The following is a 68,974-nucleotide window of genomic DNA, read 5'->3' on the forward strand; positions in this document are numbered from 1 at the left end:
CAAAAGAGCAGGGGTTTCTATGCCTTGTTCACTTCCTATTCTTAGAACGTGAAGTAGTGCCTGGCACATGGTCAGATGAATCGTTTACTCCACTGCTTAATGAGCCTTGGATTAACAGGCTGATAGACTGAATTACGAAGAGCAAACCCCATTCGGGAGATAAAGAGTGACGGACGACACCAGTGGTTTTGCAAATGTAAGGTCCCAAGTTCAAACCCTAGTGTAAACCACGGAGAACAGCCGCGGAGGGCTCACGCCAGTAATCGTGGCCATTTAGGGGGCCCAGCTTTGAGAATCGCGGCTCGAAACCAGCTCGAAACACACACACACACACACACACACACACACACACACACACACACACACACACACACACACACACACACACACACACACACACACACAGATAACGCAGAATGGGAAGATGAACTGTACGAAGCTCCTGACGTTGTCCTAGGCGGTGCCGGGGAGGCGGGCAAAGCGGCCGCACACGCTCCAGCTCCACGGGGGTCCGGAAGGCGGGAAGAAGCGCCGCGCCGTGATGACGTCACGCGGCGGCGCTCCCGTCAGCCCTCGCGCTCTCCGTGGGTGGGGCTTCGGCCCATCATGGCGGCCTGGCGGGCTCACGCTCCTAGCTCCGTGAGTGCTGTTCTCCGGCTCTCCTCCCCTTTTTCATTTTTCTTACGCCCGATCTTCTTTCTTTTCGTGTGCCTTTCACTTCGTGTCTCTGGCTTCTCGGTCTCGGCCGGGCTTTGGGAAGGGGGCTGGGAAGCGGTTTGCCACAAAGCCAGAGGCGGAGCCGTGGCTCCCACGGTAGAGTGCCAGCCTTGAGTGGAAGAGCTTAGAGGCAGAGCCCAGAGAGCGCCGAGAAAGGAATGCGACCGGTGTTTTTTTATTTGTTTCGTCGGTCGTAGGACTCGAACTCTGGGCCTGGACCCTGTCCCTGAGCTCTTCAGCTCAAGACAACCGCTCTACCCCTTCCAGTCTCACGTGGTTAACTGGAGATAAGACCTCAAGGACTTTAGTGCCCGGGCTGGCTTTGAACCTTGATCCTCAGAGCCTCCCGAGTAGCTAGGATCACAGGACGGAGCCACCGCTCTCGGTTATTTATTGAAAGACTCAAGTTCGTTGGATCGTGGCAAAGACAGCCAGTGGTCTTGAGTGTTCTTGAGCAGTTTGGTTTTGTTTTACATAATTAGTTGAACCAAATATATCAACCACAGCCCCTGCTATTGCTCTCTCCCATCCCATCCTCCCGTCTTGGGGTTTGAACTCATCCTGGGCACTGCCTCCGAGCACCACAAATGAAAATTTCTGGCAGAAGTGAAGCAAGAGTTAGTTACATACAGTGGAAATAGGACAACCTGGTCTAAGTATGTATCTACAACCTATGTAAAACATGCAATGATGGTCCTTCCTAAGGAGCACTACATTTTTAGCTAAAAGAACAGGAAACATCGAATGGGATTACTTCTTGTATATATGCAGTTTATGAGACCTCAAATGCATATTCCTAAAAAAAAATGACTGGAAATTATACTCTGCCTATGTCTTTTTTTTTTTTAAATCTATTTCTCACCAGTAGTCATACCTACATTATAGAGTAATAGTGTGTACTGTTGTTTGTGTGTGCATGTAACTGGGGAGCCTGCCCTCTGTCCCTTAGATTTTTTTCACTCAAGGTTGATGCTGTTCAATTGAGCTGCAGCTCCACTTCTGTTTTTTGTTTGTTTTGTTTTTGGTAATTAATTGGAGATTAGAGTCTCATGAACTTTCTTGCCTGGGCTGGCTTCTAACCCTGATCCTCAGATCTCAGCCTCTTTAGAGTAGATAGAATTAGAGCACAAGGCTAGTATGTACTATTCTTTAATTTTATTTTTTTGCCAGTTCCCTGTCTTTGGGCTTTCTCAATGCTAATGTTTACCACTTGAGCCATACTACCACTTCTCGCTTTTTCTGTGTATCTGGTATCATACCAAGGAATGGAACCTAGGACTTGGTGCCTGCTATGCAAGCACTCTTACCACTAGGCCATGCTCCTAGCCCTGTAGTATGCCTGTGTGTTTATTACTAGAGGTAGAACCTAGGACAACACACATGATAGACAAGTACCCTACCATTTAAGTTATGCTCCTAGCTATTTTGTTTTATTTTGTTTATGAGACAAGGTCCTACATTCCAGCCCCCCCCCCCCATTCCCCCAGGGCCTGAGGCTTAAACTCTGTGCCTGGGCACTGTCCCTGAGTTTCCTTTGCTCAAGGCTAGCACTACCACTTAAGCTACAGGACCACTTCTGGCTTTTATTGTGTATGTGGTGCTAATGGAATCCCAGGGCTTCATGCAAGCACTCTACCACTAAGCTACATTCCCAGCCCAGGTTTTACTACTTTTTGACATGGGCTTGCCTTAAGATTCACAATCCTCCCCCCTGTGAAGTAATTGGGATTATAGATACATACTACCACACCCAGATAGTTTTAAATAATTTTGAAAGGGTGATTTTGCCCATTCTAACTTTATAATTTGTTGGCTTTGTGTGTTTGGGGAAGGGGTAGCCTATGTAGCCCAGGCAAGCCTTGAACTCATGATTCTTCTGCCCGAGCCTCCCAAGTGCTGGGTTTATAGAAATGGACCACCACACGACTGTGATGGGATAGCTCTCAACATGGTAATTAGTGTCCTAAATAGAGGCATGTCAATAATGTTGTAGCACCTCTTGGATCAAACACAAGTCTCATTCAACTTTGGTCTTGCTGCTTTTCTGACAAACCTGTACTAACCCTTAAAATGCTCAAGTACCAGGTGTTGCTGGCCCACTACAGGATATCTGTTAGTCCTAGCTACTTAGGAGGCTGGAAATGGGTGAATCATGTTTGAGGGCAGCTGGGCTTGGTGGCTCATCCTCAGGCAAAAAAAAGCTCACAAGATCCTCTCTGAACAGCAAAAAGCCAAGTGTGGTGGTGCATACCTATTATGCTAGCTATGATAGGAAGCCTAATTGGGAAGATTGTCATCTGGATTGGTCTGGGCAAAAAGCCAGCTCATATCTCAAAAATTACCAGAGGTGCTGGGAGTTTGGCCTAGTGGTAGAGTGATTGCCTAGCATTCACCAAGACCCTGGTTCTATTCCGCAGTACCCACATACATGGAAAAGCTAGAAGTGGTGCTGTGGCTCAAATGGTAGAATGCTAGCCTTGAGGAAAGCCCCAGGACAGTGCTCAGGTCCTGAGTTAAAGTCCCTGGACTGGTTAAAAAAAAAAAAAAAAGAATCTATCTATCTATCTATGTATAGATAGATAGATATGTATAGATATATATTACAGAGCAAAAAGCACTGGAGGCATGGCTTAAGTGGTAGAAAACTTGCCTAACAAGATACCCAAACCCCAGTACTATTGTAAAAGATTAAAAGAAAAAAACAAAAACCCACTGTCTATACGCCTGAAGTAATATTTTTTTCAGAGATAGGGATTAAACTTAAGGCATTATACTAGTTAGGCAAGCATTCAAGAACATCCCAGCCCTGAACTGACTTAAGGACTTTTTAAGTTCCAAACACTTTATTTTATTTATTATTAAGTAGTTGTACAAAGAGGTCACAATCCCATGTCAGGTTATGAATACAGTGCATCTTCATCAATGCCACCCCTTCCATCATTCTCCCCCATTTTCCCCTCCCATCCCTACCCTTAAATTAGGTGATTCAATTTTTACATAATATACCATGAATATAATGGCTGCTTTTGCTCGCTCTTCTTCCATTTGTTTGCTTCCCTCACCCTCATCGCCCTTCCCTCCCATATAGGTTGCTGCTTCCTGTTACTGGTTTTGTTAATCAGTTCATTAGTTGTTCAGAGGAGTTACATCTTTGAACTCCCTTAAATATACCATCTTTCCCCACCACCGACAATACACACACACACACACACACACACACACACACCATTTTTTAGTCAAAATTGTGTGTGTGAACACGCTTTCGATGTTCATTTGCATGCCATCTAAAGTTTTTCCTCTTTATTCCCTGAAAGATTGCTTGGTGGCATGGTAGAAGTATTAGAGATATTTTAACTAGATCTACTTTCCTCAGGAGGAAGCCTGGCTTGAGGCTGCCCAGATCTTCATCCAAGAGACCCTTTGTCCAGCTGGCCAGGAGCCTAATATCCAGTTGACTCAGCTGGTAATTGATTGTGTGAAGACAACCTGGTTGTCCCAGGGGAAGAGCCAGGGTTCTACACTGCCCCTTAGCTACAGGTAAGGAGAAGCAAGGCTTGGCTAGGAGGATAAATTTGGTATTAAGAAGGAAGAACTGAGCTGGGCATGCTGGCTCACGCCTGTAATCCTAGCTATTCAGGAGTTTGAGATCTGAGGATGAAGGTTCAAAGCTAGCCCGAGCATGAAAGGACATACATGAAAGGACTCTTATCTCCAGTTAACCTCTAGAAAATGAGAAGTGGGGCTTGACTCAAGGGTAGGGCAGTAGCCTTGAGCTGAAGAGCTCAGGGACAGTGCCCAGGCTGAGTTCAAGCCCCATGACCCACAAAAAAATTAAAAAAAAAAAAAAAGGAAGAACTGGGCTGGGAGTTTGGCCTGTAGTAGAGTGCGTGCCTAGCATGCACGAAAACCCAGGTTTAATTCCTTGGTACCACATACATAGAAAAAGCTGGAAGTGGTGCTGTGGCTCAAGTGGTAGAGCTCTAGCCTTGAGAAAGCTCAAGGACAGTGTTCAGGCCCTGAGTGCATAACCCAGGACTGGCAAAAAAAAAAAAAGGAAGAACCATAGAGCAAAGAAGTGAGGCGAGTGACTAGAGGGCTGGGAATGTAGCCTGGCCTAGTGGACGAGTGCTTGTCTAGCATGCACAGAGCCCTGGGTTTGATTCCTCAGTACTACATACACAAAGCCACAAGTGGAGCTGTGGCTCAAATGGCAGAGTGTTAGCCTTGAAAAAAAATATCCAAGGACAGTGCCCAGGCCCTGAGTTCAAGACCAAGGACTGAAAAAAAAGGGGGGGGCCAGGAGTTTGGCCTAGTGGTAAGAGTGCTTGCCTAGCATGCACGAAGACCCAGGTTCAATTCCTCGGTGCCACATACATAGAAAAAGCTGGAAGTGGTGCTATGGCTCAAGTGGCAGAGTGTTAGCCTTGAGAAAAGCCCAAGGACAGTGCTCAGGCCCTGAGCTCAAGCCCCACAACTAGCAAAAAAAAAAAGAGTAGAGAAGAAGGTAGTCTAAACATACCTCCTGTAAAACTTCGCTTTTCCTAAAGTTGTTCTAAGTCAGCTGAAGTCAAGTTTCCTAAGTCTTCTCAACCTCTAGACCCAGGTACCATCCTCACCTTTGTAGCCCCTTGCTCCCACTCTTAATCCACTTCAGGCAAGCAAATAAAAACTCACACCAAGTGTGGTGGCTCAAGCCTGTAATCCTAGCTACTCAGGAGACTGAGATCTGAGGCTCAGGGTTCTAATCCAGTCTGGGCAGAAAAATCCATAAGCCTCTTATCAACAATTAACCACCAAAAGGCTGGAAGTGCAGCTGCAGCTCAGGTGATAGAGTCCTAGGAACAGCACACACACAACAAAATTAAAAATTCTCATTTCTTATTTTATGTTCCCTTTCAGTCCTTCTTTGAGTTTTTGGGGATATGTCAGAGTTGAGGCCATTCTCCTAGGTTTGGACTGACTTTGTGAGATGTCTCTTCACTTTCCAGCTTCGTCTCAGTACAGAACCTCAGGACCCACCAGCAAGTTCCATGCTGCAGCCACCTGTCCTGGAGCAGTAGTGCTTACCAGCATTGGGCCCAAGGTGCTGGGCCAAATGGGCTTCCACTACACCGGGAGCGGCTGTTACTTTTAGGGACACTAACAGACTTGTCAGGGGACCTAGAACCCGAATGCAGGAATGGAAGCCTCTACGTGAGAGATAACACTGGAATCCTGGACTGTGAGGTAAGCAGAAGGGACAGTCAATCACCGCAGGTTCCTGACAGAAGGATGTGTAGGAAGCAAGGAAGCAGCTAAGTCTCTGAGGGAACAAGGGTAGAAGGCGTGGATTGGAGGCTGGGGTCCTGGTTAACTGTGCTCTTGGTCTTTTCTAGCTCATAGACTTAGACCTTTCTTGGTTGGGTCATCTCTTCCTGTTTCCCAGTTGGAGTTACCTCCCTCCTGCCAAGTGGAGGTCCTCAGAGAGAGGGCACTTGGAGCTCTGGGCCACACCTGTGCCCGTGTTCCCTTTGACTGACACTCCTAGCCCTCTCACACCTATCCCTGTCCTGTATCCAGAGATGGCTTCCTGCCTGCTCAGACACAGGTAATGCTTTCGTCTCCGAGGAATCATGAACATTGAAACTTGGAGGATAATCATGGTTGAAGGAAGGGTGATAAAAGAAGTTTTGGGTGGGTGTGTGTGCATGTGCGCATCAGTTGTGGGGCTTAAACTCAGGGCATGAGCGCTATACCACTTTGAACCACAGTTCTACTTCTCATATTTGAGTTAAAGATAAGTCTCTCATAGGCTTTTCTGCCTAGGCTGGCTTTAAACCAGGATCCTCAAATCTGAATACTAAGAATGTTAAGAAGAAAGGTCTTGACAGGCATTGGTGGCTCACATCTGTAATCCTAGCTACTCAGAGACTGAGATCTGAAGACTGAGATTTAAAGCCAACCTGGGCAAGAAAGTTCTTGAGACTCTTATCGTCAATAAACGACTTGAAAAAGCCAGAAGTATGTCACTCTGGTCCAAGTGGTAAAACACTAGCCTTGAGCACAAAAGCTCAGGGACAGTACTCAGGCTATGAGTTCAAGCCCTAGGACTGGCACATAAAATGAGAGAGAGAGAGAGAGAGAGAGAGAGAGGAGAGGAGAGAGAGAGAGAGAGAGAGAGAGAGAGAGCGAGAGAGAGCGAGAGAGAGCGAGCGCGTGTGTGCACATTCTTAGAGCCAGGTATACTGGTTCACACCTGTAATGCTAGCGATTGGAAAGCCAAAGCAAACTTAAGGTCAGTCTGGGCTACATAGTGAGTTCCATGTGAGCTTCCTGTACAAGACTTTGTTTTTCTTAAAAAATAAATAAAAAATAAAAAAGGAGGACAGCTTTTGAAGGGAAATGAAGAGAAATGTATGTACCTTATCTAAGGGCGAAAACGTTTGAAGAACCAGGTGCTGGTGGTTCATGCCTGTAATCCTAGCTACTCTGGAGGCTGAGATCTGAGGGTCACCATTTGAAGCTAGCTTGGTCAGGAAAGTCTAAGAGACTCATCTCTAGTAATGTACTCAGAAAAGCCAAAAGTGGCACTGTGGCTCAAGGGATAGAACACTAGCCTTGAGGAAAAGAAGCTCAGAAAACAGAGTCCAGGCCAAGAGTTCAAGCTCTAGAACTGACAAAAAAAAAAAAAAAAAGCATTTGAAGAATTTTAGAATAGTAGCCTTCGGTTATAGACACTTCAAGTAGAGAGAAGACATTTCTAAGGGCAAAACAAATCAGAAAGACTTCCTTCCCTCTTGCTTCCTTAGAAGCAAGTACAAAGTGCTGAAGCCAAACCTGGCTGGGAAGCTGGTTCAATTGAGTGCTCTGGTGAGAAGTAAAAAGAAAGCATACTTCATCCTGTCTCTTGGCGAAACATCTCCAGCCATCAACCAGACTGTCAGCCAGGTGTCCATTGTCATACAGGTGAGGCTTTCATTTAAATGAGAGGCATGCAGGGTATGGAAGGGGTGTTAGAACATCTCAGGGGGGTGACATTATAGGGGGAATCCCATGGAAAAGGACAGCTGGGGAGACTGCTTTCTGGAAGCAGTGAAGAATGATTCTGTAGTGAGGGAAGACTCAAGGCCGTGTTGTTTGTATGTAGTAGAAAATAGTCTTTTCTGTCTAGCCATGTAGCCCAATCTGGCCTCAAACTCCCAATCCTTCTTGCCTCTCCCTCCAGTATGGGGAAGCGCCATCACATCTGCTCATAAAACTGCATATTTCTGGATTGAAATCCTCCTTCTTTTTCCTTTCCTCTTAGACAAAGTATATGAACTGAAATATGAAACATTTTCAATGCTAATATGATCCAGAAGTGGCACCCAAGTCCACACCTAAATTTACAAGAATTCTAAAAATATTATATAAATTTACTTTCATGTTATATGTATAAGGTGTATATGAATTTCCTGTTTAGAGTTATATTCTGTCCATAGGGCAGCTCATAATATATATGCAAGTATTCCAGACTCTGAAAGAAATCCATAATCTGAAACATTTCTTTTTTTTTTTTTTTTTTTTTTGCCAGTCCTGGGCTTGAGCTCAGGGCCTGAGCACTGACCCTGGACTTTCTCAAGGCTAGAGCTCTACCACTTGAGCCTCAGCACCACTTCCGGCTTTTTTCTATATATGTGGTACCAAGGAATCGAACCCGGGTCTTCATGCATGCTAGGCAAGCACTTTAACCACTAGGCCAAACTCCCAGCCCAATCTGAAACATTTCTGATCCCAAGTATTTTTAAGGGAAATTGAACCTTCAGGGCCCTGTTCAAGTTCAGCTTCATTCACTGGGCATTCCTATCATAAGATGATCAGAACCTTATTATTCTATACTTAGGTTTCTTCCTCTCCCTTCCTCCCCCTTCCTCCCTCCCCACTCCCCCCTCTCTTCTCTATTCTCTCTCCCTTTCTCTCTCTCTCTCTCTCTCTCTCTCTCTCTCTCTCTCTCTCTCTCTCTCTCTCTCCTCTCTCTCTCTCTCCTCTCTCTCTCCTCTCTCTCTCTCTCTCTCTCTCTCTCTCTCACTCTCTCCCTCTCCTCTCTCTCTCTCTCTCTCTCTCTCTCTCTCTCTCTCTCTCTCTCTGCCACAGCACCACTTCTGGCTTTTTCTATGTATGTGGTACCAAGGAGTTAAACCCCGATCTTTGTACATGCTAAACAATCACACTACCACTAAGCCAAACTCTTGGCTCCTCTTTTCTTTCCTTCCTTCCTTCCTTTCTTTCTTTCTTTCTTTCTTTCTTTCTTTCTTTCTTTTTTTCTTTCTTTCTTTCTTTCTTTCTCTTTTATCAGTCCTAGGGCAACAAACCCAGGGCCTAGATACTGCTCAAGGCTAGCATTCTTCTATTTGAGGCACAATTCCACTTCCAGCTTTTTGCTAGCTAATTGGAGATGAATCTCACAGACTTTCCTGCCCAAGCAGACTTTGAACTGTGATCCTTGGATCTTAGCCTCCTAACTAGCTAGGATTATAGGCATGAGCCACCAGTATCAGCTTTATTGCATTTTTTTAACATCTCTCCCATACTAGTTATATACTTCCTCAATACACATGGATGATGTAAATAACTGTAGTGTGTATGTGACAAGGTAGGAGAGGGAAAGTGTTAAAAAGGACTATTTATGTATTTTTATATATATTTATATATTTTATTTATTATTTTTATTTATTTTTTGCCAGTCCTGGGCTTGAGCTCAGGGCCTGAACACTGCCCTTGGACTTTCTCAAGGCTAGAGCTCTACCACTTGACCCTCAGCACCACTTCCGGCTTTTTTCTATGTATGTGGTACCGAGGAATCAAACCCGGGTCTTCATGCATGATAGGCAAGCACTTTAACCACTAGGCCAAACTCCCGGCCCCTATTTATGTATTTTGAAGGAAGTTTTAGAGATTATTTGTGTCTTGAGGAAAGGATAGGGGAATATTTGGCATCTCCTCTGAGATAGGAGAGATCCTGGAAGTCTGTGGCTTAAGAGTTAATTGGCAAGCCAGGCGTCAATGTCTTACACATGTAATTCTAGCTGAGATCTGAGAATCATGGTTTAAAGCCAGCCTGAGCAGGAAAGTCCATAAGACTCTTTTCTCCAATAAACTATTCAAAAAATTTCGTAGGAAGTGGCACTGTGGCTGAAGTGGTGGAATACTGGCTTTGAGTTCAGAGAGGCTCTGGGACAGAACCTAGGTCCTGAATTCAAGACCCAGGACTGGCAAAAAAAAAGAAGGAAAAAAAAAAAAAGATTAAATTGACAAATGGAAGATGAGAAGGGAAGACTCATGAAGAGCAGGCCTTTAAGGGCAAATTGTTGCATATACATTATATATGAGGAGAAGAGTGTCTGACAGAGGCATTATGGGGAGTGTTTCATGCACTATGTGCCTTCCTCTATACAACCAGATCCCTGCCCAGCTGGTGTGGCACAGAGTCCTACGGCCTGGTGAGGCCTATGTGCTTACAGGTCTCCAAGCATCCAAGATCCGTGGTCACCGGTATTATATTTGGACAACCAGTCCTTCCTCTCATCTGGTGCTGCTGAAACCAGAATGTGTGCAGACGCTAGAGCTGGAAGGGCCTCTTTTGGAGACTGAACTCCATCCACACCCCAAGCCCAGCAAGTCCCCAGACAAGAAGAAACATAAAGGTCTTGTTCGGGAATCCAAACTCTTACACTACACGGTAAGCACATGAAAGCGATTCTAGAGTTCCTGAGTCCAAAATGTGGGTGATCAGTGAGGCAGCTAACTGGATCTCTGGCAAATTTTCAGGGAACAGTCACTGGTGTGTTGAACGAAGCAGCTGGGCTCTACGAGCTGGATGGGCAGTTGGTACTCTGCCTTGCATACCAGCAGTTCCACAGCCTCAGGCGAGTGATACGACCTGGGGTCGGTCTGGAGGTATGTGAGAGATTACAGTTTCTTTCACCTTCACAAACTGGTTTTATTTTGAAGCTGGGCAGGACTCTAAAGCAAATATATACAAATAATAAATATGTGGTAAAGGGAGTGATTTGGAAAGACTAGGAGTGTAGCTCAAGTAGTAGAGAGCTGGCCTAGCAATGTTCAAGCCCCATGACTCACAAAAAAAAAGAAAAAGAAAAAAGTTCAGGAGCGGCAAATGTAACTGTAACCCATCTATACATTACCCTGACCAAAAAAAAAGAAAACAGCAGCTCAGGAGCTGGGCGAGGTGGTTCATGCCTGTAATCCTAGCTGCTTAGGCTGAGATCTGAGGATCGAGGTTCAAAGCCAGCCTGAACACAAAAGACAGACTCTTCCCCACACACACACAAAAGCTTAAGGACGCACAATGCCATGGGTTCAATTCCTCAGTACCACATATATAGACATATATAGAAAAGGCCGGATATGGCGCTGTGGCTCAAATGGCAGAGCACCAGCTTTGAGCTGTCTTAAGGACAGTGCCCAGGCCCTAAATTCAAGCCAGGAATGGCCAAAAAAAAAAAATAATGAGTATAGTACACAGGCCCCAAATTCAAGCCTCAGTACCAGCACAATCAAAACAAAAATATACACAGGAAAAACCTCAGAATGATGTAAACAAGAGCCTAGTGTTGGGAAAGGTGAAGGCCAGAGCAGCAACTTTGCAGCTTCCTGACTGGGTCAGGGGAGGGATGGCAAATATAGAGGCATAGGACTGGGAATGATCTCAGGCAGCCAGGTAACAAGCCTCTGCCATACCTATCTAGCCATAAACCACCAAGTCGTAGAAAGACAGATGAGTCCGTGGGACATGATGGCTGACCGCAGAGGGTGCAGGCTCTTTTTGGGGGAGTGGGAGAAGGGAGGTCTGGTTGTGTTACTGTACTAGGGATTGAACTCAGGACCAGGTACTCTCCCTTAGCTTTTTCGCTCAAGGCTGGTGCTCTAGCACTTGAGCACTGGGTTCTGTCTTTTTGCTGATTAGAGATAAGAGTCCCAGGCTGGCTTTGAACTGGATTCCTTAGATCCTAGACTCCTGAGTAGCTTGGATTAAGATGTGAGCCGCTGACATTTAGTTAAAGGTACAGGTTCTGGTGGGGAGTGAGACATGATCTGAAAGGACATAACCAGTGCAGAAGAACTTGTGTTTCTTTCTCCTGGAACCCAAGTAGTGACGACTCTAGCCACTCTGCATGGGTCACTGAGCTGAGCTTTCCCTGCCGCTTTTCTGCTCTCCTCAGCTCCAGGATGTTCACCTTCTCCAGTCAGTAGGTGGAGGCACAGCCAGGCCTGTGCTAGCTCCCTGCCTTCGTGGTGCTGTTCTGCTCCGGCGCTTCTCTTGTCAGAAGCCTGGGACTCGGCCATCCCTCCACTTTCATGGAGACTCCTTGTATACACAGCTGGTGTGGGAAAAGCAGATAGGACTTCCCCTTTATCTGTGGACTACCAAGTTGCTGGAGGAACTGGCCTGCAAGTGAGGAGGATATGGGTCTGGAATGGGATGGAGGTGGAAATCTGGAAGGACTAGATCTTCGGAGGAAGTCACTGTGCTCTCTCCCCTGGCCAAGGCTGTGTCCCCATGTGCTGAGGCATCGCCAGTTCCTGCAATATTCTCCGGGGAACCCCAGCCTAGGACTGCAGCTCTTGGCTCCCTTCCTTGATCTTGCTCCACCAGGTGGCCGCATTCAGAATGCACACAGTGAGATTCTGGAAGAGCCGCATGACTGTCCCCTCCAGGAAGTATGAAGATGGGGAAAAGGGAGGTAGCAGGGCTAATGCCCAGAGGACACCTGGGCACAGAAAGCACAGTGATTCTGTCTTTCTCTCTGTCTGACAGTATGCTCAGCTGCAGACTCCCTGTTCTTTCCCCACTCTGGCCACCCTCAAAGAGGAAGCACAGAACAGGGCTTGGGCTTCCTTTGACCCAAAGGCACTTGTGCCCCTGCCCGACGCTGCCTACCTACCCAGCTGCCAACTCAACCGCTACCTGGCCTGGTCTTGGCTCTGTCTGCTCCCTTGTACCTTTGACCCAGCCCAGGTAAGGGGGTTCCAGAAGCTCAGGGGACTTTGTTTTTTCACCATCCTCATTGCCTCTTCCCTCATCCACATCATTTTAGTTTTTAATCATTTTTATTATGCTAGTCTTTGAACTGGACTGCCTGAGCTTGCCCCCTCACACACACCAGTTAATCCTTTTTCTTTTTTTTTGCCAGTCCTGGGGCTTGAACTCAGGGTCTAGGCACTGCCCATGGGCTTTCTCAAGACTAGTGCCCTAGTCACACCACTTCCAGCTTTTTCTGTGTATGTGGTATGGAGGGGCCAAGGGTTTCATGCATGCTAGGCAAGCACTCTACCACTAGGCCATACTCTTGGCCCCCAGTTCATCTTTCTGAAGTAGCTTTTCTAGCTTGGGCTGGAGGCATGCTTCAAGTAGTAGGGTGCCTCTCTACTCAGAGCCCTGAGTTTAAACCCTAATACTGTAAAAATAATAGTTACAAACAAAAAGTAACTTGGAGCTAGGTGCTGGTGGCTTGCACCTGTAATAACTGCTCAGGAGGCTAAGATATAATTAAGAATCATGGTTCAGAGCCTGCCTGGGCAAGAAAGTCTGTGAGACTCATATATCTCTACTAAATTACTAAAAAACCAAAAGTGGTGCTGTGACTCAAGTAGTAGGATGCTAGCCTTGAGCAAAAGCAGCTTGGGACAGCATCCAAACCCTGTGCTTATCTGATCACACATACACACATGCACACACACACTCGCACTCACACACTTTTTCTTTCCCTCTTTTTTTTCCTATTCTTGGGGCTTAAACTTTGGATCTGGGTGCTGTCCCTGAGCTCCTTTTTGCTCAAGGCTAGCACTGACACTGAGCCACAGGGCCACTTTCAGCTTTCTCTGTGATTAATTGGAAATAAGAGTCTCCTGGACTTTCCTGCCTCGGCTGGCTTCAAACTATGATCCTCAGATCGCAGCCTCCTAAGTAGCTAGGATTACAGGAATAAGTCACTGGATCTTGGCTCAAGTTTCTTTAAATACACATAAAACGAAACTCCTGTGAGGTCCTGAATGATCTCTTCCATCTGACCCCAATATTATTTATTTATTTATATTTTTTGGTCAGCCTTGGGGCTTGAACTATGGGACTAGCTGTTGTCCCTGAGCTCTTCAGCTCAAGGCTAGCGCTCTACCACTTTGAGCCACAGCATTGCTTCCAGTTTTCTGGTGGTTAATCGGAATAAGAGTCTCATGGACTTTCATGCCAGGTTGGCATAGAACCACGATCTGCAGATCTCAGCCTCCTGAGTAGCTAGGATTATAGGCATGAGCCACCAGCATGCGGCCATACCATTATTTATTTACTTATACAGGAACTCTCTATGTAGCCCAAGCTGGCCTCAAACTTTGAAATTCTCCCATCTCTGCCTCCTGAGTGCTGGGATTACGGGCATGCCTCACAATGTCCAACTCTTCACTTTATTTCTTGCTATAGAATGTGTGAGTGTAGCCAGGCCTGTAATCTTACCTACTCAGGAGGCTCAGATCTGAGGATCCCAATTCAAAGCCAGTCCGGGCACAAAAGTCCAGACTCTTATCTCCAGTTAACCATTAGAAAACCAGAGGGGGCGCTGTGGCTCCAAGGTTGGGCCTTAGCCTTGAGCTGAAGAGCTCAGGCCCAGAGTTCAAGCCCAATGGGGGGTGATGGGTGGGGGGGAAGAATGTGTGAATGCTTCTGCATTTTTTTTTTTTTTTTTTTGCCAGTCCTGGGCTTGAGCTCAGGGCCTGAGCACTGTCCTTAGACTTTCTCAAGGTTAGAGCTCTACCACTTGAGCCTCAGCACCACTTCCGGCTTTTTTCTATATGTGGTACCGAGGACTCGAACCCGGGTCTTTATGCATGCTAGGCAAGCACTCTACCACTAGGCCAAACTCCCGGCCCCTGTTTCTGCATTTTTTTTTTTTTTTCCCCTGTCATGGGCTTGAGCTCAGGGCCTGAGCACTGTCCTTGGACTTTCTCAGGGCTAGATCTCTACCACTTGAGCCTCAGCACCACTTCCTGCTTTTTTCTATGTGTGTGGTACTGAGGAATCGAACCCAGGTCTTTGTGCATGCTAGGCAAGCACTCTACCACTAGGCCAAACTCCCAGCCTCTGCTTATGCATTTTTTTCATATGTCTTTTTACTCTTGAGTATAGATTTAGAAACCCTTTTTTTTCCCCATTCACTTTGGACTGCTAATATTTAATGCTGGGCCCGCATAATAAATGATTCTTTAATAAGTATTTGATACTTGTCCTTCTTCCTGTAGGTTTTACTCGGGGTTCTCGTGGCTTCATCTCGTAAAGGTTGTCTGCAGCTTCGGGACCAAAGTGGTTCCCTGCCTTGCCTGCTCCTGGCCAAGCATTCACAACCTGTCACTGACCCGCAGCTCATAGGTATAGAGATCTTCCTACCTCTGATGGTGGTGGTAGGGTGCAGGTCCTCAAAGTTCAGAAGGCTAGGAGGAAGCATCTGCTGGGGTTTGCTATTTATTTTTTTGTTTTGTCTTGTTTTTGTTTTTAGTGCTGACCCTGGGGCTTGAACTCAGGGCCTAGATGCTTTCCCCCTCCCTGAACGTTTTTGCTCAAACCTGGCAGCCTACCACTTTGGCTTGTTAGTGTTAATGGACAATCTCACAAACTTTCCTGCCTGGGCTAATTACCAAACAGCAATCCTCAGATCTCAGCCTCCTAGCTAGGATTATAGGCATGAGCCACTAGTGTAAAACTGGTTTGCCATTCTTGTAACTTTTTTTTTTGAGCACTGTCCTTGGACTTGCTCAGGGATAGATTTCTACCACTTGAGCCACAGCACCACTTTCAGCTTTTCCAATGTATGTGGTAACAAGGAATCGAACCTGCGTCTTTGTGCAAGCACTTGGCACTAGGCCAAACTCCCAGCTCCATTCTTATAACTTTAAGGAGAAATTTTGGAGATTGGTATGGTAAAGAGAGGGAGCCAGCCGATTTCTTAGCCTGAATTATAGTTTCCGTCCCATTCCCCTAGCACAGGATAACTACAACTCCTGTTTCTTACAATTGGAATTCCTTTCCTTTTCTTTTCTTTTTTGCCAGTCCTGGGCTTGAGCTCAGAACCTGAGCACTGTCCTTGGACTTTCTCAAGGCTAGAGCTTTAACGCTTGAGCCTCAGCACCACTTCCAGCTTTTTTCTATGTATGTGGTACTGAGGAATCAAACCCAGGTCTTTGTGTATGCTAGGTGAGCATTCTACCACGAGGCCAAACTCCTGGCCCCTTCTTTTCTGTTTTTGCCAGTCCTGAGGCTTGAGTTCAGGGCCTGAGCACTGTCCTTTAGCTTTCTCAAGGCTAGAGCTCTACCACTTGAGTCACATCACCACTTCCAGCTTTTTCTGTGTATGTGGTACTAAGGAATTGAATCCTGCTCTTCATGTTTGCTAGGCAAGTACTCTACCACTAGGCTACACTCCCCGCCCCACACTTAGAATTTCTAAGAACAGTGTTGTGATTTGATATACTGGGATTTGTAGACAGGGGAATCCCAGTGAGGACAATTTGTTAGATTTAAGAACTGCCTAGAAATGTGGTAGAGTGCTCACCTAGCATGCATGAAGCCCTGGGTTTAATTCCTCAGTACTACATACCCAGAAAAAAACAGAAGTGATGCTGTGGCTCAAGTGGTAGAGTGCTAGCCTTGAGCAAAAGAAGCTCAGGGACAGTGCCCGGCCGTGAGTTCAAGTCCTAGGACTGGCCAAAAGAAAAGCAAGAACAGAGGTCAGGAGTTTGGCCTAGTGGTAGAGTGCTTGCCTAGCATGCACAATGACCTGGGTTTAATTCCTCGATACCACATACACTGAAAAAAGCCAGAAGTGGTGCTGTGGCTCAAGTGGTAGAGCTCTAGCCTTGAGGAAAGCCCAAGGATGGTGCTCAGGCCTGGAGTTCAAGCCCTAGGACTGGCAAAAAAAAAAAAAAGAAAAGAAAAGCAAGAACAGTCTGGGTACTGATGACATGCTTGTAATCTTTGGCTACTCAGGAGTCCAATATCTAAGTATTGCAGTTCAAAGCCAACCCAAGCAGGAAAGTCTATGAGACTCACATCTTTCATTAACCACCAAAAATTAAAAAATGGAGTGTGAAGCTCAAATGGCAAAGCACTAAGGTTGTGTGAAAAAGCTAAGAACAGTGCCAAAACTCTGAGTACCACCTACCCCCCCCCAAAAAAAAAAGGATCTAAGAATGGGGCTTTTTTTTTTTTTTTTTGCCAGTCCTGGGGGCTTAACTCAGGGCCTAGACACTGTGCTTGGGCTTTTTTCAAGGCTATTGCCTTGAGCCACAGCACCACTTTCAGCTTTTTCTGTGTATGTGGTATCAAGGAGTAGAATCCAGGGCTTTGTGCATGCTAGGCAAGTCCTCTACCACTAGGCCACCCTTGTGGCCCCAGGGATTTGTTGAAAAGTACAGTGTTGGGCTTTCAGGAGGCCAAGGCAAGACTGCACGTGCATGTGGAATATTTCCCCTTGGAAGTATCTCTCTTTGGGGCTGCAGGGGGATGGTTAAAGGATGGACCTTCTATTCCTAGCTCTGTTCTGGGATAGGTAGTGAGTTTGGCAGGATATCTTTCTACTTTTTTTTTTTTTTTTTTTTTTTCCAGTCCTGGGCTTGAGCTCAGGGCCTGAGCACTGTCCTTGGACTTTCTCAAGGCTAGAGCTCTACCACTTGAGCCTCAGCACCACTTCCGGCTTTTTTCTATATATGTGGTACCGAGGAATCGAACCTGGGTCTTCGCGCATGCTAGGCAAGCACTTTAACCACTCGGCCAAAGTCCCGGCCCCATCTTTCTACTTCCTATCACACGGTTCTCCCTTCTTGCCAAGATAGAAAATTTTCTTCCTTTAGGCTGCCTGGTGCGGGCAGAGAGGTTCCAGCTAATAGTAGAGAGGGATGTCAGGAGCAGCTTCCCTTCCTGGAAGGAACTGGATATGGCAGGCTTCATCCAGCACCAGCAGGCCAGGTAGGCTCCCTGGAGTAGTGGCTGACTTCCTGAATCTGAGGGGAAGGAAGGGCCTTACAGAGGTGGGGAAATACAAGGCCCCAAATTACGGTGCCTGCATCCCTAATAGATTTGTTCTTGTTTCTCAGAGTCTATGTCCAGCTCTTTCTGACCGATGCTCTGATCCTGCCTGTGCCCAGACCCTCTGTTCATTCAGCCATTTCCTCAGCACCTCCTCCAACAGAGCCCCCTTGCCCAGAGGGACCCCACATAAGGCAGAGCCGGCTATTCCTGCTATCTCACAAGGAAGCCCTCATGAGGAGGAATTTTTCTGTCCCCCAAGAAACCAATTCAGAGGTGCCCAAGCCCACCCTCAGTTTCCATGTATCAGGAAGCTGGCTGGCAGGCATTCAGAGGAAGGAGGGGGATCAGTGGGGCCCACCTGAGGCTCTGAGAGATGAGGACAAGGATCAGAAGGTAATATAGGACTCCAGGAACATAGCTCCTGACCCACCACACCTTGAGCTCTGGGCTGGGACCCAACAACCTACTCTCCTTCCTCACAGATTCTTCTCATCTTCCTTGGTTCTTCAGTCCGCTGGTTTGAATTCTTACACCCGGGCCAAGTGTACCGACTCGTGGCTCCTGGTGTGTCTGTGAGTGTCCTCCCTAGGCCTGCCCTTCCCCACAGAGCTGCGTTTGGGTTGGAGTTGGAGGGGGTAGGTCAGTTGGAGTTGGAGGCCAGTGCTGCTTCCCCTAAGAGATTGGATTTAGGAGAGTTAGAAGCCTATCTAGACAGCCCCTACTTCCCTGGGCTCCAGGGAAATGAAGTTTTGTGAGCCTCTCTCTGGCTCAGGCACATGCTGAGGCAATCATCCCATTTCTGAGAAGACACCAGCGTTTGAAGCAGAGGGCTCATCTGGCGTGTCTCTGCGTCCTCTGGAGTTGGCTGGCTGTGGGTCCTGCCTCACCATACAGGAAGAGTGGACTCTGGAGCTCGAAAGCTCCCAGAACATGTTGCTGCTGGAATCCTCGCTGACTGACCTGCTCAGTGACAAGTAAACATCCTCTAGGCCTTTTGACCAATTTCCCCTGCTTGGCTGGGTTTGGTGAACAGTCTGTGCCAAAGTGTATGTTTCTTTAATGTGATTTTGCTGGTGTAGGAAGGAGGGTCAGTACAAGAGGGAAGTTGTGTTTTGTAAGCTTTTTTTTGTTTGTTTGCCAGTCCTAGGGCTTAAACTCAGGGCCTAGGCACTGTCTTTGGGCTTTCTCAAGGCTGGCACTCAACCCTTGAGCCACAGCACCACTTCTGGCCTTTTCTGTGTATGTGTATCTGTGCATTGAACCCAGGGCTTCATGCACACTAGGCAACACTCTACTACTAGGCCACACCTCTGGCTAGACGTTGTATTTTTTTTTTTTTTTTTTTTTTTGCCAGTCGTGGGCTTGAGCTCAGGGCCTGAGCACTGTCCTTGGACTTTCTCAAGGCTAGAGCTCTACCACTTGAGCCTCAGCACCATTTCTGGCTTTTTTCTATGTATGTGATACCAAGGAATCGAACCCGGTCTTCGTGCATGCTAGGCAGGCACTCTACCACTAGGCCAAACTCCCGGCCCTAGACGTTGTATTTTGTGCTGAGTTTATCTCCTAGCACATCACCCCTGGAAATGGTCACAGCATACGTTCTCACAATGAAGAAGAAACAGCAAAAAGGAAATGGGAGAAGCATAGGAGAGCATAAGATATGGCGGGCCCTTCGCTGCAGGAACAATGATATTCCTTGGAATATCATTCCTTTGGAATGATTGCAAGTACAAATTTTAAAAGCTGCAGACATGTTTACTCCATAAAATAGTACTACTAGGCCGGAACTATGGCCCAGTGGGAGAGTGCTTGCTTAGCATGCACAAAGCCCCGAGTTTGATTCCTCGGTACCACATACACAGAAAAAGCCCAAAGTGGTGCTGTGACTCAAGTGGTAGAGCTCTAGTCTTGAGAAAGCTCAAGAACAGTGCCCAGGCCCTGAATTCAAAAATAAAGAAATAAATAGGGCTGGGGAGTTTGGCCTAGTGGTAGAGTGCTTGCCTAGCATGCAACGAAGACCCGGGTTTGATTCCTTGGTACCACATACATAGAAAAAAGCCAGAATTGGTGCTGTAGCTCAAGTGGTAGAGCTCTATCCTTGAGAAAACCCAAGGACAGCTCTCAGGCCCTGAGTTCAAGCCCCAGGACTGGCATAAAAAAATGGTGAATATAACCCTATTAATTACAGTAAAAAATATATGAAAAAAATAGTACTACGGAATTATCTGTAATTTTATGAAGTGGATCTCTCTTAGAGTGTTTTTTGACCAGGCGCCAATGGCTTATGCCTGTGATCCTAGCTACTCTGGAGGCTGAGATCTGAGGATCGTGGTTTGAAGCCAGTATTGGTTGAAAAGTCCCTATGAGACTCCTCTCCAATTAACCACTCAAAAACTGAAAGTGATGCTGTGCCTCAAGTGGTGGAGTGCTAGCCTTGAGCACAAAGAGGCTGAGGGACAGTGCCCAGGCCCTGAGCTCAAGCCCCGAGACTGACAAAAAGTGTGTGTGTGGAAGGCGTGTTTTCAAGAACCTATGATTTGAGGGGTACCTGAGTGCCAAGGCAGGAGGCTGCAAGAAATGGAGCAAATGTGGTTCTTAGTGCAAGTACAGATATGTAATTCTCTGGTGGGCCTCTGCTTCCACACTGGTGTAGACTTGTGGATCATATACCATTTTCTCTTTTCTTTTTTGTCCTTTTTGTTTTTCCTCTAGAGAACAACCCTCTACCACTTAAGCTACAGTGTCTAGCATTTTGATCATTAATTGTAGATTAGAGTCTCACAGACTTTCTTGCCCATGGCTTCAAACCAGGATCCTCACATCTCAGTCTCCTGAGTAGCTAGACATCAACCCCCAACACCTGGTTAATACCTTGTGGGGTTTTTGTTCTTTTCTGGTCATAGGGCTCGGACTCTGGGCCTTGGTGCTATCCCTAAGCTCTTCAGCTCAAGGCTACTGCCCTACCACTGGAGCCACAACACCACTTCCAGTTTTCTAGTAGTTCATTGGAGATAGGAGTGTCACAGTCTTTAGTGCCCAGGCTGGCTTTGAACCGTGATCCTCAGATCTCAACCTCTTGAGTAGCTAGGATTACAGGTGTGATCCACCATGCCCAGCTTACCTTGTCTTTGTTTTTGTTTTAAACAAGCAGTCTCTAGGTTTTCTAAGACTTGGATGTGATGTTCTAGGAGACACCGTGGCTTCCTTTTTGCCCTTTGAGCTGACCCACTTCATTGTATATACTCTGATCTTATTGTATTTCTCTTTACCTTTCAGGTCCATTGATACCTTGGTATCTTTCTCAGCTGAAATTTTGTCACGGACCCTATGTGAGTCACCTCTGCCTTCTCTAGACAAAGTGTGGTAATGACCCCTTCTCCCGGAGTGGGGGGTGATGTAGAATGAATGATAGGATCTTGTGGTCCTGGTGGATCCCACTAGCTGCCCTCCCCTCCATCTGTAGGGAACACAGAGGCCATGAGAAGGTGTGTGAAGTTAAACGTAGCTTTACAGACTGCTGGCTGTGAATTTCCCCCTCGCCTGGACATATATATTGAAGAGCCACACTTGCCTCCCCCGCTGGGACTCCTTCCAGGAGCCCAAGTGCACTTTAGCCAGCTGGAAAAAAGGGTTTCCAGGTGAACCCCTGTGCCGTGTTGCCTATCCTGCTGCTCCCTAGTGATGGCTTCTGTGAATGCTCACCTGCACTACGCTGGCAGAGCACCCTTCTCTGCTTTTCCATCTGACATGTTCGTCTGCCACCTGTACCTTCTACCCTCCTGAGATGTGGCAAACTAGACCTCCCCTCTTCTTTCCACCCTCTTCTTTGCTAAATCCAAACCCAGTATGTCCCCGAGGCTGGAGGAGTTCGCCACGCCCATCAGTCATGACTTCCAGCCACAGCTCCTACTCCAGTCTGACCCATTTTTCTTCCGCATCTCTGTTTGACTTGTAGATCCAACAATGTTTACTGTTGCTTCCGATCATCCACCTATATTCAAGTCCTGAATTTTCCACCAGAGACCCCCATCAGGTCAGTGTGTGTGACTCAGTCCCTATATCTGTATCCCTGCCGTGTTCCTGACTGGACATTTGCCACTAACTACAGTCTTCTATGATCCCACTAAGAGTATGCATTTCCTCTGGCCCAAATCAAAACTGCTAACTGGACACTGGTGACTCATACCTGTGATCCTAGCTACCCAGGGCGCTGAAGATTGTGTTTTGAAGCCAGCCTGGGCAGGAAAGTCCATGAGACTCTTACCTCCAATTAACTACCAAAATGTTAGAAGTAGAGCTGTGGATCAAGTAGTAGAGTGTTAGTCTTGAGCAAAAAAAAAAGCAAAAAGGCTCAGGAATAACACCCAGGCCTTGAGTTCAAGCCCCAGGGCTGCCACCAAAAAAAAAAAAAAAAAGTGCTTGCCTAGAATGCCTGTCATATTACCCAGTTTTTATTCAGTTATTTCCGAGACATACCTAGTGTTCTAGGTTTTTATTTATATTACTTTTGTGTTTATTGTGCTGCTACCAGAGCTTAACTGGACAGTCTTGTCAGCTTTATTGCTTTTAGGAGGCACTCTACCATTTGAGCCACACCCCAAGTCTTGCACTTAGCTGGTTAATTAGAGATGGAGTCTCATAGGTAGAACATTTCTGTTCAGTCTCACTTCAAACTTTAATCCTTAGATCTCAGCCTCCTGAGTTGCTGAGATTAGAAGGTGGGTTTTGCCTGGCTAGGTTCTCTTTGAGTTTACTGAATTTTTGGCTTTTTCTTTGGTGTAACTGGACCTCCTACTAGCTAGGGGCGGTGCCCTGTTGCCTGAGCCAGTCCCTGAGCCCCATGCTAAGTTCTTGAAGACTTTTCAGTCCACAATGCAAATAACTTTCTTGATTTATGTCTTGGTGTTCAAAATGATGATGGTTGGAGAAGAAGAAAAATCAAAGCAGAGGCAAGGGAAAGGCCATGAGACTTCCAAAAGAGCCCCGGGATTCACTGCTGCTCCCCATTCCAGACCTGCTGAGTCCTCATACTCATCCCGCTTTCAGGAGCCCTGGGCCTGCCTGTTCATTGTATTTTGAGACTAAACAACTTATTCCAGGCTGACCTTCTGCTCAAGATCCTCCTGACTCAGTCTCCCAAGAGTTAAGAATTACCATGCTTGCATCTTGACCCATGTCTCTCTCTCTTTCCGTAGTGCTCCCCTCCCTCACATCTACCTGGCTGAACTTCTTCAGGCTGGCTCAGCTCCATTCCAGGCCGTTGCTTCTTGCCATGTGGTCTTTGTCATCAGCCTTCAGCTCCTGTGGGTGTGTGCTCATTGTTCCAGTATCTGTCCCCAGGTATTGTTCACCAGGTATTGTAGCAGGCCCAGGGGGTATCATGGGACCCTTGAAGACTTTTCTAAGTACTTTTTTCATCTTAGGGGAGATGCAGTGGGCAAGACTTCCCCTGCCCCACGCAGACATCAGTCAGCCAGGCCAGCATCAGGTAGTTTACCCATTATATGGTTTTCTTGTTGGAACATCTTCACCTGTCTGCATTGACATTTCACTCATGGAAATGTCCTGATATTTTATGAACAAATGTAAAGTGAAATCATGGGGAGGGAGGCTTGCCTCTTGAGTCCAGGAGACTGGACTTGAATTTGCCACTTGAATTTGCTGTGGAGGTTTTCCCTCCCTCCCTCTTTCTCCTAGGCTCCTGGTAGAGGATGGAACTGCTGAAGCCGTGGTGACCTGTAGGAATCATCACGTGGCAGCAGCACTAGGGCTAGGTCCCAGTGAGTGGACCTCCCTCCTGGAGTCTGTCCGAGAGCCAGGGAAAGTGGCTTTGCAGTTTACGGGGCCAGGAGCACAGGTGGAGGTGAGATGTGCCTGGGAAGCAGGGGCTCCCACTCCCAGGTTCCTGTGGCTTTGGCTGGGAGGTAGGTTCCAATAAACCCTGAGTTTCCCTTTCCAGTCTTCTGCCTCGATCCACGAGCCCTTGACCCTCTTCCTCGGGACACTTTGCACCAGCCCCTCGGTCCTCCGCTCCATTGTGCTTTCATTTGAGCTGGAGAAGAAACCTTCTAATATCACTCCATTAGGTAAATAGAGCACAGATAGATGGTTCCGAGGCGGGGAGAGGGATAGGGAGTTGCTGCAGTTGAGAAGGCTGAATGAGGAATAAAAACCATGAGTGGGTCATGTGGAGCTATTTTTCCTCTTCTTATTGTAGAATCTTCCCGGCTGCAGCGGTTCCAGTGTGGAGAGCTCCCGCTCCTGACTCGAGTGAATCCCAGGCTCCAGCTGGTCTGCCTTTCTCTCCAGGAGCCAGAGCACCCCAGCCCTCTGGGAGCCTTTGCCTCTTCCTGAATTTCAAATGGCCTGAAAGTTCTTCTGTCTTATTGGGAATCTGGTGGCCTGGGTTCTAGCACATTCCCCTAATTTGTGGCTCCTTGTTTCATGATGGAATGGGGATCCCAGATCCATGGATTCACAAACTGCTGTCTCACTGTATACAGTTCATAATGATGGTGCCAGCCTGACTTGAGGACATGATTGTTCCTCCATTTTCCCTCTGGTTGGGGTCAAGATACTGGCACTCACAGATGACCCTGTGCACTGTGTTCTGCCTGTGGCAGGAGTTGGAAGAACAAAAGACTGTCACTTTTGAGGGTGCTGGTGGCAGGCCCTTTGGCCCACAATAGAGCTCTCTGGAACACTTCTCATGTATGCTTATCTCTGGTCCATGCCTCCTGTCTCAGGGTAGCTAGCCTGTCTTTTATATGTCAGTCCTTCCCTTGTTACTCCAAGTGCTAAAGGCAGAAAGTGATTTGGAGAAGAGCTAGTCTAGGAGGGAAATGGTTCCAAACTCAGACCTTATGGGAGCAAGCTAGGGAGTGGGGGCGGGGTGGAGAGGATGGCCGTGGTGGTCTCGATCAGCAAGTCTGGGCAGGTGTGAGTGAGTGTGTGTGAGACACATGAGAGCTTAGGGAAGTGTAAGATGGATATGGGAGAGGCAAGCCTAAGGAAGAGCATGGGAGAAGGTCGGGGCCTGGTACAGAGGACCAAGGAGTTACATGGTGGGTTTCTCCAGAGGTGGTGCCAAGCTGAACCTTCACCTCCAGTCAGCAGCACATCTAGTTTCTGAACCGACGTGATTGTGGGGTGCAGGAGTAGTTATTACTGGGTCTCCTCCTGCAGTGTGGAACCAAATTACATCTCGAGTAGCTGAGACAGCTTAGGAATTGATCAGGTGGTCGGCACATACACACCCGTGGGGAGGCGTTTAGGGCCTGCTTTTTTCAAGAATACCCTACATAGAAAAATAGAAGAACAGGAGGGCAGCTGGCCGGTTAGCTCAGTTGGTTAGAGCGTGGTGCTAATAACGCCAAGGTCGCGGGTTCGATCCCCGTACGGGCCACAAGCAGACCTTGTTTTTTTTTCCCCCTTCCTCTGACTTCCCCACCTGCACCAGCCTGCTGGGGATGCTCCTGCATGCTTGGACTACCTGCTGCAACGACCGTGTCTGAGGACTGGACGGTCAGTCTCCGGAGCGCCACCGGCTGTGGCGCGGGGAGCCGTGCTGCCCTCCCCGCGCCCGCCCTTTCCGCCAAAGGCGGGCGGAAAAGAGAAACGATCCGCAAGGGGAGTTCCGGGGGGCTCCGGAGGGCTCCGGGGGGGAGCGGTCCGCTTCGGTCGGGCAGTCGCGCTCCTGGCCGGCAGCAGGAAGGCTGGCCGCCGGCCGAGCGGAGGGAGGGAGCCGGGGAACTGAGAAAGACACAGGCTGTACGCCCCGGACAGAGGCATGTAGTCGTGGCCGAGTGGTTAAGGCGATGGACTAGAAATCCATTGGGGTCTCCCCGCGCAGGTTCGAATCCTGCCGACTACGGGCAATTCTTTTTCCGAAGGCATCCTCGTGAGCCTCGGCCCGGGACCTCCCGGATTCTCAGTCAGGCGCCTCTGGCCCGGTGAGAACCCTTCCCACAAGGTCCCCCGCGCACCCGGACCCGAGGGCGCGGCCGACCTGCTTCGGTTTTGGGCTTCCTCTGGACCTCAAAGTGGTATATTTCTCTAGTGCATTCGAGAAGGGAGCGCCGGCGGCCTGGGCGCCGTGGCTTAGTTGGTTAAAGCGCCTGTCTAGTAAACAGGAGATCCTGGGTTCGAATCCCAGCGGTGCCTTTGCTCGAGTCCCTCCCCTTTTGTGGCTGGTTGGCGGTTCCTGCGCGGGCGGAGCGGGCAGGGGTCATCGGGCGTCTCCCCCGGCCTCACCGCGGCTGGCAGCTCAGCGACGAGGCAGTGCTCGCAGACAGTCGTAGTTTTATTAAAAGTGATCAGGTCCGCGAGCGAGGCTCCCCCGCCGCGCCTCACCCGCCCTGGAAAGGCGCCGCCAGGCGGAGAACCCGCCAATGCCGTGACCACCTTAGGAAGCGGGGACTGGAAATGTCACACCTTTTCGGGTTTAGGTCTGCGGGCCGTGGGCCAGCCCCGCGCCTCCCTGCGCCCCTTCACCCTCCGCCCCGCCGCCCCGACCCCCTCGTCTTCCTCCGGGAAGCCACCACGGAAGCCACCTCTCTCCCCGTGGGGCCACCCCGCCACCCACGGGCCACCTCCGCGGCCACCACCGGAGCCAGGTGGGAGGGGGCGGAAGGGGCCCCGGGCCGGGCCTTCCCCTGGCGGCACCTTGCCCTCCACAGCCCGGCCTCCAGAAGGGCGCCCCGGGAACCCCGCGGCCGACTTGGAGGGGAAGCCTCCTTGGCCTTCCATGCCACCCACGGGTCCCCCGGACCCCCTGCGGCATGCCGCCTCCTCTCCTTGTCCAGGTGGCTGTGGATAGTAGGTTGTCCAGTCCTCTTGTTCATCCCCAGACTGTTTCAGGTGGTCAGAGTCTTCATGAGGTTCTGTGGGAGGGGGACGCCTGGCCCTAAACCCCCAGGCTACCTACCGGGGTGGCCCTGTCCAGATGAACTCTCAGCGGCTCGATGAGCAGCTATATTGACTGGGAGCCTGGCTGTAAGGTCCAGCGTGTGTGTGTGTGCGCGCGTGTGTGTGTGTGTGTAGGGGAGGGGGAGGTAATGAGTGGGAGGCTGCTGCTCACATCTGCTTTGTTGACCACAGCTATTCTGCTGCCCATAGGTGTTCAGCTTAGAGGAAGTGCTCTAGGCTCTCTTTGGAACAATGTTCAGGCCCTGAGTTCAAGTCCCAGGACCAAAAATAAACAGAGTAACTGCTCTGTTCATAACTAGTAGGTTGTGTAGAAAAATAGCTGGTTAGGCAGATAGGGTGGAGGTGCGGTGACTGGCTGCATGGCGTAGCTCCCAGGAAGCTGGGATAGCTTAGGCTGGGCTGGTTATCCCGCTCAGTGCTAGACTGAGGTTGGCTGGTCTCGACCATGAGCTGGGAAAGCAGGCTCAGTGCCATATGCAGGTTGAGCTGCACAGGAGGCCTTCATGGTGGTGGCTGTAGCAGTGATCATAAACACCAGAGCCATAACCTGGACAGGCTGACTGTGTGCCTGGTGGGGGAGGGCGCAGTTGGAGTAGAATAACCCATGTGAGGCTGTTCATCAGAAGGTGCTGTAATCCTAGCTACTCAGGAGGCTGAGATCTGAGGATCTCAGTTCAAAGCCAGCCCTGGCACTAAAGCTCAGGAAGGGCTGTAGCCTTGAGCTAAAGAGCTCAGGGACAGCGACAGCGGGCCAGCCCCACAACCAAAAAATAAAATTTGCATATGACAACCGCCCATAAGTGGCAGGAGTCTGAGCCTGGGTGTAGCTGACATCTACAGGCTGTCCATAGCTGTACGCTCCATATTCCTGGGTGGTCTTGTGCCTATCCTTGAGTTAGCTGGCACTGGGTATGCGCTGCAGCACTCCTGGGCCGCTGCTTGGCTACAGGTACTATAATCTATGGATGCCATTTTCTCTCCTCCTTCCTCAATATCTCAACATCCTGGAAAGATTACTGGTTAAAACCTTTCGCTGAAGCAAGTTTCCCCCTCCATGAGGTAGACATTAGAAACGGCTTGGCCACACAAATCACACACCTGGAATATGGAATAGGATGGTGAACTCATCTTTCAGGGGATCTTGGCAAAGATGAGACTAGTGAACAAATAAACACTGTAGAGCTTCAATAAACAGCCTAGAGGACTTGGAGGCCTCAAAGCCCGTGGCTCCTGTAGTCCAAGAGCCACGTACTTTTTGTGGGACTTCAGAGGCAGGTAGGAGAGCCTCGCGGGCCACTCTGGAATGGAACTGTAAAGCCTGGTCTACCAGAGGGTAGGCCATAATCTGAACTGCAAGGCCTGCCACCAGTCCCTATCCATGTGAGGTCTGAGATACTCTGTATAGCCTGTCCTGGAGTCCCAACCACCTGGCTCAACCATAAATACATGGTTGTCTTTTTTTTTTGGTGGGTCATGGCACTTGAACTCCCTGAGCTCTACAGCTGCAGGCTACCACTGGACCCTGGGCCTGGGCGCTGTCCCTGAGCTCTTCAGCTCAAGGCTACGGACCTACCCTCAAGCCAAGCCCCACTGCCCATTTTCTAGAGGCTAACTGGACATAAGAGTCTTGGGTCCAAGGTGCCCCAGCTGGCTTTGAACCTTGATCCTCAGATCTCAGCCCCCTGAGTGGCTAGGATTACAGGTGTGAGCCAGCCTCGCTGTCTTCTTAACTCTAGAAACCATTCTCATCGCTTTTCAACAGTGTGTGGGAAACCGTGTGCTATCAAGGAGTCTGGGCCTGAGGCTTCCCTGCCTCCTCCCCACTCCCCACTCCCAAATACACAGACGCAGACAACTGGAGGGACCGCTGTGCACCATGAAGGCCCCACCCCTCACCCCCACGCCCCCAGCTCGTCCTCTAGCCAGACAACTCCACCGCTCATCTTCAAAGCTCGGCCTCGCTGCAGGGGGGAAGGGTGGAGATCCCCAAATTTGGGATGGCAGACGGGGAGAAGGAATTAGGATGCTCAAAGTTACCCAGGAGGACGGTGTGGGGGGAGGCCCGGAGGTCTCCCGCCCACTTCCTCGACGTTGTTTCCTGGGAGGAGTCTGAGCTGCTGGGCCGGCGGCACGGGCTTCCCCGAGCCCAGGGCGGCAGAGCTCGGCTCCGGAGCTCCGGTTCCCGAGGAGGCGCCCAGAAGCGACTCGGACCGCCGCAGACGCAGGACGACCTCTAAGGGCGGGCGCGGACGGGGCTGCGTGTCGGCTCGTTGGTCTAGGGGTATGATTCTCGCTTCGGGTGCGAGAGGTCCCGGGTTCAAATCCCGGACGAGCCCTGCTCTTTTACGTCCCCGCGAGGCACACCGACGTGGCTGTATCTGGGAAAGTAACTGCTCGGACTACTTTTACTACACCCGACGTGCGAAGCACCGCGGGCGTGGGTCCACACCGGAACCCGGCATTTGCTCTGGGCTCCCGGTGTCCGGCTCCCACCCGGGCACCCCACCCCCGACGCCGCAGCGCGGCTCCACCTGTGGATGGAGGGTGCGGCGAGCGATCGGGGCGCGCGCCGAGGGCGCGTTCTGGCCTTTGCGGGGACTCGAGCTCATCTGTGGTCGGCTTCGAGCCAGGGTTTCTGCCGAGCCTTTTCCAGGGTGAGAAAGGAGATTCCCAAATATCCCCCGGCATCCGCGCGGCTGGGCGGGGCGCGATCCCAGATCAGGGCTGCGGAGAGGGCGCAGGCAGCCGAATCCTCGTTAGTATAGTGGTGAGTATCCCCGCCTGTCACGCGGGAGACCGGGGTTCGATTCCCCGACGGGGAGAGGTGTGATTTTTTTTTCTTTTTTCTTTTCTCTTAAGAGAATTGTTGACAGCCTTCATTTTATTTCCTCTAAGTGTTCGTCTGGGCTCTGAGAAAGAGGACGCCGGTGTCTCGCCCGCGTTCATCCATGTCGTTAATCGGCGTGGCCGCCCGGCGCCCTCGGACGCAAATAGCGGCCGCGCCCGGGAGCGGCGGCCGGGCTCTCCCGCCTTGCCGCCGGCCCCGCGGTGACTTCGGCTGGGTAACGACGGTCCAAAGCACAGCAGCGGGAGGAAAGGCTGACGTTGGGGTGCGAGTTAAACGTTTAGGGGCCGGGGGAAAAGGAGGAAAGGGAGAAAACAAAAGCTGCGTTGGCCGGGAATCGAACCCGGGTCAACTGCTTGGAAGGCAGCTATGCTCACCACTATACCACCAACGCCGACGGGAATCCCTGCTCTCCGGAGTCGCCCAAGTTGACAGCGCTTGGCCGCCTGCGGCGCGTGCCCGGCAGGTAGAGTGAGTCGGAGGGAATTCGGCTGCAAACAGGCTGGAAGGAAACTCCCGGCGGCGGCTGTCGCTGCCCCTTGTGACAAATAGGATCACACCCGGTCTACAGATGCGGAGCCAAGGCCGAGGGGGAGGAATGGGGGCGTTGTGAGATGTGGCGTCGGGTTTGGGAGGGGGTCCGGTGGGGGAAGGCCCACACACGCTTCTTTGCGGAGGAGCTCCACGGACCCCAAAGTTAAAGAATCGGGGTCTTTGCTGAGTGCTAAGGTCTGAGTGCAGACGCTTGGTTAGGCTTCGCCCCCTCGCAGCGCCCTGGGCTGGAAGGTGAGGAAGGGGTAGAAGGCGGGGCCGAGGGCGGCGCTCCGCCCCGCCCCTCTCCGCCCCGCCCCGCAGCGACTCTGTTCAGCAGATCCGCGAGAAGCGCGGCCGCAGGGCCTCGTGGCGCAACGGTAGCGCGTCTGACTCCAGATCAGAAGGTTGCGTGTTCAAATCACGTCGGGGTCACGAATGTTTTGGTGCTGTTTTTTTTTTTCCCTCCTCTCCGCTCCCCATTCGTGAAACTGTTTTTTCATGAAAAGAATACATGTAAGTGTAAAACTAGTACAACAGGAAGTTTTTTTTACTGGAGTCTGGTTTTTTGTTTGGTTTTTCCAAAAACACCAGAATGTCTTTTAAAATAGGAGGAACTTTGGCACTTCTATTTCATTATGCTATTTCTCTCCATTCAAAATAGCAATTTACTTAACCTCACAGATACTTTAACGTAGTTCGATCTGTGTGTGTGTGTGTGTGTGCGAGAGAGAGAGAGAGAGAGAGAGAGAGAGAGAGAGAGAGAGAGAGAGAGAGAGAGAGAGAGAGAGAGAGAGAGAGAGAGAGAGAGAGAGAGAGAGAGATGGGGCTTACACTCGGCCTGAGCCTTGTCCCAGGGAAGCAGCCCAGGCAGGGAAGTCTGAGAGACAATTTTCTTTTTCTTTTTTGGTCGGTCATGGGACTTGGGACTTGGACTCAGCCCGGGTGTTGTCCCTGAGCTCTTCAGCTCAAGGCTACCGCCCTCCCCCTGGGTCCTATCCCACTTCTCGTTTTTCTAGAGATTAATTGAAGATAAGAGTCTTAGGTCCTTCAGTGCCCTGGGCTGGCTTTGAACCTTGATCCTCAGATCTCAGCCTCCTCCTAAGTAGCTAGGATTACAGGGGTGAGCCATCTTGCCTGGCCTATAGTTGGATTTTTTTTTTTTTAACCTTACTTTTGTTATCTTTAGTCCAACAAAGAGGCTTTAGTTCAACATTATCAGTTTATAAGTACAATGAATCTTGAGCACAATCACCTCTTTCTCAATTTCTACATTTATCTAATGGCTGAGGGATAATTTACGCACCCTAATACAGACTGTATCCTAATATTGAATGTTCATGAACATTCTGTTCTTGTGTAAAAAAAAATCTATTTGTAGTAATAAACATTTTTATTGGGAAAGAACTGGGGTAATAATGAATTACTTTAATAATTATTTACAATTATCCAACAGCACTGTTTCCATTTTTGTTTTTTTGCCAGTCCTGGGGCTTGAACTCATGGCCTGAGCACTGTCCTTGGGTTTTTTCAAGGCCAGATCTCAGCCTACTTGAGCTAAAGCACCACTTCCACCTTTTTCTATATATGTGGTACCAAGGAATTGAACCTATGACTACATGTGCGGATCTCTTTTCAAAGTCAGCCTGGGCACTAAAGTCCATGAGACTCTTATCTCCAGTTAACCACTAGAAAATGTAAAGTGGGCTGTAGCTCAAGGGGTAGGGCAGTAGCCTTGAGCTGAAGAGCTCAGGGACAACACCTGGGCCCAGATTTCACGCCTCACAGATGTCCAAAAAAGAAAAAGAAAGAAGGAAAGAAGAAAGACAAGTTGAATAAATATCAACTAGTTATTTCACAGCAAGACCAAATAGACATTTATTTAGTCTAAAAAATAATAACAAAAAAAATCTGAGGGTGGGCCAGGAGTTTAGCCTACTGGTAGAATGCTTGCCTAGCATGCACCAACCAAGAGGGGGTTTGATTCTTCAGTACCACATATATAGAAAAAGCTGGAAGTGGTGCTGTGACTCAAGTGGGAGAGCTCTAGCCTTGAGAATGCCCAAGGACAGAGCTCAGGCCCTGAGTTCAAGCCCCAGGACTGGTAAACAAACAAACAAAAATCTGAGGGTTAGCAATAGGAAGGGGGGGGCACCTGGCAACTGTAAGAGGAACAGGTGAGAAAGGTCCAGCTGTGGAAAATTCCTCATAGGAGCATAGATTTTTATGAACAAAACAGAAATAGCTTAAGAATAACCAAACCTATAGATAATATAACAAGAAAGAGAGCCCAGCACAGACATATATGGCTACCCCTGCTTATCTGTGAATTCTACAACACAAATGAAACCAATTATTATTGTATATGTGTGTCTGCCAGTCATAAGGACTGAACTTAGGATCTGGGTGCTATGCCTGAGTGCTTGCCTAGCATGCACAAAGACCCAGGTTCGATTCCTCGGTACCACATACATAGAAAAAAGCCTGAAATGGTGCTGATGCTCAAGTGGTAGAGCTCTATCCTTGAGAAAGTCCAAGGACAGTGCTCAAGCCCAGAACTGGCAAAAAGAAAGAAAAATATACACAGTTTCAGCTTCATTTTCTAGCCAATACTTTATTATTACTATTTTACATTGCATTTCTATCAGATTAGATAATATAAGATACAAGAGGATCTGGGTGCTGGCGGTTGTTATCCTAGATATTCAGTTCAAAGCCAGCTTAGATGGAAAAGGACATGAGACACTTCCAACAAAAATCTGGAAGCCCCACGACCCATAGGAAAAACAAAACAAAACAAAAGCTGGAAGTAGAGATGTGGGTTCAAGCCATAAAGCACTAGCCTTGAGCAAAAAAGCTCAGGGACAGCGTCCAGTCCCTGAGTTCAAGCCCCAAGGCTAGCAAAGAAAGAGAGAAAGAGAAGAAAAATGAGAGAAATAATAATAAACAATATACAAGAGGACTGAAAATCTGTACAAGTTGCATACCAATGATATGGCATTTATATAAAGAACTTGATCATCCTAGAATTATGGTATCCATTGGAGCCCTGAAATTCTTAAAGAGCACTTTATTTACTTTGTTAATTTTACTTTACTTTGCTATTTTATTTCATTTCCACACTATTTAAACTTTGATGAAGGTGGGGCAGTTGAGTAAACAGTGTCGGATGATTGGCTTTCCATCTGGTATAAAACAAAGACCCTAGTTCGCACGTGCAGGCGCGCGCACATACACACACGAATGAATTCTCGTGACACTAAAGATTTGAACTTAAAAAAAAAAGACTATGTAATTAAATGTGGGAAATGACCTATGTAACTTGGGGTTCGGGGAAACAAGGGAAAAGCGAAAGGAGTGACATTGTCCAAAAAAGAAATATACTCGTGACCTGACTTACAGAATGGTAACCCCTCTGTACAGCACCTCAACATCATTATTATATAACGTAATACACAAAACATACATGCATATATATATGTCTACATCCATCTACGGTCGGTAGATCGGTATAGACAAGGGCGTCTAGCTAGCTAGCTATACAAACAGATACGCACCACCCGCGGCTCGGGGAACGAGCCTGACTCTGGCGAGCCCAGCGACCTACGTCACAGGGAGCCTAGCCAATGAGAATCGAACGTGCTTGCCTCGCTCAGCCAATGGGACCGGGGCGGGAGATTTGAACGCGACTCCGGCGGCTGGAGGAGAAGTTCGCGGGCGCACGGGAGGGCAGCTGAGCTGGTCTCCTTTTGGGGGGGCCTTGCGCCAGGACAGGACAGGTGATGGGGCAGGTCGGGGATCCGTTGGGCGGGCCCGCGCGCCCGGAGCCGGGCTACGAGCGATCCCGGGCGGAGTGAGGGTCCTGGGGTGGGGTGGGACCGGTAGCAGGCGGAGGCGGGGACGCGCTGCGAGCTGGCCTCCCGAGCCAGCGCTTCCGGCTCCATCGGCTCGGCCTCCCTCTGCCTTTCGGCCTCTGATCGCTCGGCGTCCCCTCTCCGTGCAGCACTCCTCCCTTTCTGTGTAAGGATGGCCCAGAAGGAGAACGCCTACCCCTGGCCCTACGGCCGGCAGACGGTAAGGCCCTTCCGCGTTCGCCCCCTACCCCTCCCGTGTCCCGTTTCAAGGCGCGTTCCGGCGTGGAGAGCCAGGGCCCTGCAGAGGGCGCGCTTCGGCACTTTTGTGTGGACGCCAAGAATTGGCTCGCAAGAACCCGGTGTGGGCATTTGCAAATCATGGCTTCCAGATGCTGCTCGCTGACCCCCGGGTGACTCCCAGCTCTCGAGGCCCTTTGCAGAGTCGAGGCCACATGTCCCATGCTAACAGTCAGGGTCTAGTCTTCAGGCGAGGAGTCCAGTTTTTACCCAGAAGACATAAACTAGAAGAGTATACATAAAGTTACTTTTTAAAAGATCCAGGGCACCAAGATATGGAAACAAGAGATCTCTTCTTTGTTATTTTGTTTATGATTCTGTCTTTTCTTTTATGTATGGTTTATTCACATAGAAGAGTAGGGGGGGCACATAAGTCAAGGGGGGAAAAAAAAGGGGAAAAGTGCAGCAATAGACCTCATTGGATACTAATGCTTGCCTAGCATGCATGAGCCCTGGGTTCTATTCCTCAGTACCACATAAACAGAAAAGCTGAAAGTGGCACTGTACCTCAAGTGGTAGAGTACTAGCCTTGAGCAAAAGAAGCTCAGGGACAGTACCCCGCCACCCCACCCACCATGAGTTCAAGCCCCAGGACTGACCAAAAAAAAAGGTCTAAATTGATCATTTAGAATTTATTACTTGTGGTACTGGAGATCAAAGCCAGGGCTTCTGTGATTTACTCTACCATTAATGACTAGAGTGAAATAAAGTTTTTAAACAGATTTATTTTTCCTGTTATCCAAACATGTTTCATTAGATTGTCTCCTAGATGTGGGTCTATTTCTGAACTGGTTTTAGTTCAGCTTATTATTTGCCAATCAATATTAACCTCACAAGGAACAGGTGTTTAGGGGCTGTCGAGTGCCTGTGGCTCACTACTGTAATCCTAGCTATCCAGGAGATCTGAGAATCCAAGTTCAAAACTAGAAGTGGAACTATGGCTCAAGCAGTAGAATGCTAGGTAGCTGTGAGCAAGTAAGCTAACTGATAGGGCCCAGTTCCTGAGGCACAAAATTAAAAAAGGAAAGGAAGGAAAGTGAGCTTTGTTCAAGCTTCACTCCCTATTGGTGAGTCTTGGGCATCTTCAAGAGTCTATTTCTTGTCTTGTCTCCAACTTTCATGGAGCACCGAGTACTGAGCTGTCAACAGTGGTGTCACATTGAAAACCTGTTGGCTCTTCTATTTTGTTACTTTCAAAAGTGTGATAGTGAAGAAGTAGGCCAAGCCCATGTTCCTTGACATCCATAGAGCCTGGGGCTCTACAGGGTCAATATTGAGTGTTGGGGTACCTTTCAGATCCTCATGGACTTTAGTAGTCTGAGATTTTTTTTTCTTTTTGCCAGTCCTGAGGCTTGAACTCAGGGTCTGAACATGTCTTTGGGTTTTCTCAAGGCTAATGCTCTACTAGTTGAGCCACAACACCACTTCCAGCTTTTTCTATGTACCAAGGAATTGAACCCAGGTCTTCATGCATGCTAGGCAAGCACTCTGCCACTGGGCCAAACTCTCCCGGCCTAGTCTGAGTTTTTTTTTTTTTGGCTGGTCCTGGGTCTTGAACTCGGCCTGGATGCTGTTCCTGAGTCTCTGTGGTCATGGGTAGCCTCTACCATTTGAGCCACAGCACCATTTCTGCCTTTTTCTAAATGGTTTATAGAGACAAGAGTTTCACCAACTTTCCTTCATGGGCTAGCTTTGAACTGCTCTCCTCAGATCTCAGCCTTTGAGTAGCTAGGATTACAAGTGTGAGCCACTGGTACCCAGCTAGTCTGAGATTTTTAAGGGACTGTCTCTGCTAAATTCCTTGTGGGTGTTTGTGGACCCAGGCTTCCACTGGGGACTGGATGAATGAGTCTGGTGAGACGGCAGGAATACAGGTTAGATTGAAAAGGTGCTAGAACCAAGAGATGAAAATGTTAGGTGTTGGGATGAGTCCTTTGTTCTTTGCTGTAGAGTTGTTTTTTTTTTTTTTTTTTTTGCCAGTCCGGGCCTGAGCACTGTCCTTGCACTTTCCCAAGGCTAGAGCTCTACCACTTGAGCCTCAGCACCACTTTTGGTTTTTTTGTATGTATGTGGTACCAAGGAATCGAACCCGAGTCTTTGTGCATGCTAGGCAAGCACTTTAACCACTAGGCCAAACTCCCAGCCCCTGCCTTAGGGTTTTTTAGTTTTGTTTTGCTGCCTGACTTAGGATTTGAACTCCTAGGGCTTGAATTTAAGGCCTGGGTACTGTCCCTGAGCTAGCTCTTTACCACTTGAACCACAGCACCCCTTTGGGCATTTTCTACTTATATGGTACTGAGGACCTGAACCCAGGGCTTCATACACTCTACCACTAAGCCACAGTAACAGTGCTGTGATTTTGAACCGAGGGCCTTGTGCTTTCTCGGTAAACACTAACCCTCTGTGCCATGCCCTTAGCCCTTAGATTATTTCTAAATCCACTTGATTATGGGCTATCTATGAGTAGAATCTTGAGGCTGGGAAGTCAAATTGTGATTTCTCTTTTTCTTTAAACTGGGGGTGGCAGGTGGGTGGCTCTTTTAGCCAGTAACTTGAATGCTACTTACAGACATTCCAGGCCCAAGTAGCTGAAATACTGCTTGTAGAACATTCCAGCCTGGTCACCAAGACAAAGGCACCTTCATATCTATTTCATGCTCTTTCTCAGTCTCAGTCTCAGTCAGGCCTGAACACCCTGCCTCAGAGAGTCCTCCGAAAGGATCCCACTACTCCATCTGCACTTGTCTTCATGAACCGCACCAACAGCCAGCCCACAGGTAGTGGGGCTGGGCTGGGCGGATAAGGGGCCTAGTGTCCATGGGAACATGTGATGTGGGCATGAGCATGTGGGAGGAACGGCTGAATCTCTTTGCTCTCTCTATAGCTGCTCCTGGCCAGAAAGTGTTGGGAAACAGCAATGGGGGCCCCAACTTCACGTAAGTGCCCCATGCCTGGGGGAGTGGAGAGGAGGGTGAGATAGAGAAGAACCAGGCAATAGGGGAGGTAAAACTCTTTAGGTGCAGCAGGAGTAAGGGTGGAGAAAAATGGAATTGGGTACCAGTGGCTCTGGCCTATAATCCTAACTAATCAGCAGACTGAGATCTGAGCATGCAAGTTTAAAGCCGGCCCAGGCAGGAAAGTCTATGAGATGTGTCTGTCCAATTAACTACTAAAAACCCAGAAGTGGGAAGTGTGGTTCACATGGTAGAGAACCAGGCTTGAGCAGATAAAGCTAACAGGACAGCATCGAAGCCCTGAGCTCCACGCCCCAGCACTGGGAAAGAAAAAGAAAGGCAGAGAAGAGCGTGAGGGAGAGTAAACATCTTAGGGAACTGACATGCTGGCTCTGCCTTCCTCTTACTTTATACCCAGTCGGCCCCTCACGATCGACGACTTTGAGATTGGGCGTCCTCTCGGCAAAGGCAAGTTTGGAAATGTGTACTTGGCTCGAGAGAAGAAAACCCAGTTCATCGTGGCGCTCAAGGTCCTCTTCAAGTCTCAAATGGAGAAGGAAGGTGTGGAGCACCAGCTGCGCAGAGAGATCGAGATCCAAGCCCACCTGCAGTACGTTGCCCCCCCCCAACCTAAGCCCCTTGGAGCCCGAGGCCCAGCCCCTCAGTTACCCACCTCCTCAGATTGTTGTTTTTGCCATCTGGACCCCAAATCACTATGAGTGCAGGCTCTGTTTGCCCTGTCTCCCCCTTCTTCCTCCCAGCACAGGTCCATGTGCCAAGTCCAGCTCATGCATCCTTGGCTCCCTAGTGCCAGAATCCAGCCTGCAGCTTCCTCTCTTCCTTCCTCCAGGCACCCCAACATCCTGCGACTATACAACTATTTCTACGACAGGAAGAGGATCTACTTGATTCTGGAGTATGCTCCCCGGGGAGAGCTGTATAAGGAGCTACAGAAGAGCCACACGTTTGATGAGCAGCGAACAGCCACGGTCGGGGCGGGTGGGCATCTGGGGAGACGAAGCTGGGAATGTGAGGCGAGGGAGGCTACTTGAATGTGGAGGCCTGATTGCCTGACATTGATCCTCCAGATCATGGAGGAGTTGTCGGATGCTCTGATGTACTGCCACAGGAAGAAGGTGATTCACAGAGACATAAAGCCAGAAAATCTGCTCTTAGGGCTGCAGGGAGAGCTGAAGATTGCTGACTTTGGCTGGTCTGTGCATGCTCCCTCCCTGAGGTATGGTGGGTCCTCCCCGAGTGGTCTTAAATTCCTGGGCTCAAATGATCCTTCTGCTCAGCCTCCTGAGTAGCTGGTAGCTGGGACTCCAGGCACACGTCACTGTGCTTGCCTATTCCCATCCCCCCCCCTTTTTTTTTTTGGTGGTGGGGCTTGAACTCTGGGCCTGGGTGTTGTCCTTGAGCTCTTCATCTCAAGGCTACCACTCTACCCCTTGAGCCACAGCACCACTTTTGGTTTTCTGGTGGTTAACTGGCATTAAGAGTCTCCTAGACTTTAGTGCCCTGGCTGGCTTTGAACCACAATCCTCACATCTCAGCCTCTTGAGTAGCTAGGATTATAGGCGTGAGCACCAGCAGCCAGCTTTTTTTGTTTGTTTAATGCTAAGACTTGAACTCAAAGCCTTACATTCTCCATAGGCCCTTTTCTGCTGAAGGCTCTACCATTTGAGCAACACTTCCATTTTTGGCTCCTTGACATTAGACCACAAGGAAAACCTCAGCTCTCTGGCCTGGGACCCCTGTCTACCTCTTTCATTCTACAGGAGGAAGACAATGTGTGGGACCCTAGACTACCTGCCCCCGGAAATGATTGAGGGGCGCACACACAACGAGAAGGTGGATCTGTGGTGTATCGGGGTGCTCTGCTACGAGCTGCTGGTGGGGAATCCGCCCTTCGAAAGCGCCACCCACAATGAAACCTACCGTAGGATTGTCAAGGTGGGAGGAGCCTGGGGCTTTGTGGGCGGCAGGGATAGGGGTGGGCGGAGTGGATATGCAAGGCCCGTGGAAGTCTCCCCATAGAATAGGGGATGGGAGGATCTGGTGGTTTAGGCCTATAATCCTAGTTACTCCAAAGGTGAGATCTGAGGATCATGGTTCAAAGCCAACCTGAGCAAGAAAATCCATGAGACTCTTATCTCCAATTAGCCACCAGAAAACCGGAAGTGGTATTGTGGCTCAAAGTAGTAGAGCGCTCGTCCTGAGCAAGAGTTCAGAGACATAATGGTTAATCTCATGTGGTCATTTATTATATCTGACTTTTGTTTGCTTATTTGAAGTAGGGAAGGGAAGGGGGTAAACATGATGGGGAGGGGGTGAACGGAGGGAAAGAGGGGGGCAAAAACATGAGAAGGGGTATCAAGGTTTGAGAAGCAGTGTACCCATTACCTGATGAATGTAACTGTAACTCTTCTATACATTATCCCGACAATAAAATACAATTAAAAAAAAAAACAACACCTCAGGGACAGTGCCCAGGCCCTGAGTTCATGCCCCACAACCGACTAAAAAAAAAAAGAATGGGTGATGAAAGTTGACACACACTCAGTCCTTCCCTTTCTCTTCACGCCTGCAGGTGGACCTAAAGTTCCCCCCTTCTGTGCCCTCCGGCGCCCAGGACCTCATCTCCAAGCTGCTCAAGCATAACCCCTCTGATCGCCTGCCGCTAGCCCAGGTCTTGGCTCACCCTTGGGTCCAGGCCCACTCTCGGAGGGTGCTGCCTCCCTCTGTGTCTCAGCCTGTCTCCTGATTGTCCCGGTCATGGACTCTGATGGCATCTGTATATCTGTGTGTATATGTGTGTGTGTGTGGGGGGGTATCTGTTTATCTGTTTTCTATATCCTTTTTATTTAATAAAGGCTATAGCTTTTTGTATTGATGTGGATATTTCTAGGTACATACTTTGTCCCCTGTTCCCTAGGGTATCCTGCCTTAGGAGACTGAATGGCCTCCAACCAATTACCCATTTTCTTTTTTCTTTTTTGCCAGTCCTGGGTCTTGAAATCAAGGCCTGAGCACTGTCCTTGGCTTTCTCAAGGCTAGAGCTCTACCACTTGAGCCACAAATCCACTTCCAGCTTTTTCTATGTATGTGGTACTGAGGAATCGAACCCAGGCATTGTGCATGCTAGGCAAGCACTCTACCACTAGGCCACGCTCCTGGCCCCTTATACATTTTTGAAATCAGGACATTGTCCTTGCTTAGCTTGCTTGGTTGATACTCTTCCACTTAGCCTACCTCACCACACCTAGCTTTATGCTGGTTAATTGGAAGTTGGGTCTTGACACATTTTCTTTTTTCTTTTCTTTTCTTTTTTTTTTTTTTGCCAGTCCTGGGCTTGAGCTCAGGGCCTGAGCACTGTCCTAGGATTTTTCTCAAGGCTAGAGCTCTACCACTTGAGCCTCAGCACCACTTCTGGCTTTTTCTAAGTATGTGGTAGCAAGGAATTGAACCCGGGTCTTCATGCATGCTAGGCAAGCACTCTACCACTAGGCCAAACTCCCAGCCCTCTTGACACGTTTTCTTTCCAGGCTGACCTTGAACCATGATTTTCCACATCTCTGCTAGGATTGCAGTATTATAGGCATCAGCCACTAGTACCTGATTCTTTTTTTTCTGATTTTTATTTTTTGCCAGTCCTGGATCTTGAACTCAAATCTTGGGCACTGTCCTTGGGCTTTTTCAAGGCTAGTGCTCTACCACTTGATCCACAGCACCATTTCCAGCTTTTTCTGTGTATGTAGTACCAAAGAATTAAACCCAGGGCTTTGTGCATGCTAGGCAAGCATATCCACTAGGCCTCCCTCCTGGCCTGTTTTTTTTAAAAATTTTATCTGACTTCTATATGTTGTATTAGATGTCTAGAGCTGCTGTTACAAGTTATATACATTTGATGGTTTAAAAATAGAACTGCCTTGAGCTGAAGAGCTCAGGGACAGCGCCCAGGGCCAGATTTCAAGTCTCATGACTAACAACAAAAAAATACTAGAACTCAGTTTTGGTAACTCATGCCTGTGATCCTAGCTACTCAGAAGCTAAGATCTGAAGATCAAGGTTCAAAGCCAGCCCAGATAGGTAAGTCTGTGAAACTTTATATCCAATAAACTACTCAGGTAAAGCTGAAAGTAGAGCTGTGGCTCAAGTGATAGTGTTAACTTTGACCAAAAGATGATCATGGACACTACGCAGGCCCAATTTCAAGCCCCAGGACCAGCACAAAAATAAAAATAATAAAGCCAGTGGCTCAGGCATGCAATTCTGCCTGCTCATAAAGCTGTGATCTAAGGATCATGGTTTCAAATCAGCCCAGGTAGAAAAATCCATGAGCTGTTTACCTCCAGTTAACCACCAGAAAGGCAAAAGTAGAAGTTTGGCTCAAGTGGTAGAGCAGCAACTTTGAGCCAAAAAGCTAAAGAATAACACCCAAGCCTTAAGTATAAGCCCCAGGGCACATTCTTGCTTAGATTTTTTTTTTTTCACTCACTGGAGGCACTCTTCTGCTTGAGCCAGACCCTCGGTTCCAGTTTTATGCTGGTTAATTGGAAATAAGAGCTTCTTGAGTCCCTGGGATTTGTCTGCCCAAACCGGTTTAGAACCCAGATTTTCAGATCTTAGCCTACTGCGTAGCTAGGGGGTATAGGCATGACATGCTAGCCCCAGCTTTTTTTTTTTTTTTTTTTGCCAGTCCTGGCTTGAGCTCAGGGTCTGAGCATTGTCCTTGGGCTTTCTCAAGGCTAGAGCTCCACCACTTGAGCCACAGCACCTCTTCTGTGTATGTGCTACTAAGGAATGGAACCCAGGGCTTCATGTATGCTAGGCAAGCACTCTACTACTAAGTCACATTTAAATAAATAACTATTGGGGCTGAGAGTTTAGTTTAATGGTAGAGTGCTTGCCTAACATGCATGAAGATCTGGGTTTGATTCCTCAGAACCACATACATAGAAAAAGCCAAAAATGGTGCTGTGGCTCAAGTGGTAGAGCTCTAGCCTTGAGAAAGCCCAGGAACAGTGCTCAGGCCCTGAGTTCAAGCCCCAGGACTGGTTAAAAAAAATATAAAAAATAGATATGACCCAATGTTAATAAATTCTTTAATTAAAAAAATATGACCATTAAGGCCAGGCGTGGTGGCTCACACCTGTAATCCTCGCTACTCAGGAGGCTGAGATCTGAGGATCACGGTTCAAAGCCAGCGGGGCACAAAAGGACCTGAGACTCTTATCTAGAATTAACCTCTAGAAAACGGGAAGTAGGGCTTGGCTCAAGGGTAGGGCAGTAGCCTTGAGCTGAAGAACTCAGAAAAGCTCAGGGACAGCACCCAGGCTGAATTCAAACCCCATGTCCCTCAGGGGGGGAAAAAAAAAAAAGACTATTAAGCAGTGGAACTCACTAGACACTGTTGAACTATACGATTTGTGAGTGGGGATGGGAGGGGGAAATGAAGAGAGCAAGGGAAGGGGTGACATGGTCCAAAAAAGAAATGTACTCCTTACCTATGTAACTGTAACCCTCTGCACAAATTCCAAATGTGGGTACACATAAATTGACATGTTGAAAACCCTTTGTACCACTATTTAAAAAAAATAATCCAAGGGGCCGGGAGTTTGGCCTAGTGGTTAAAGTGCTTGCCTAGCATGCACGAAGACCCGGGTTCGATTCCTCGGTACCACATACATAGAAAAAAGCCAGAAGTGGTGCTGAGGCTCAAGTGGTAGAGCTCTAGCCTTGAGAAAGCCCAAGGACAGTGCTCAGGCCCTGAGCTCAAGCCCAGGACTGGCAAAAAAAAAAAAAATAATAATCCAAGTGTGTTGCTGAGCTCTGGTCACTCATGCCCTAGTGACTCAGGGAAGCTGAGATCTGAGGATCAGGGTTCAAAGCGAGCTCCTTTCTCCAATAAATCAGCAAAAAAGCCAGAAGTGGAGCTGTGGTTCAAGTGATAGAGCACTAGTTTTGAACAATACAACTAAGAGCGGCCAGGCCCTACGTTCAAACTCCAGTACCTAGACACACACACACAATTATTCCAAGTCTCACTGCCATTCCAATGCACTGGACTATGCTCCCCTCATCCCATCAAGTACTACACTCCTCTTGGACACTGTCTGCACCCCAGGAAGCATAAAGGATCAAGAACCATCTAATAATAGCTGCTCTCTTTACAAGGCTAAGTGCTGGCCGGTGGTAGCTCTGACTTAGTAACAACTCTGAAAGCTAGTCTGTTTTCAGAAGCTCCATTACTGACCTTAATGCCAAATGGCCTCTGGTTTTTTGTTTGTTTTTTTGCCAGTCCTAGGCCTTGAACTCAGGGCCCTGGCTTTGTCCCTGAGCCTCTTTTGTTCAAGGCTAGCACTTGAGCCTTAGCACCACTTCCAACATTTTCTGTTTATGTGGTGATAAGAAATTGAACTCAGGGTTTCATGACTTCCAACATTTTCTGTTTATGTGGTGATAAGAAATTGAACTCAGGGTTTCATGTATGCTAGGCAAGCCCTCTACCATTAAGCCAACTCTCAGCAACTTTTTTTCCATACATGGAGATAAATACTCCCACGGGTCATCCTCTACCCTGTTTTTCTGTTTTTTGGGGGTTTTTTTTGCGTTTTTTTTTTTTTTTTGCCAGTCCTGGGCTTGAGCTCAGGGCCTGAGCACTGTCCTTGGGCTTTCTCAAGGCTAGAGCTCTACCACTTGAGACTCAGCACCACTTCTGGCTTTTTTCTATGTATGTGGTACCAAGGAATCGAACCCAAGCCTTCATGCATGCTAGGCAAGCACTCTACCACTAGGCCAGACTCCTGGCCCTACCCTGTTCTTTAGCACTCTTCATTCCCACGGATAGCCACCCACTCTGTAACAGAGCCTGATTTACGTTTCTGTCATTCATTTCACCACCTCCTCAGCTTCAAGTCAGGAAATACTCCCTCTTGCACATCTGAATTAGCCCCGATGTTTCTTGCCTTCACATTCCCCCCCAAACTAATATGTCAAATTTTGTTTTAAGGAAAATCCTTTATTGTAACATCAGAAGGACAGTAAAAAGGACACCTGTAGTTTGTTTTCTGTTAAAGAGACCTTCAAAAAAAAAATCACATGTAAGTGAGGCACTGGTAGCTCATACCTGTAATTCTAGCTACTCAGGAGACTGAGTTCTGAGGATCACAATTCAAAGCCAGCCTAGGCAGGAAAGTCTTGAGACTTTTATCTCCAATTAACCACCAGAAAACTGGAAGTGGTGCTGTGGCTCAAAGTGATAGTGTGCTAACTTTGATAAAAAGAACTCAGGGATAGCAGCCAGGCCATGAGTTCAAGTCCCACGATTGACAAAATAAAAATTAACTTATAACAAAGAATTCTCAGTAACAGTGCTTTAACAATAGTTAACAAAAACTTTCACAATTGTGCTAACAATAGTAGTCCTTCTGTACAACTCCATAATAAAATTATTTAAAATACATAGCAGAAATACTGTACTAAATAGACTTATCTGTAACAGTTCTTTAATAACATTTAACAGTGCTTTAACAATGCTTAACTCCATTCCAGCATCTTCGGTAGAGATGGTTCCCCACTATATTTTTCCAAACTGGCCTGGCACCATTTCACAGTACATTCAGGTGGCTGTGAAAGCAAAGGAAAGCAGAAATCTCACTTTGTTATACCTGCAGTGGATTTAATGTCAGGATATGCCAAGTTATGGACAGTAGAACTCATCTCCCTATGAGGGAGCATACAAGTGCAGCACTCAGTGTATCCCACAGGCACTGTGACACAACAGGGGCATGATGAAGGTGGTTGGGGTGACACACACTTATTGGGAAGCTTAAATAAAAGGGTCATAGCTTAGGCCAGCCAGGCAAAACATGAAACCCTATCTCAAAAATAAAAACCTTTTAGCAGGGTGTGGGGTCTCATGCCTATCATTCTAGCTACTCAGGAGGTTGAGATCTGAGGATGAAGGTTCAAAGCCAGCTCAGGCACTAAAGTCCATGAGACTCTTATCTCCAATTAAACACCAGAAAATTTAAAGTGAGGCTGTGGGGTAGGGCGGTAGCCTTGAGCTGAAGAGCTCAGGGACAGTGCCCAGGCCCAGAGTTCAAGCCCCATGACCTACAAAAATAAATAAATAAATAAATAAATAAATACCTTTCGGCTGGATATGTAGCTTGGTAATAGAGTGCTTGCTTAACATGTATGAAGCCCTGGGTTCAATTCCTCAGTACCACATAACCAGGAAAAATGGAAGTAGTGCTGTAGCTCAAGCGGTAGAGTGCTAGCCCTTGAGCACAAAGAGGCTTAGGGACAGTGCCCAGGACTTGAGTTCAGCACTAGCAAAAAACAAATCAAACCAAAAAAAAAAATAAATAAAGTCCTTTAAGATCGAGCCCCAGTATCTGTGCCAAAAACATAAGAGCAAATAGATTAGGACATGGTTCAACTGATAAAAGTACCCACTTACTAGTAATCTCAAGGTCCTGAGTTCAAACCCCACTACTGCAGTTCATAACCCCAGCACTGCAGTGGATAAATAATACTTAGGATTGGAGAAATAGCTCAGTAGCAGAGTGCCAGCCTAACAAGCATAGCCAGGCACGGTTCCTGGTATTCCCTGGAGAGCAGGGGTCAACAACTTTGAACTCATCACCATCAAGTTCATGGCTAGGCCAATTTGGCTAAGCTTTGTAGCACTTTCCCATTTTGTACCTCAGAACTTTCCTAGCAGCAGGTGACCCTCCCAAAGTAGATATATGGAGCCTCAGTATGCTTTTCTGCAAGGTATGACTTTCCATTTCAAGTGTCTCAACAGGAGGAAAACATCAATTGTTAACTGTGGAGCCCAGGCTGAAGCCCATGCTGGCACACCCTGATGTGCTCAGCCAGAGTGGACCATTCATGGAGTGGGCCTATGGTATAGGAAGACACTCCTCAACCACCCCACAGTCATGCTTGTCATGAATTTCTGACCCATAAGAGCTAGGACTCTTTGCTAGAAAGAAAATTCAATGAGGCACTTGCCACACATCTTGGGACCCAACATCAGACACACCAGAGCATTAGCTGTACCACCGTCTCAGTCCAAGTTAAGCCTGAGATACACCTTGCCTCTGCCTCACCGATCCTTTCAACTGCATTCTTCCTCCAAAGAGCAGAGTCAGGAAGCCTTCCTTCTACCCCTTCACCCATCTTGCCATCGGAATATCAGCTGCCTGAAGACAGCAAGCAGTCAGGGCAGAAGGGTTGCAGAAAAACCATCACAACTGCAATTTCCTTCTGCAGCTTGCAGAAACGGCTTCTTCCTCCCTCCCCCAATTGCCATGATCCCTGATGCCCCCCTCCCTCAATCGGCATGGCTCTGTGGCTGTCTCCCAGGCTGTCTCTCAGGAGTTTTCTTCATCTTCCCAGCCTGATTTTGACAGCAAACAGGGATGGAAGGGGGGGGTCCCTTTCCTATTCCCCCCATAGGAGAATTATCATATGTATTTTAAGAATGTATGTCATCCCCCAAAATCTAGTAATAGAGTAGTTTCATCGGAAGGAGCAGACAGCAGAGACGTCTAAAACCAATGGAGAGAAAATAAGATCCTGGACTCTGGAAATGGTGATGTCATGGTATGGATCCAGCCACTGTGCTGTGTGCCTGGCACCACAGGACCACCATGCAGCACAAGGAAGGTTGTCCACATGTGATTCCAGGCAAGAGAGCTCATGTCACCACATTGGCTTTCAAAACCATCCTGTACAGAAGGAGCTGTACTGAGAAGCTGTCTGGAGGCCAGAAACTTCTCTCCACTGCCCTGTGCTTCGGTGTCCTTTTGTCCATGTTTCTGTGATAGCCAAGACTCTTCTTAATTTCTTGTGACTCTTACAATAAAATTCATTCTGTTCTATAGGTCAGAAATTTGGCATGGCATAGCTGGGTCTCTGTTCAGGCAACCCCTCCAAACTATAATCAAGATCTTTCTTGGGCAGCTTGAGTTCTTGTCTGCAGATTGGAGAAAAATCCACTTTCTGGGAATTTTGGTTGGTGGTAGAATTCAGTTCCTTGTGGTTGTAGGACAGAGAACCTGACTTCCTTGCTGGCTTTTAAGTGAAGGGGGGGAGGCTTGTGTAAACTCGAGTTTCTGGAAACTTTCCATATTCCACCTCACGTTCAAATCAGCAATGACACATGGAATCATCTCAGTCCTTTCAACCTTTCCTGTTAAGCCTTCTTTGTCTCTTGAAGTTGAGTGCTAATTGTATTTTCCTCAGCCACCAAGAGGCTGGCTTTTTTTTTTTTTTTTTTTTTTTGTAGTTCTTGTCATCATAGCCCAGGCATTTGTTCTTGACTCCCCATTTAACTACCCTTGGTAGACAAGGAGCTTATTAAAATTTGGGATCTTTTCATTTGTTGAGTTTTTTTTTTTAAACAAAAATCACACCTTATCCTCCCATGGCAAACACTCTCAACCGTAGAGTGGGCAAGAGATAGAAAACAAAGCAGCAAAAGCCAGAACCGTCCACAGGCCTCCGCTGCTCACTGTCTGCGAGTCCCTCTCGACCCGGTCGGTTCAACGGCCAGGGCGGGTAAGGAGGGAGGAGGGAACCCGTCAACGGTTCAAGCTCAGCCAGAATTCTCCCTTCCGTTTCCTAGGCCGGCCCTGTGGCCTGGGTGCTGGCACTGAGCTCTCTGGCTCAAGGCCTGGCGCTCTACCAAATGGAGTCTCGGCTCCACTTCCAACCTTTCAGTGATTCACTGGAGATCAAGAGATCCGTAGACTTTCCTGCCCCGGGCTGGCTTCCAGGGCCGGAGCCTCGTCCTCAGGTCTCAGCCTCCTGAGTAGCTGGGCTCACCGGCGCCAGTCACCCGCACCCGGCTCTCTCTTTGAACCTTCCTGGGTGATTCTCGCAAGCCAGAGCTGTTCAACTTTTAGGGTCCCAGAAGGATGCATCACCACCACCGCCCACGGCCCCCCCGCAAAACCCCAAGCTCGATCCCCGAGCGTGGCGCTCGCGAAGCAGAGTGTGGGCGGGGCTATGCTAGGCGGAAACCGACTGGGCCCCGCCCCCTCGGGACTCCGGTATTTCAGTCGCTGCACCTTTAAGATCCGTCCCCGAGACTTCCTAAAGGGGCGGGGCGGCGCGCCCCAGCTGTCAGCTCCTTGGCTCCACCCCGCCGCCTCTCACGGGTCTTCATGCATGCTAGGCAAGCACTCTACCACTAGGCCAAACTCCCAGCCCTCTTGACACGTTTTCTTTCCAGGCTGACCTTGAACCATGATTTTCCACATCTCTGCTAGGATTGCAGTATTATAGGCATCAGCCACTAGTACCTGATTCTTTTTTTTCTGATTTTTATTTTTTGCCAGTCCTGGATCTTGAACTCAAATCTTGGGCACTGTCCTTGGGCTTTCTCAAGGCTAGTGCTCTACCACTTGATCCACAGCACCATTTCCAGCTTTTTCTGTGTATGTAGTACCAAAGAATTAAACCCAGGGCTTTGTGCATGCTAGGCAAGCATATCCACTAGGCCTCCCTCCTGGCCTGTTTTTTTTAAAAATTTTATCTGACTTCTGTATGTTGTATTAGATGTCTAGAGCTGCTGTTACAAGTTATATACATTTGATGGTTTAAAAATAGAACTGCCTTGAGCTGAAGAGCTCAGGGACAGCGCCCAGGGCCAGATTTCAAGTCTCATGACTAACAACAAAAAAATACTAGAACTCAGTTTTGGTAACTCATGCCTGTGATCCTAGCTACTCAGAAGCTAAGATCTGAAGATCAAGGTTCAAAGCCAGCCCAGATAGGTAAGTCTGTGAAACTTTATATCCAATAAACTACTCAGGTAAAGCTGAAAGTAGAGCTGTGGCTCAAGTGATAGTGTTAACTTTGACCAAAAGATGATCATGGACACTACGCAGGCCCAATTTCAAGCCCCAGGACCAGCACAAAAATAAAAATAATAAAGCCAGTGGCTCAGGCATGCAATTCTGCCTGCTCATAAAGCTGTGATCTAAGGATCATGGTTTCAAATCAGCCCAGGTAGAAAAATCCATGAGCTGTTTACCTCCAGTTAACCACCAGAAAGGCAAAAGTAGAAGTTTGGCTCAAGTGGTAGAGCAGCAACTTTGAGCCAAAAAGCTAAAGAATAACACCCAAGCCTTAAGTATAAGCCCCAGGGCACATTCTTGCTTAGATTTTTTTTTTTTCACTCACTGGAGGCACTCTTCTGCTTGAGCCAGACCCTCGGTTCCAGTTTTATGCTGGTTAATTGGAAATAAGAGCTTCTTGAGTCCCTGGGATTTGTCTGCCCAAACCGGTTTAGAACCCAGATTTTCAGATCTTAGCCTACTGCGTAGCTAGGGGGTATAGGCATGACATGCTAGCCCCAGCTTTTTTTTTTTTTTTTTTTTTTTTTTTGCCAGTCCTGGCTTGAGCTCAGGGTCTGAGCACTGTCCTTGGGCTTTCTCAAGGCTAGAGCTCCACCACTTGAGCCACAGCACCTCTTCTGTGTATGTGCTACTAAGGAATGGAACCCAGGGCTTCATGTATGCTAGGCAAGCACTTTACTACTAAGTCACATTTAAATAAATAACTATTGGGGCTGAGAGTTTAGTTTAATGGTAGAGTGCTTGCCTAACATGCATGAAGATCTGGGTTTGATTCCTCAGAACCACATACATAGAAAAAGCCAAAAATGGTGCTGTGGCTCAAGTGGTAGAGCTCTAGCCTTGAGAAAGCCCAGGAACAGTGCTCAGGCCCTGAGTTCAAGCCCCAGGACTGGTTAAAAAAAATATAAAAAATAGATATGACCCAATGTTAATAAATTCTTTAATTAAAAAAATATGACCATTAAGGCCAGGCGTGGTGGCTCACACCTGTAATCCTCGCTACTCAGGAGGCTGAGATCTGAGGATCACGGTTCAAAGCCAGCGGGGCACAAAAGGACCTGAGACTCTTATCTAGAATTAACCTCTAGAAAACGGGAAGTAGGGCTTGGCTCAAGGGTAGGGCAGTAGCCTTGAGCTGAAGAACTCAGAAAAGCTCAGGGACAGCACCCAGGCTGAATTCAAACCCCATGTCCCTCAGGGGGGAAAAAAAAAAAAAAGACTATTAAGCAGTGGAACTCACTAGACACTGTTGAACTATAGGATTTGTGAGTGGGGATGGGAGGGGGAAATGAAGAGAGCAAGGGAAGGGGTGACATGGTCCAAAAAAGAAATGTACTCCTTACCTATGTAACTGTAACCCTCTGCACAAATTCCAAATGTGGGTACACATAAATTGACATGTTGAAAACCCTTTGTACCACTATTTAAAAAAAATAATCCAAGGGGCCGGGAGTTTGGCCTAGTGGTTAAAGTGCTTGCCTAGCATGCACGAAGACCCGGGTTCGATTCCTCGGTACCACATACATAGAAAAAAGCCGGAAGTGGTGCTGAGGCTCAAGTGGTAGAGCTCTAGCCTTGAGAAAGCCCAAGGACAGTGCTCAGGCCCTGAGCTCAAGTCCAGGACTGGCAAAAAAAAAAAAATAATAATCCAAGTGTGTTGCTGAGCTCTGGTCACTCATGCCCTAGTGACTCAGGGAAGCTGAGATCTGAGGATCAGGGTTCAAAGCGAGCTCCTTTCTCCAATAAATCAGCAAAAAAGCCAGAAGTGGAGCTGTGGTTCAAGTGATAGAGCACTAGTTTTGAACAATACAACTAAGAGCGGCCAGGCCCTACGTTCAAACTCCAGTACCTAGACACACACACACAATTATTCCAAGTCTCACTGCCATTCCAATGCACCGGACTATGCTCCCCTCATCCCATCAAGTACTACACTCCTCTTGGACACTGTCTGCACCCCAGGAAGCATAAAGGATCAAGAACCATCTAATAATAGCTGCTCTCTTTACAAGGCTAAGTGCTGGCCGGTGGTAGCTCTGACTTAGTAACAACTCTGAAAGCTAGTCTGTTTTCAGAAGCTCCATTACTGACCTTAATGCCAAATGGCCTCTGGTTTTTTGTTTGTTTTTTTGCCAGTCCTAGGCCTTGAACTCAGGGCCCTGGCTTTGTCCCTGAGCCTCTTTTGTTCAAGGCTAGCACTTGAGCCATAGCACCACTTCCAACATTTTCTGTTTATGTGGTGATAAGAAATTGAACTCAGGGTTTCATGTATGCTAGGCAAGCCCTCTACCATTAAGCCAACTCTCAGCAACTTTTTTTCCATACATGGAGATAAATACTCCCACGGGTCATCCTCTACCCTGTTTTTCTGTTTTTTGGGGGGTTTTTTTGCGTTTTTTTTTTTTTTTTGCCAGTCCTGGGCTTGAGCTCAGGGCCTGAGCACTGTCCTTGGGCTTTCTCAAGGCTAGAGCTCTACCACTTGAGACTCAGCACCACTTCTGGCTTTTTTCTATGTATGTGGTACCAAGGAATCGAACCCAAGCCTTCATGCATGCTAGGCAAGCACTCTACCACTAGGCCAGACTCCTGGCCCTACCCTGTTCTTTAGCACTCTTCATTCCCACGGATAGCCACCCACTCTGTAACAGAGCCTGATTTACGTTTCTGTCATTCATTTCACCACCTCCTCAGCTTCAAGTCAGGAAATACTCCCTCTTGCACATCTGAATTAGCCCCGATGTTTCTTGCCTTCACATTCCCCCCCCAAACTAATATGTCAAATTTTGTTTTAAGGAAAATCCTTTATTGTAACATCAGAAGGACAGTAAAAAGGACACCTGTAGTTTGTTTTCTGTTAAAGAGACCTCCAAAAAAAAAATCACATGTAAGTGAGGCACTGGTAGCTCATACCTGTAATTCTAGCTACTCAGGAGACTGAGTTCTGAGGATCACAATTCAAAGCCAGCCTAGGCAGGAAAGTCTTGAGACTTTTATCTCCAATTAACCACCAGAAAACTGGAAGTGGTGCTGTGGCTCAAAGTGATAGTGTGCTAACTTTGATAAAAAGAACTCAGGGATAGCAGCCAGGCCATGAGTTCAAGTCCCACGATTGACAAAATAAAAATTAACTTATAACAAAGAATTCTCAGTAACAGTGCTTTAACAATAGTTAACAAAAACTTTCACAATTGTGCTAACAATAGTAGTCCTTCTGTACAACTCCATAATAAAATTATTTAAAATACATAGCAGAAATACTGTACTAAATAGACTTATCTGTAACAGTTCTTTAATAACATTTAACAGTGCTTTAACAATGCTTAACTCCATTCCAGCATCTTCGGTAGAGATGGTTCCCCACTATATTTTTCCAAACTGGCCTGGCACCATTTCACAGTACATTCAGGTGGCTGTGAAAGCAAAGGAAAGCAGAAATCTCACTTTGTTATACCTGCAGTGGATTTAATGTCAGGATATGCCAAGTTATGGACAGTAGAACTCATCTCCCTATGAGGGAGCATACAAGTGCAGCACTCAGTGTATCCCACAGGCACTGTGACACAACAGGGGCATGATGAAGGTGGTTGGGGTGACACACACTTATTGGGAAGCTTAAATAAAAGGGTCATATCTTAGGCCAGCCAGGCAAAACATGAAACCCTATCTCAAAAATAAAAACCTTTTAGCAGGGTGTGGGGTCTCATGCCTATCATTCTAGCTACTCAGGAGGTTGAGATCTGAGGATGAAGGTTCAAAGCCAGCTCAGGCACTAAAGTCCATGAGACTCTTATCTCCAATTAAACACCAGAAAATTTAAAGTGAGGCTGTGGGGTAGGGCGGTAGCCTTGAGCTGAAGAGCTCAGGGACAGTGCCCAGGCCCAGAGTTCAAGCCCCATGACCTACAAAAATAAATAAATAAATAAATAAATAAATACCTTTCGGCTGGATATGTAGCTTGGTAATAGAGTGCTTGCTTAACATGTATGAAGCCCTGGGTTCAATTCCTCAGTACCACATAACCAGGAAAAATGGAAGTAGTGCTGTAGCTCAAGCGGTAGAGTGCTAGCCCTTGAGCACAAAGAGGCTTAGGGACAGTGCCCAGGACTTGAGTTCAGCACTAGCAAAAAACAAATCAAACCAAAAAAAAAAAATAAATAAAGTCCTTTAAGATCGAGCCCCAGTATCTGTGCCAAAAACATAAGAGCAAATAGATTAGGACATGGTTCAACTGATAAAAGTACCCACTTACTAGTAATCTCAAGGTCCTGAGTTCAAACCCCACTACTGCAGTTCATAACCCCAGCACTGCAGTGGATAAATAATACTTAGGATTGGAGAAATAGCTCAGTAGCAGAGTGCCAGCCTAACAAGCATAGCCAGGCACGGTTCCTGGTATTCCCTGGAGAGCAGGGGTCAACAACTTTGAACTCATCACCATCAAGTTCATGGCTAGGCCAATTTGGCTAAGCTTTGTAGCACTTTCCCATTTTGTACCTCAGAACTTTCCTAGCAGCAGGTGACCCTCCCAAAGTAGATATATGGAGCCTCAGTATGCTTTTCTGCAAGGTATGACTTTCCATTTCAAGTGTCTCAACAGGAGGAAAACATCAATTGTTAACTGTGGAGCCCAGGCTGAAGCCCATGCTGGCACACCCTGATGTGCTCAGCCAGAGTGGACCATTCATGGAGTGGGCCTATGGTATAGGAAGACACTCCTCAACCACCCCACAGTCATGCTTGTCATGAATTTCTGACCCATAAGAGCTAGGACTCTTTGCTAGAAAGAAAATTCAATGAGGCACTTGCCACACATCTTGGGACCCAACATCAGACACACCAGAGCATTAGCTGTACCACCGTCTCAGTCCAAGTTAAGCCTGAGATACACCTTGCCTCTGCCTCACCGATCCTTTCAACTGCATTCTTCCTCCAAAGAGCAGAGTCAGGAAGCCTTCCTTCTACCCCTTCACCCATCTTGCCATCGGAATATCAGCTGCCTGAAGACAGCAAGCAGTCAGGGCAGAAGGGTTGCAGAAAAACCATCACAACTGCAATTTCCTTCTGCAGCTTGCAGAAACGGCTTCTTCCTCCCTCCCCCAATTGCCATGATCCCTGATGCCCCCCTCCCTCAATCGGCATGGCTCTGTGGCTGTCTCCCAGGCTGTCTCTCAGGAGTTTTCTTCATCTTCCCAGCCTGATTTTGACAGCAAACAGGGATGGAAGGGGGGGGTCCCTTTCCTATTCCCCCCATAGGAGAATTATCATATGTATTTTAAGAATGTATGTCATCCCCCAAAATCTAGTAATAGAGTAGTTTCATCGGAAGGAGCAGACAGCAGAGACGTCTAAAACCAATGGAGAGAAAATAAGATCCTGGACTCTGGAAATGGTGATGTCATGGTATGGATCCAGCCACTGTGCTGTGTGCCTGGCACCACAGGACCACCATGCAGCACAAGGAAGGTTGTCCACATGTGATTCCAGGCAAGAGAGCTCATGTCACCACATTGGCTTTCAAAACCATCCTGTACAGAAGGAGCTGTACTGAGAAGCTGTCTGGAGACCAGAAACTTCTCTCCACTGCCCTGTGCTTCGGTGTCCTTTTGTCCATGTTTCTGTGATAGCCAAGACTCTTCTTAATTTCTTGTGACTCTTACAATAAAATTCATTCTGTTCTATAGGTCAGAAATTTGGCATGGCATAGCTGGGTCTCTGTTCAGGCAACCCCTCCAAACTATAATCAAGATCTTTCTTGGGCAGCTTGAGTTCTTGTCTGCAGATTGGAGAAAAATCCACTTTCTGGGAATTTTGGTTGGTGGTAGAATTCAGTTCCTTGTGGTTGTAGGACAGAGAACCTGACTTCCTTGCTGGCTTTTAAGTGAAGGGGGGGAGGCTTGTGTAAACTCGAGTTTCTGGAAACTTTCCATATTCCACCTCACGTTCAAATCAGCAATGACACATGGAATCATCTCAGTCCTTTCAACCTTTCCTGTTAAGCCTTCTTTGTCTCTTGAAGTTGAGTGCTAATTGTATTTTCCTCAGCCACCAAGAGGCTGGCTTTTTTTTTTTTTTTTTTTTTTTTTGTAGTTCTTGTCATCATAGCCCAGGCATTTGTTCTTGACTCCCCATTTAACTACCCTTGGTAGACAAGGAGCTTATTAAAATTTGGGATCTTTTCATTTGTTGAGTTTTTTTTTTTTAAACAAAAATCACACCTTATCCTCCCATGGCAAACACTCTCAACCGTAGAGTGGGCAAGAGATAGAAAACAAAGCAGCAAAAGCCAGAACCGTCCACAGGCCTCCGCTGCTCACTGTCTGCGAGTCCCTCTCGACCCGGTCGGTTCAACGGCCAGGGCGGGTAAGGAGGGAGGAGGGAACCCGGCAACGGTTCAAGCTCAGCCAGAATTCTCCCTTCCGTTTCCTAGGCCGGCCCTGTGGCCTGGGTGCTGGCACTGAGCTCTCTGGCTCAAGGCCTGGCGCTCTACCAAATGGAGTCTCGGCTCCACTTCCAACCTTTCAGTGATTCACTGGAGATCAAGAGATCCGTAGACTTTCCTGCCCCGGGCTGGCTTCCAGGGCCGGAGCCTCGTCCTCAGGTCTCAGCCTCCTGAGTAGCTGGGCTCACCGGCGCCAGTCACCCGCACCCGGCTCTCTCTTTGAACCTTCCTGGGTGATTCTCGCAAGCCAGAGCTGTTCAACTTTTAGGGTCCCAGAAGGATGCATCACCACCACCGCCCACGGCCCCCCCGCAAAACCCCAAGCTCGATCCCCGAGCGTGGCGCTCGCGAAGCAGAGTGTGGGCGGGGCTATGCTAGGCGGAAACCGACTGGGCCCCGCCCCCTCGGGACTCCGGTATTTCAGTCGCTGCACCTTTAAGATCCGTCCCCGAGACTTCCTAAAGGGGCGGGGCGGCGCGCCCCAGCTGTCAGCTCCTTGGCTCCACCCCGCCGCCTCTCACGGGTCTTCATGCATGCTAGGCAAGCACTCTACCACTAGGCCAAACTCCCAGCCCTCTTGACACGTTTTCTTTCCAGGCTGACCTTGAACCATGATTTTCCACATCTCTGCTAGGATTGCAGTATTATAGGCATCAGCCACTAGTACCTGATTCTTTTTTTTCTGATTTTTATTTTTTGCCAGTCCTGGATCTTGAACTCAAATCTTGGGCACTGTCCTTGGGCTTTCTCAAGGCTAGTGCTCTACCACTTGATCCACAGCACCATTTCCAGCTTTTTCTGTGTATGTAGTACCAAAGAATTAAACCCAGGGCTTTGTGCATGCTAGGCAAGCATATCCACTAGGCCTCCCTCCTGGCCTGTTTTTTTTAAAAATTTTATCTGACTTCTGTATGTTGTATTAGATGTCTAGAGCTGCTGTTACAAGTTATATACATTTGATGGTTTAAAAATAGAACTGCCTTGAGCTGAAGAGCTCAGGGACAGCGCCCAGGGCCAGATTTCAAGTCTCATGACTAACAACAAAAAAATACTAGAACTCAGTTTTGGTAACTCATGCCTGTGATCCTAGCTACTCAGAAGCTAAGATCTGAAGATCAAGGTTCAAAGCCAGCCCAGATAGGTAAGTCTGTGAAACTTTATATCCAATAAACTACTCAGGTAAAGCTGAAAGTAGAGCTGTGGCTCAAGTGATAGTGTTAACTTTGACCAAAAGATGATCATGGACACTACGCAGGCCCAATTTCAAGCCCCAGGACCAGCACAAAAATAAAAATAATAAAGCCAGTGGCTCAGGCATGCAATTCTGCCTGCTCATAAAGCTGTGATCTAAGGATCATGGTTTCAAATCAGCCCAGGTAGAAAAATCCATGAGCTGTTTACCTCCAGTTAACCACCAGAAAGGCAAAAGTAGAAGTTTGGCTCAAGTGGTAGAGCAGCAACTTTGAGCCAAAAAGCTAAAGAATAACACCCAAGCCTTAAGTATAAGCCCCAGGGCACATTCTTGCTTAGATTTTTTTTTTTCACTCACTGGAGGCACTCTTCTGCTTGAGCCAGGCCCTCGGTTCCAGTTTTATGCTGGTTAATTGGAAATAAGAGCTTCTTGAGTCCCTGGGATTTGTCTGCCCAAACCGGTTTAGAACCCAGATTTTCAGATCTTAGCCTACTGCGTAGCTAGGGGGTATAGGCATGACATGCTAGCCCCAGCTTTTTTTTTTTTTTTTTTTTTTTTTTGCCAGTCCTGGCTTGAGCTCAGGGTCTGAGCACTGTCCTTGGGCTTTCTCAAGGCTAGAGCTCCACCACTTGAGCCACAGCACCTCTTCTGTGTATGTGCTACTAAGAAATGGAACCCAGGGCTTCATGTATGCTAGGCAAGCACTCTACTACTAAGTCACATTTAAATAAATAACTATTGGGGCTGAGAGTTTAGTTTAATGGTAGAGTGCTTGCCTAACATGCATGAAGATCTGGGTTTGATTCCTCAGAACCACATACATAGAAAAAGCCAAAAATGGTGCTGTGGCTCAAGTGGTAGAGCTCTAGCCTTGAGAAAGCCCAGGAACAGTGCTCAGGCCCTGAGTTCAAGCCCCAGGACTGGTTAAAAAAAATATAAAAAATAGATATGACCCAATGTTAATAAATTCTTTAATTAAAAAAATATGACCATTAAGGCCAGGCGTGGTGGCTCACACCTGTAATCCTCGCTACTCAGGAGGCTGAGATCTGAGGATCACGGTTCAAAGCCAGCGGGGCACAAAAGGACCTGAGACTCTTATCTAGAATTAACCTCTAGAAAACGGGAAGTAGGGCTTGGCTCAAGGGTAGGGCAGTAGCCTTGAGCTGAAGAACTCAGAAAAGCTCAGGGACAGCACCCAGGCTGAATTCAAACCCCATGTCCCTCAGGGGGGAAAAAAAAAAAAAAAAGACTATTAAGCAGTGGAACTCACTAGACACTGTTGAACTATACGATTTGTGAGTGGGGATGGGAGGGGGAAATGAAGAGAGCAAGGGAAGGGGTGACATGGTCCAAAAAAGAAATGTACTCCTTACCTATGTAACTGTAACCCTCTGCACAAATTCCAAATGTGGGTACACATAAATTGACATGTTGAAAACCCTTTGTACCACTATTTAAAAAAAATAATCCAAGGGGCCGGGAGTTTGGCCTAGTGGTTAAAGTGCTTGCCTAGCATGCACGAAGACCCGGGTTCGATTCCTCGGTACCACATACATAGAAAAAAGCCAGAAGTGGTGCTGAGGCTCAAGTGGTAGAGCTCTAGCCTTGAGAAAGCCCAAGGACAGTGCTCAGGCCCTGAGCTCAAGCCCAGGACTGGCAAAAAAAAAAAAATAATAATCCAAGTGTGTTGCTGAGCTCTGGTCACTCATGCCCTAGTGACTCAGGGAAGCTGAGATCTGAGGATCAGGGTTCAAAGCGAGCTCCTTTCTCCAATAAATCAGCAAAAAAGCCAGAAGTGGAGCTGTGGTTCAAGTGATAGAGCACTAGTTTTGAACAATACAACTAAGAGCGGCCAGGCCCTACGTTCAAACTCCAGTACCTAGACACACACACACAATTATTCCAAGTCTCACTGCCATTCCAATGCACTGGAGTATGCTCCCCTCATCCCATCAAGTACTACACTCCTCTTGGACACTGTCTGCACCCCAGGAAGCATAAAGGATCAAGAACCATCTAATAATAGCTGCTCTCTTTACAAGGCTAAGTGCTGGCCGGTGGTAGCTCTGACTTAGTAACAACTCTGAAAGCTAGTCTGTTTTCAGAAGCTCCATTACTGACCTTAATGCCAAATGGCCTCTGGTTTTTTGTTTGTTTTTTTGCCAGTCCTAGGCCTTGAACTCAGGGCCCTGGCTTTGTCCCTGAGCCTCTTTTGTTCAAGGCTAGCACTTGAGCCATAGCACCACTTCCAACATTTTCTGTTTATGTGGTGATAAGAAATTGAACTCAGGGTTTCATGTATGCTAGGCAAGCCCTCTACCATTAAGCCAACTCTCAGCAACTTTTTTTCCATACATGGAGATAAATACTCCCACGGGTCATCCTCTACCCTGTTTTTCTGTTTTTTGGGGGTTTTTTTTGCGTTTTTTTTTTTTTTGCCAGTCCTGGGCTTGAGCTCAGGGCCTGAGCACTGTCCTTGGGCTTTCTCAAGGCTAGAGCTCTACCACTTGAGACTCAGCACCACTTCTGGCTTTTTTCTATGTATGTGGTACCAAGGAATCGAACCCAAGCCTTCATGCATGCTAGGCAAGCACTCTACCACTAGGCCAGACTCCTGGCCCTACCCTGTTCTTTAGCACTCTTCATTCCCACGGATAGCCACCCACTCTGTAACAGAGCCTGATTTACGTTTCTGTCATTCATTTCACCACCTCCTCAGCTTCAAGTCAGGAAATACTCCCTCTTGCACATCTGAATTAGCCCCGATGTTTCTTGCCTTCACATTCCCCCCCAAACTAATATGTCAAATTTTGTTTTAAGGAAAATCCTTTATTGTAACATCAGAAGGACAGTAAAAAGGACACCTGTAGTTTGTTTTCTGTTAAAGAGACCTCCAAAAAAAAAAATCACATGTAAGTGAGGCACTGGTAGCTCATACCTGTAATTCTAGCTACTCAGGAGACTGAGTTCTGAGGATCACAATTCAAAGCCAGCCTAGGCAGGAAAGTCTTGAGACTTTTATCTCCAATTAACCACCAGAAAACTGGAAGTGGTGCTGTGGCTCAAAGTGATAGTGTGCTAACTTTGATAAAAAGAACTCAGGGATAGCAGCCAGGCCATGAGTTCAAGTCCCACGATTGACAAAATAAAAATTAACTTATAACAAAGAATTCTCAGTAACAGTGCTTTAACAATAGTTAACAAAAACTTTCACAATTGTGCTAACAATAGTAGTCCTTCTGTACAACTCCATAATAAAATTATTTAAAATACATAGCAGAAATACTGTACTAAATAGACTTATCTGTAACAGTTCTTTAATAACATTTAACAGTGCTTTAACAATGCTTAACTCCATTCCAGCATCTTCGGTAGAGATGGTTCCCCACTATATTTTTCCAAACTGGCCTGGCACCATTTCACAGTACATTCAGGTGGCTGTGAAAGCAAAGGAAAGCAGAAATCTCACTTTGTTATACCTGCAGTGGATTTAATGTCAGGATATGCCAAGTTATGGACAGTAGAACTCATCTCCCTATGAGGGAGCATACAAGTGCAGCACTCAGTGTATCCCACAGGCACTGTGACACAACAGGGGCATGATGATGTACCTCAGAACTTTCCTAGCAGCAGGTGACCCTCCCAAAGTAGATATATGGAGCCTCAGTATGCTTTTCTGCAAGGTATGACTTTCCATTTCAAGTGTCTCAACAGGAGGAAAACATCAATTGTTAACTGTGGAGCCCAGGCTGAAGCCCATGCTGGCACACCCTGATGTGCTCAGCCAGAGTGGACCATTCATGGAGTGGGCCTATGGTATAGGAAGACACTCCTCAACCACCCCACAGTCATGCTTGTCATGAATTTCTGACCCATAAGAGCTAGGACTCTTTGCTAGAAAGAAAATTCAATGAGGCACTTGCCACACATCTTGGGACCCAACATCAGACACACCAGAGCATTAGCTGTACCACCGTCTCAGTCCAAGTTAAGCCTGAGATACACCTTGCCTCTGCCTCACCGATCCTTTCAACTGCATTCTTCCTCCAAAGAGCAGAGTCAGGAAGCCTTCCTTCTACCCCTTCACCCATCTTGCCATCGGAATATCAGCTGCCTGAAGACAGCAAGCAGTCAGGGCAGAAGGGTTGCAGAAAAACCATCACAACTGCAAGTTCCTTCTGCAGCTTGCAGAAACGGCTTCTTCCTCCCTCCCCCAATTGCCATGATCCCTGATGCCCCCCTCCCTCAATCGGCATGGCTCTGTGGCTGTCTCCCAGGCTGTCTCTCAGGAGTTTTCTTCATCTTCCCAGCCTGATTTTGACAGCAAACAGGGATGGAAGGGGGGGGGTCCCTTTCCTATTCCCCCCATAGGAGAATTATCATATGTATTTTAAGAATGTATGTCATCCCCCAAAATCTAGTAATAGAGTAGTTTCATTGGAAGGAGCAGACAGCAGAGACGTCTAAAACCAATGGAGAGAAAATAAGATCCTGGACTCTGGAAATGGTGATGTCATGGTATGGATCCAGCCACTGTGCTGTGTGCCTGGCACCACAGGACCACCATGCAGCACAAGAAGGAAGGTTGTCCACATGTGATTCCAGGCAAGAGAGCTCATGTCACCACATTGGCTTTCAAAACCATCCTGTACAGAAGGAGCTGTACTGAGAAGCTGTCTGGAGACCAGAAACTTCTCTCCACTGCCCTGTGCTTCGGTGTCCTTTTGTCCATGTTTCTGTGATAGCCAAGACTCTTCTTAATTTCTTGTGACTCTTACAATAAAATTCATTCTGTTCTATAGGTCAGAAATTTGGCATGGCATAGCTGGGTCTCTGTTCAGGCAACCCCTCCAAACTATAATCAAGATCTTTCTTGGGCAGCTTGAGTTCTTGTCTGCAGATTGGAGAAAAATCCACTTTCTGGGAATTTTGGTTGGTGGTAGAATTCAGTTCCTTGTGGTTGTAGGACAGAGAACCTGACTTCCTTGCTGGCTTTTAAGTGAAGGGGGGGAGGCTTGTGTAAACTCGAGTTTCTGGAAACTTTCCATATTCCACCTCACGTTCAAATCAGCAATGACACATGGAATCATCTCAGTCCTTTCAACCTTTCCTGTTAAGCCTTCTTTGTCTCTTGAAGTTGAGTGCTAATTGTATTTTCCTCAGCCACCAAGAGGCTGGCTTTTTTTTTTTTTTTTTTTTTTTTTTGTAGTTCTTGTCATCATAGCCCAGGCATTTGTTCTTGACTCCCCATTTAACTACCCTTGGTAGACAAGGAGCTTATTAAAATTTGGGATCTTTTCATTTGTTGAGTTTTTTTTTTTAAACAAAAATCACACCTTATCCTCCCATGGCAAACACTCTCAACCGTAGAGTGGGCAAGAGATAGAAAACAAAGCAGCAAAAGCCAGAACCGTCCACAGGCCTCCGCTGCTCACTGTCTGCGAGTCCCTCTCGACCCGGTCGGTTCAACGGCCAGGGCGGGTAAGGAGGGAGGAGGGAACCCGTCAACGGTTCAAGCTCAGCCAGAATTCTCCCTTCCGTTTCCTAGGCCGGCCCTGTGGCCTGGGTGCTGGCACTGAGCTCTCTGGCTCAAGGCCTGGCGCTCTACCAAATGGAGTCTCGGCTCCACTTCCAACCTTTCAGTGATTCACTGGAGATCAAGAGATCCGTAGACTTTCCTGCCCCGGGCTGGCTTCCAGGGCCGGAGCCTCGTCCTCAGGTCTCAGCCTCCTGAGTAGCTGGGCTCACCGGCGCCAGTCACCCGCACCCGGCTCTCTCTTTGAACCTTCCTGGGTGATTCTCGCAAGCCAGAGCTGTTCAACTTTTAGGGTCCCAGAAGGATGCATCACCACCACCGCCCACGGCCCCCCCGCAAAACCCCAAGCTCGATCCCCGAGCGTGGCGCTCGCGAAGCAGAGTGTGGGCGGGGCTATGCTAGGCGGAAACCGACTGGGCCCCGCCCCCTCGGGACTCCGGTATTTCAGTCGCTGCACCTTTAAGATCCGTCCCCGAGACTTCCTAAAGGGGCGGGGCGGCGCGCCCCAGCTGTCAGCTCCTTGGCTCCACCCCGCCGCCTCTCACGGGTCTTCATGCATGCTAGGCAAGCACTCTACCACTAGGCCAAACTCCCAGCCCTCTTGACACGTTTTCTTTCCAGGCTGACCTTGAACCATGATTTTCCACATCTCTGCTAGGATTGCAGTATTATAGGCATCAGCCACTAGTACCTGATTCTTTTTTTTCTGATTTTTATTTTTTGCCAGTCCTGGATCTTGAACTCAAATCTTGGGCACTGTCCTTGGGCTTTCTCAAGGCTAGTGCTCTACCACTTGATCCACAGCACCATTTCCAGCTTTTTCTGTGTATGTAGTACCAAAGAATTAAACCCAGGGCTTTGTGCATGCTAGGCAAGCATATCCACTAGGCCTCCCTCCTGGCCTGTTTTTTTTAAAAATTTTATCTGACTTCTATATGTTGTATTAGATGTCTAGAGCTGCTGTTACAAGTTATATACATTTGATGGTTTAAAAATAGAACTGCCTTGAGCTGAAGAGCTCAGGGACAGCGCCCAGGGCCAGATTTCAAGTCTCATGACTAACAACAAAAAATACTAGAACTCAGTTTTGGTAACTCATGCCTGTGATCCTAGCTACTCAGAAGCTAAGATCTGAAGATCAAGGTTCAAAGCCAGGCCAGATAGGTAAGTCTGTGAAACTTTATATCCAATAAACTACTCAGGTAAAGCTGAAAGTAGAGCTGTGGCTCAAGTGATAGTGTTAACTTTGACCAAAAGATGATCATGGACACTACGCAGGCCCAATTTCAAGCCCCAGGACCAGCACAAAAATAAAAATAATAAAGCCAGTGGCTCAGGCATGCAATTCTGCCTGCTCATAAAGCTGTGATCTAAGGATCATGGTTTCAAATCAGCCCAGGTAGAAAAATCCATGAGCTGTTTACCTCCAGTTAACCACCAGAAAGGCAAAAGTAGAAGTTTGGCTCAAGTGGTAGAGCAGCAACTTTGAGCCAAAAAGCTAAAGAATAACACCCAAGCCTTAAGTATAAGCCCCAGGGCACATTCTTGCTTAGATTTTTTTTTTTTCACTCACTGGAGGCACTCTTCTGCTTGAGCCAGACCCTCGGTTCCAGTTTTATGCTGGTTAATTGGAAATAAGAGCTTCTTGAGTCCCTGGGATTTGTCTGCCCAAACCGGTTTAGAACCCAGATTTTCAGATCTTAGCCTACTGCGTAGCTAGGGGGTATAGGCATGACATGCTAGCCCCAGCTTTTTTTTTTTTTTTTTTTTGCCAGTCCTGGCTTGAGCTCAGGGTCTGAGCACTGTCCTTGGGCTTTCTCAAGGCTAGAGCTCCACCACTTGAGCCACAGCACCTCTTCTGTGTATGTGCTACTAAGGAATGGAACCCAGGGCTTCATGTATGCTAGGCAAGCACTCTACTACTAAGTCACATTTAAATAAATAACTATTGGGGCTGAGAGTTTAGTTTAATGGTAGAGTGCTTGCCTAACATGCATGAAGATCTGGGTTTGATTCCTCAGAACCACATACATAGAAAAAGCCAAAAATGGTGCTGTGGCTCAAGTGGTAGAGCTCTAGCCTTGAGAAAGCCCAGGAACAGTGCTCAGGCCCTGAGTTCAAGCCCCAGGACTGGTTAAAAAAAATATAAAAAATAGATATGACCCAATGTTAATAAATTCTTTAATTAAAAAAATATGACCATTAAGGCCAGGCGTGGTGGCTCACACCTGTAATCCTCGCTACTCAGGAGGCTGAGATCTGAGGATCACGGTTCAAAGCCAGCGGGGCACAAAAGGACCTGAGACTCTTATCTAGAATTAACCTCTAGAAAACGGGAAGTAGGGCTTGGCTCAAGGGTAGGGCAGTAGCCTTGAGCTGAAGAACTCAGAAAAGCTCAGGGACAGCACCCAGGCTGAATTCAAACCCCATGTCCCTCAGGGGGGAAAAAAAAAAAAAAGACTATTAAGCAGTGGAACTCACTAGACACTGTTGAACTATAGGATTTGTGAGTGGGGATGGGAGGGGGAAATGAAGAGAGCAAGGGAAGGGGTGACATGGTCCAAAAAAGAAATGTACTCCTTACCTATGTAACTGTAACCCTCTGCACAAATTCCAAATGTGGGTACACATAAATTGACATGTTGAAAACCCTTTGTACCACTATTTAAAAAAAATAATCCAAGGGGCCGGGAGTTTGGCCTAGTGGTTAAAGTGCTTGCCTAGCATGCACGAAGACCCGGGTTCGATTCCTCGGTACCACATACATAGAAAAAAGCCGGAAGTGGTGCTGAGGCTCAAGTGGTAGAGCTCTAGCCTTGAGAAAGCCCAAGGACAGTGCTCAGGCCCTGAGCTCAAGCCCAGGACTGGCAAAAAAAAAAAAAAAATAATAATCCAAGTGTGTTGCTGAGCTCTGGTCACTCATGCCCTAGTGACTCAGGGAAGCTGAGATCTGAGGATCAGGGTTCAAAGCGAGCTCCTTTCTCCAATAAATCAGCAAAAAAGCCAGAAGTGGAGCTGTGGTTCAAGTGATAGAGCACTAGTTTTGAACAATACAACTAAGAGCGGCCAGGCCCTACGTTCAAACTCCAGTACCTAGACACACACACACAATTATTCCAAGTCTCACTGCCATTCCAATGCACCGGACTATGCTCCCCTCATCCCATCAAGTACTACACTCCTCTTGGACACTGTCTGCACCCCAGGAAGCATAAAGGATCAAGAACCATCTAATAATAGCTGCTCTCTTTACAAGGCTAAGTGCTGGCCGGTGGTAGCTCTGACTTAGTAACAACTCTGAAAGCTAGTCTGTTTTCAGAAGCTCCATTACTGACCTTAATGCCAAATGGCCTCTGGTTTTTTGTTTGTTTTTTTGCCAGTCCTAGGCCTTGAACTCAGGGCCCTGGCTTTGTCCCTGAGCCTCTTTTGTTCAAGGCTAGCACTTGAGCCATAGCACCACTTCCAACATTTTCTGTTTATGTGGTGATAAGAAATTGAACTCAGGGTTTCATGTATGCTAGGCAAGCCCTCTACCATTAAGCCAACTCTCAGCAACTTTTTTTCCATACATGGAGATAAATACTCCCACGGGTCATCCTCTACCCTGTTTTTCTGTTTTTTGGGGGGTTTTTTTGCGTTTTTGTTTTTTTTTTTTTTGCCAGTCCTGGGCTTGAGCTCAGGGCCTGAGCACTGTCCTTGGGCTTTCTCAAGGCTAGAGCTCTACCACTTGAGACTCAGCACCACTTCTGGCTTTTTTCTATGTATGTGGTACCAAGGAATCGAACCCAAGCCTTCATGCATGCTAGGCAAGCACTCTACCACTAGGCCAGACTCCTGGCCCTACCCTGTTCTTTAGCACTCTTCATTCCCACGGATAGCCACCCACTCTGTAACAGAGCCTGATTTACGTTTCTGTCATTCATTTCACCACCTCCTCAGCTTCAAGTCAGGAAATACTCCCTCTTGCACATCTGAATTAGCCCCGATGTTTCTTGCCTTCACATTCCCCCCCAAACTAATATGTCAAATTTTGTTTTAAGGAAAATCCTTTATTGTAACATCAGAAGGACAGTAAAAAGGACACCTGTAGTTTGTTTTCTGTTAAAGAGACCTCCAAAAAAAAAAATCACATGTAAGTGAGGCACTGGTAGCTCATACCTGTAATTCTAGCTACTCAGGAGACTGAGTTCTGAGGATCACAATTCAAAGCCAGCCTAGGCAGGAAAGTCTTGAGACTTTTATCTCCAATTAACCACCAGAAAACTGGAAGTGGTGCTGTGGCTCAAAGTGATAGTGTGCTAACTTTGATAAAAAGAACTCAGGGATAGCAGCCAGGCCATGAGTTCAAGTCCCACGATTGACAAAATAAAAATTAACTTATAACAAAGAATTCTCAGTAACAGTGCTTTAACAATAGTTAACAAAAACTTTCACAATTGTGCTAACAATAGTAGTCCTTCTGTACAACTCCATAATAAAATTATTTAAAATACATAGCAGAAATACTGTACTAAATAGACTTATCTGTAACAGTTCTTTAATAACATTTAACAGTGCTTTAACAATGCTTAACTCCATTCCAGCATCTTCGGTAGAGATGGTTCCCCACTATATTTTTCCAAACTGGCCTGGCACCATTTCACAGTACATTCAGGTGGCTGTGAAAGCAAAGGAAAGCAGAAATCTCACTTTGTTATACCTGCAGTGGATTTAATGTCAGGATATGCCAAGTTATGGACAGTAGAACTCATCTCCCTATGAGGGAGCATACAAGTGCAGCACTCAGTGTATCCCACAGGCACTGTGACACAACAGGGGCATGATGATGTACCTCAGAACTTTCCTAGCAGCAGGTGACCCTCCCAAAGTAGATATATGGAGCCTCAGTATGCTTTTCTGCAAGGTATGACTTTCCATTTCAAGTGTCTCAACAGGAGGAAAACATCAATTGTTAACTGTGGAGCCCAGGCTGAAGCCCATGCTGGCACACCCTGATGTGCTCAGCCAGAGTGGACCATTCATGGAGTGGGCCTATGGTATAGGAAGACACTCCTCAACCACCCCACAGTCATGCTTGTCATGAATTTCTGACCCATAAGAGCTAGGACTCTTTGCTAGAAAGAAAATTCAATGAGGCACTTGCCACACATCTTGGGACCCAACATCAGACACACCAGAGCATTAGCTGTACCACCGTCTCAGTCCAAGTTAAGCCTGAGATACACCTTGCCTCTGCCTCACCGATCCTTTCAACTGCATTCTTCCTCCAAAGAGCAGAGTCAGGAAGCCTTCCTTCTACCCCTTCACCCATCTTGCCATCGGAATATCAGCTGCCTGAAGACAGCAAGCAGTCAGGGCAGAAGGGTTGCAGAAAAACCATCACAACTGCAAGTTCCTTCTGCAGCTTGCAGAAACGGCTTCTTCCTCCCTCCCCCAATTGCCATGATCCCTGATGCCCCCCTCCCTCAATCGGCATGGCTCTGTGGCTGTCTCCCAGGCTGTCTCTCAGGAGTTTTCTTCATCTTCCCAGCCTGATTTTGACAGCAAACAGGGATGGAAGGGGGGGGGTCCCTTTCCTATTCCCCCCATAGGAGAATTATCATATGTATTTTAAGAATGTATGTCATCCCCCAAAATCTAGTAATAGAGTAGTTTCATTGGAAGGAGCAGACAGCAGAGACGTCTAAAACCAATGGAGAGAAAATAAGATCCTGGACTCTGGAAATGGTGATGTCATGGTATGGATCCAGCCACTGTGCTGTGTGCCTGGCACCACAGGACCACCATGCAGCACAAGAAGGAAGGTTGTCCACATGTGATTCCAGGCAAGAGAGCTCATGTCACCACATTGGCTTTCAAAACCATCCTGTACAGAAGGAGCTGTACTGAGAAGCTGTCTGGAGACCAGAAACTTCTCTCCACTGCCCTGTGCTTCGGTGTCCTTTTGTCCATGTTTCTGTGATAGCCAAGACTCTTCTTAATTTCTTGTGACTCTTACAATAAAATTCATTCTGTTCTATAGGTCAGAAATTTGGCATGGCATAGCTGGGTCTCTGTTCAGGCAACCCCTCCAAACTATAATCAAGATCTTTCTTGGGCAGCTTGAGTTCTTGTCTGCAGATTGGAGAAAAATCCACTTTCTGGGAATTTTGGTTGGTGGTAGAATTCAGTTCCTTGTGGTTGTAGGACAGAGAACCTGACTTCCTTGCTGGCTTTTAAGTGAAGGGGGGGAGGCTTGTGTAAACTCGAGTTTCTGGAAACTTTCCATATTCCACCTCACGTTCAAATCAGCAATGACACATGGAATCATCTCAGTCCTTTCAACCTTTCCTGTTAAGCCTTCTTTGTCTCTTGAAGTTGAGTGCTAATTGTATTTTCCTCAGCCACCAAGAGGCTGGCTTTTTTTTTTTTTTTTTTTTTTTTTGTAGTTCTTGTCATCATAGCCCAGGCATTTGTTCTTGACTCCCCATTTAACTACCCTTGGTAGACAAGGAGCTTATTAAAATTTGGGATCTTTTCATTTGTTGAGTTTTTTTTTTTAAACAAAAATCACACCTTATCCTCCCATGGCAAACACTCTCAACCGTAGAGTGGGCAAGAGATAGAAAACAAAGCAGCAAAAGCCAGAACCGTCCACAGGCCTCCGCTGCTCACTGTCTGCGAGTCCCTCTCGACCCGGTCGGTTCAACGGCCAGGGCGGGTAAGGAGGGAGGAGGGAACCCGGCAACGGTTCAAGCTCAGCC

General features: G+C 47.6%; 2 protein-coding genes, 6 non-coding genes and 1 pseudogene across 10 annotated transcripts; 7 read left to right on the plus strand and 2 right to left on the minus strand.

The window, feature by feature from the left end:
* The first annotated feature begins 596 nt into the window (after positions 1-596).
* On the plus strand, positions 597-24,480 carry Ctc1 (CST telomere replication complex component 1). 2 transcript variants are annotated; one of them, XM_090349598.1, is made up of 23 exons: positions 597-639; positions 4,091-4,254; positions 5,706-5,943; positions 6,093-6,304; positions 7,506-7,662; positions 10,136-10,414; positions 10,504-10,632; positions 11,919-12,151; positions 12,246-12,417; positions 12,515-12,715; positions 14,989-15,115; positions 17,593-17,707; positions 17,836-18,163; positions 18,253-18,342; positions 18,578-18,744; positions 21,047-21,099; positions 21,234-21,408; positions 21,726-21,803; positions 22,966-23,110; positions 23,194-23,258; positions 23,468-23,633; positions 23,730-23,856; positions 23,988-24,480. In XM_090349598.1, the coding sequence occupies exons 1-23, from the start codon at positions 607-609 to the stop codon at positions 24,122-24,124; spliced, it is 3,591 nt and encodes a 1,196-aa protein (XP_090205724.1). In that variant the 5' UTR covers positions 597-606; the 3' UTR covers positions 24,125-24,480. The 2 variants fall into 2 exon arrangements, with proteins under 2 accessions (XP_090205724.1, XP_090205725.1); XM_090349599.1 differs by lacking the exons at positions 597-639; positions 4,091-4,254 and having other exon boundaries at positions 5,894-5,943; positions 6,277-6,304.
* A 621-nt stretch (positions 24,481-25,101) lies between these two features.
* On the plus strand, positions 25,102-25,175 carry Trnai-aau (transfer RNA isoleucine (anticodon AAU)). Its single transcript has one exon. It is a non-coding gene; the product is annotated as a tRNA-Ile (tRNA).
* Positions 25,176-25,561: 386 nt separating this feature from the next.
* Trnas-aga (transfer RNA serine (anticodon AGA)) lies at positions 25,562-25,643 on the plus strand. Its single transcript has one exon. It is a non-coding gene; the product is annotated as a tRNA-Ser (tRNA).
* A 216-nt stretch (positions 25,644-25,859) lies between these two features.
* On the plus strand, positions 25,860-25,933 carry Trnat-agu (transfer RNA threonine (anticodon AGU)). Its single transcript has one exon. It is a non-coding gene; the product is annotated as a tRNA-Thr (tRNA).
* Positions 25,934-26,197: 264 nt separating this feature from the next.
* LOC150050975 (RNA-binding protein EWS-like) lies at positions 26,198-27,670 on the minus strand (annotated as a pseudogene).
* A 1,292-nt stretch (positions 27,671-28,962) lies between these two features.
* Positions 28,963-29,034, plus strand: Trnap-cgg (transfer RNA proline (anticodon CGG)). Its single transcript has one exon. It is a non-coding gene; the product is annotated as a tRNA-Pro (tRNA).
* An 831-nt stretch (positions 29,035-29,865) lies between these two features.
* Positions 29,866-29,937, minus strand: Trnag-ucc (transfer RNA glycine (anticodon UCC)). Its single transcript has one exon. It is a non-coding gene; the product is annotated as a tRNA-Gly (tRNA).
* Positions 29,938-30,437: 500 nt separating this feature from the next.
* Positions 30,438-30,509, plus strand: Trnaw-cca (transfer RNA tryptophan (anticodon CCA)). The gene has a single exon. It is a non-coding gene; the product is annotated as a tRNA-Trp (tRNA).
* A 3,268-nt stretch (positions 30,510-33,777) lies between these two features.
* Aurkb (aurora kinase B) lies at positions 33,778-40,005 on the plus strand. Of its 2 annotated transcripts, XM_090349600.1 has the most exons (9): positions 33,778-33,853; positions 34,078-34,148; positions 36,894-37,002; positions 37,110-37,161; positions 37,598-37,789; positions 38,030-38,168; positions 38,268-38,416; positions 38,961-39,135; positions 39,773-40,005. In XM_090349600.1, the coding sequence occupies exons 2-9, from the start codon at positions 34,101-34,103 to the stop codon at positions 39,944-39,946; spliced, it is 1,038 nt and encodes a 345-aa protein (XP_090205726.1). In that variant the 5' UTR covers positions 33,778-33,853; positions 34,078-34,100; the 3' UTR covers positions 39,947-40,005. The 2 variants fall into 2 exon arrangements, with proteins under 2 accessions (XP_090205726.1, XP_090205727.1); XM_090349601.1 differs by lacking the exons at positions 33,778-33,853; positions 34,078-34,148; positions 36,894-37,002; positions 37,110-37,161 and having other exon boundaries at positions 37,702-37,789; positions 38,030-38,178.
* Positions 40,006-68,974: the final 28,969 nt, after the last annotated feature.

This window comes from Megascapheus bottae, chromosome 17 (assembly GCF_031878675.1).
Source record: "Megascapheus bottae isolate mThoBot1 chromosome 17, mThoBot2.hap1, whole genome shotgun sequence".
Lineage (NCBI taxonomy): Eukaryota > Metazoa > Chordata > Mammalia > Rodentia > Geomyidae > Megascapheus > Megascapheus bottae.

Coding starts and splice junctions, on each gene's coding strand:
- Ctc1 (XM_090349598.1), top strand. CDS start 607: ATGGCGGCCTGGCGGGCTCACGCTCCTAGCTCC. Junction 6,305..7,505: donor TCCTGCCTGCTCAGACACAG/GTAATGCTTTCG, acceptor TTGCTTCCTTAG/AAGCAAGTACAAAGTGCTGA. Junction 21,409..21,725: donor CTGGAAAAAAGGGTTTCCAG/GTGAACCCCTGT, acceptor TTTGACTTGTAG/ATCCAACAATGTTTACTGTT.
- Aurkb (XM_090349600.1), top strand. CDS start 34,101: ATGGCCCAGAAGGAGAACGCCTACCCCTGGCCCTACGGCCGGCAGACG. Junction 37,162..37,597: donor AATGGGGGCCCCAACTTCAC/GTAAGTGCCCCA, acceptor CTTTATACCCAG/TCGGCCCCTCACGATCGACG. Junction 38,169..38,267: donor ATGAGCAGCGAACAGCCACG/GTCGGGGCGGGT, acceptor TTGATCCTCCAG/ATCATGGAGGAGTTGTCGGA.